Raw genomic sequence first — 72,089 nt, forward strand, 5'->3', positions numbered from 1 at the left:
ACAAAGACCTCCATCCTGCTGTCGTCAAACCCCACCTGAGGAACATACCCGAGTACCTCAGTAAGACATTATACACACATGCACATGATAAATGCTGCACTAACTTGTCTGAGTAACTTATCATAACTTCATTCCTTCAGTTCCTGAGTCACTGAGGGGTGTGGTAAATCCACTGTCCAGCAGGAGGAGAAGGAAGAGGAAGGAAACACCAAAACCTGAAGGAGTCATTAAGACCAGTTTTAAGGTGACTCAAATTGACAGGCGTGCCCCCTCAGGGTGGGCATAGAGTTATATCTGAGCATAATCAAATATATGTGTATTACAAAAGAGATACTGTTGCTGCTTTAGTACTTACACTATTTAGTTGTCATAATTTGTGTTTTTATGATGGACTGTGTAGGGTTGAAAATCAAACCACAAACAAAAAAAGACTTTCACAAATGCTGCATTAGTAATGTGACTGAAGCAATACAGGTGTTTTGCTATTATAATAATAATAATAATGATAATATATTTTCTCTTTGTAGAAGAACAACAAGGGGGCAAACCCACTGAAGAGCTTCAGATACAGTGGAGGGAGAGGCAAAAAAGGCAACACGAGCAAGTCATAGCTGCTGTATATGCCACTGTCTCTATCAGTCCTCCATGTTATAAAGCTGTGCAGAGAGGTGGACCTGGAGAGCACTTTGTTCTCCATGTTGTCCCCCCAGGTCAGACCAATATCAGCTTTGTGGACTTTGCTCCAGATGCTCAAAAGGCCACTGACAAAATGGACTTGTACTGACTTGTGTGGACAGAGACGAAAACAAGAAATGTCATGTTTGAACAAGGATTTCTGTCAAATCCTTTCATGTTGATATGGAATGTGAGCCGAGGCTGATAATTACAGTATACCTTTTGTCTCATTAGCAAAACAATTTATGTATGTGTAATATTTTTATTAAAATAAAGACTCTTCAGGGTTTGGATCATAGTTCCAGGCTGTCATTCATCTCTGAATATGTTGATCAGCACCTTTTTGTACAGATTATTCACAAGAGACATTAATATAAAGTGATTGTTAGGCAGAAGAATTCATTCAATCCTTAGGTAGGAACATTAAATAATATAAAAGACAGATATTCTAGAAAATAACTATTTTAATAAAATGCATTCAGCAGTACATTGAATCAGCTTAACTGTGGCCAGCAATCACACCATGAAGCTATTACAGAAGTAAAATACCATGTAAATTGAGTACTTTTCATGGAGAAAAGTATCCAGTTTGTATTGTGATTCGTCATTTTAGTAAGTTTAGTTCTACTGAACAGAAACCCAAATAAACACGAGCCTTCTAGTCTCTGCTCAACAGAGGCTTTCTTTTCCACACCAGTTCTAAAAATCTCAAAAGGGATAGTTAAGGTGGTTGTAAGTGTGACGGGGTGAGGCACTGACACAAAAGGTTATCTAATGAAGAGATAAAGCAGCAGACATGTTCGTACTGATACTGGTCATATTGGAACACTGGAAAAATAAAAATCCTATACAATCTATAAACCCTGCATTTTACAATTAAAGCTTCACTAAGCACAGGCCAAATGATGTAAAGAGAGATGTGTCCACTCTTAACGGAGCATTAAGTTTTTGAACTGGCTGGTTATAACTAGGTCGTCAATGCATCAGTACAAGTGTGTCAATAACAACTCGATTGCTGTAAAACACTGTATCTGACTTTGATTAGCATCAGTAGAAATTCTATGTTGAGAGTCATCTCACAAGTGTCAATTGTTGTTACATGTTTAAAAATGATGTCCCTGCTCGTACTGCTCCTCTTAGCACAGTTTGCACTGACTGTGTGTCAGTACCACAGACTGATTGTAAAATGTCAACGTAGTCGTCCGCATGCAGAGCTGACGCCGTTTTGAAGCCTTGAGATTTGCGATGTTACTGGTCAAAATGATAATGTTACACGGACATGACCTGTCCTATAGGATGGTACAATCTGTGAATCACAGGTGTGTGTACACTTGTATTTGCCTTGCATAGATTTCGATTCAAAGCAGCATCATATTCTATTCAAATAAAGACCTGAAATTAGCATTTGAGACCATTAACTCCTCAGGAAAATAGAAGAAGAAGAAGAAGCAAATGTTCCCATACGCTGCATTTTGATCATGGTACGGTTCGGTTTGGAATGGTAAAGCCCTGGGTCAGGCTTACATTTGGCCATAGGCTTTCCCTTAGACTTCCTTTCAAGCATTATTTTTGCAACCGAAGCAAAGTCAATAAGCTGTTACAAACTTTTTAGCCTCACACTGCAAAACAGAAGACTATGTGCACTTTTTATATATGGTCTGTGGTCAGTATCAGGTTTCTACTCTGCTCAAATGTGAACCCAAAGTGTTATAAAGCTGTGATGTTGCAGCATCACATAGTGGTGATTAAGGACTTTGTGTAACATAACTCGTACAGTGCAGTGATCAATCAATGGTGAATTCAAAGGGAAAGTCCTGTGTAGGCACGGAGTCAAAGATGATGCTGTCAAACGGGTTCTCGGTCGACCAGTAGTCCACAGGAAACCACGAGTCATACCAGGATGTTGTTTTCTCCGTTTCTGGTGGTAGAGTTGTTGTTGTTGTCGTCGTTGTCGTCGTTGTAGTAGTGGTAGTAGGAGTTGTAGTACTCAAGCGGGCTCTTAATCTCTGCAGACGCAGCCTGCGTAGACGCATGAGCTTGAGTCGCCTCAGTCGCTCTGCATTCTGGGAGCTGGCATGACTCTCTGTCCCTGCATCAGTGGTGCCCACTCCCACAGCGCTGGCCATGGTCGTTTTCACCACGTTCGCTTTGGTGACCAGTCGAATGGGCCTGTTGCCATTCAGCGCCATGATCTGTTTGATGCGGTCCCAGTGGGATTTCGCCAAAGCGAATCCACATGGAGTAGCTCCGGAGTCGTAACCCACCATGCAGAGTCTGGTCTGAGGCGTGTAGCCGTCAGCTTTAGCCGTCACCTTGTACTCCCCAGGATTCAGGAGCCGCCAATAATCGCCACCTGCAGCTAAAATGACATTTGGGGAAGCTCAGTGGTGAGGAGCTGGATTTTCATTCAAATGACAAAACTTTTAGAATGAAGAATTTATGGACAACATACCAGTTGTGACATCATGCCGTATTCCCTCCACAGATATTGTGGCGTTGGGCAGTGGATTCCCCTCCACATCTCTCACTACTCCCTTTATCCCTCGATGTACCTGCGGAAGACATAGCACTTGAAAAAATAAAAAACGTTTTTTGCTAGTGAAGCAAGTTGGCTGAAAACAGTCGGAGTTTGGTCAAAAGCACTAAAAGGTGCCCACAGTGTTTCAGAAATGGCTTGTACTGCTTGACAGGGAAAAGCAACTGAGGTGGTGCAAGATCACCTAAGTGATGTAAGGTGATTACTCAGATTTCTTCAGGGGGTGACGGATGTTATTCACTGGATCTTTAATGTTTGAATTTATGTGCAAGTGTCGCCTTTTGAGTCATACATGTCTTGTAGTTCTCTAGTACAAGGGTGGGCTGAAAAGGCTGACTATGAAGGAGTAATGCCAGAGCAATGAAACTTGGTGTGCATTAAATCCAGCTTTTCATGATACTACCTGCATTGTTTCCTTTCAGACGAACCCACATTTGATAGCTAATTGAGGACTTTTAGTATTAGAAATGTTGTGAAAATGGACACAATTTGGCACTGTGGTTTTACCAAACATCTGCACCCAAGAAAACATTGATGGTGCTCACCACACGGTGATGGATGACAGATGTTTCAGTGTTAATCAGATGGACAATGAACTTTTCCAGGATAAATGTTGGATGTGTCCACCAATTTGAGCCAGAGACAAAAAGTTAGTCCATACAGTAGAAATATCTGATCTGCAGATCTTTCAGCTCTGAACTACATTTGGTCTAATTTGACCTTTGTATCATGGTCAGGCTATGAACTTTTCAGCCCACCCTCGTATTGTAGGGAATATTCTACACCGAGTGTAAGTGTTTGGTGATGGTAAGTAACTCTTTGGTCTGCACTGAGTGTTATTAACTCATTGGCTGCCAGCCATTTTCAGAGTAGTGATCGAATTTACGCCTATAGCAGTCAATGGCAGCCAATTTCGTTAAATTAGACGAGGTTGTTTCTTACACATTTGCAGCTCCAAATGGTAGAAGAGTAGAAATGCACAGTACCAGCTGTCTGGTAATCACATTGAATGGGTCGCTTCTAGAGCTGCAACTAACGATTATTTTCGTAATCGATTAATCGATGAATCGTTTGGTCCAGAAAATGTCAGAAAATGTTAAAAAAACATTGATCAGTGTTTGTCAAACCTGGAAATGACAATGTTCTTGACTGTCTTGTTTTGTCCACAAACCAAAATTATTCAGTTTTAATGATTTCTCTGTTATGTGGAGCAAAGAAAATATTCACATTTAAGAAGCTAAAACAACCAGAAATCTTGTTTTAATCATGAAAAAAGCTTCAAACCGATTAATCGATTATCAAAATAGTTGGCGATTAATTTAGTAATCGATTAATAATCGATTCATCGATTAATCGTTTCAGCTCTAGTCGCTTCACATGTGATTTGCAAAGAGCACCAATGTGAGCAGTGCCGACTTTGATCTTGTTCAGATAAGAGATACACTGGTGCGGCACAAGTTTATGTCAAATATGTTGTCTATGACACCGTAAAAAGCATGAAAATCCTACATATTAGGTCAACATCTGCATTACATTTCAGTTTAGTCACTTTCGTCATCACAGTACTGAAATTAAGACAAAATATTTGGCCATGGCATTACAGAGTAACTGTATATCTATCATCCCGTTCTCACTTGTTCAATAAAGGACAGCAGAGCCTCGCGGTTGTTCTCCCACTCCAGGGGAAGTTCACTCTCATGGGGAAACTTGTCGCAGCCCAAAAATACGGAAAGCTCGAAGCAGTTGGTGTGCAGGTAGCTGAAATCATTCATACCTAAGAGACAGGGGGACAGAGAGTTTTAAGCAAGGGTGATGTTGTCGATTGAACTCCTGGAGTTGATTGCTTAGTATCACTAACGAGAAACATCATTGTGGAAAAGTGACTGTTTTTTTCCTTTTATTTACTAAATAGGAGCATTGCAGACAGAGCCTGAAGCTGATGTGCTGCACAAAGAGTTTATAGCAATTGCTAATTTACAAATCCAGTCATTTTTTATATGGCTCAGATCACGAGGTGAAACTGAAAGCATGAATTGGAACTTTTTATTCACAGCTGATTGAGTTGTGTGTAATAGGAATGCAGTAGGACCATATAAGTTTATTCTCCTTTTCAAACATGTGACAAGAAGGAAATGTATATGCGTTATCCTTAAAGGCTGTTAAGAACCTTATGTGCCTCCTCAAAAATGTGTGAATGTAGCCTTTGCACATTTTGTAAACACTTACTGCCGACAACCGGCTTCCAGGAGGCTCTGTTGGTGATACCTTGACCCCCTGTGACATCATCACCGTGGCAGGAGCCTCTGTAGGTCTCAGTCATGGTCAGGTGGCTGTGGGCGTACGACATGGCCAACCATCGAAACATGGTGTCGTCTTGCGTCTCCCTCAGCGCTCCCTCGTTCTGCTGCTGAATACGAGCCCACGTCTCATCATTCATGTCAGCGTTGTTCCTCCATCGCCTGTTGTCGCTTAACTTAATCAGGGCAATATAAGTGTTATTATACAGGTGCTCCGTTTCTGACGCGCTTTATAAATACGGTCGATTTAAAGAGTACGATGGTATGGCCTTACAGACACTGGTGGGCGCTGCATGTCGAAAGGGTAAGCAACCAGTTTGTCTCCTCCTTGTAAATTAGCTCCAAGCACAAATGGGTTGCGCTCCATCCAAGAAATGATGGCTTTTGTCTCAGTGGCCATCTGTGAAAGCAAAAAAAAACAAAACAGAATAAATGAATAAGTTAATAAATGTTAAAACATTGCTGAGGATTCCAAATAATAGTTTCTTATGCTGAACAACTTATTATACATATTATGCTAAGTTGTTCAGCATAAGAAACTCACAGAGGAATTAAGATGGCTTTCTGGGAGGGGAATGTGATGGTTAGGCACGATACGAGGAACCCAGCCTCTGTCCTCAGCGCCCCACAGGATGCTGTTGAGGTCTGGGAAATTCTGGAAAATGTCGTAACCCTCTTCGGTCCAGTGGCCCAGTGCCCAGTTCCCCATCTCCGAGCCCTGATTGGACAGAAACGGGGACTGAATTAGATCTATGCTTACATTTTGCAGGTTTTATTTTAGAGCAGTAACTAATTTACTAAATGAAGGAAAACATTTATTCTAAAGCCCAAAACTCTCACAGACTTTAATGGCGTCTTCTATCTATCTGGTCTCTTTTTCAGCTTTTTCTCTACAGAGCTCCCCTTAGAGAGCCACCGTAAACATCCATACATTTTCTACCCCCCACTGAAGCTCATCACCTCCCATCACCTCGTGTCTTACCAGACCTCCTGATTGTGAGAATTCAGGTTGGTGGCCCTGACCTAGCAAGGCAGGTTTTATATGATAACAGACAGCAGGGGGAGTGGAGACACCACTCCCCCTGCTGTCTGTTAGCTTTAAAATCATTATGATGGTTAAATGTATTGTTGCGGAGAGATCCTCCAATCTCCGGGCAACAATATATTTAACCATCATAAGGATTACAAAGCGGTTCAATTAGGGGAAAACAATTCTACATAGTTCCACTTCCAAGCCTTTCACTGAAAACCAACTGTTTTAGAAAGCCCTCACTGCACTAGAAGTCATGTTATCTTAACTACTGACTGGAAAAACCAAAAGTCCAAATAAATTGTATAATAATAATAATAATGCTTCTGTTTGAAAACTGAACTCCTCCGCAGGTAGTGGAACCCAACTGACTCTTACCCTTTACAAGTGATGTTAATTTCAAATTTGGATTTTAAAACATTGATGTCGTATAAATGTAAAGGCTGTTAGTAACCATGCAGTGGCACCAGGCTCATCTTACCATTTCAAAGGCCAGCTCGTACGCATCGGGGTTGAGTGAGGGCACCAGGTGTATTCTCACACCGTCCACCAGGCGGCGCACTCTGGGGTTGTCGTCGTTGTACTCTTTGCACAGAAACTGCATCAGCAGGAGGAGAAGCTCGCGGCCCAGCGCCTCATTACCATGGAGACCAGCGGTGTATCGAAACTCTGGTTCACCTGGTGACGACACAACAGGACAGAAAGCTTTAGTGGCAGTAAAAAGGATGATGTCTTCTATTCAGTTATAAAATGAGCCCTAAAAAACACTTCCCAACTGTACGGGGCCGCAAGAGCAAATCCTACTTTATTTTACTTTGAGGAAATATGTTGAATAGAAAAATTGGCTATGACGGTTTATGTTTAATTTTAGCCTGCATATTCAGACTTTCCCAAACTTGACCCAAATCACTGTCAGCCATATCTGTAAGAACCAATATCTTTTTGAATTAGTAAACAGATAAATACCAATTGAGGGGTGGGTCGGCTGTGATAGTATGAAGGGGGCGGTACCCAAGCACAGCTCGACCTGTCTGTCACAGACAGACGTGGTGCCATTGGAGCTTCCCTGGGTGGTCATGCCAAGGCGATATCCCCATAGTGAAACACCTCACTCTGTTATCAAAGAACCGGGGTTACATTGAGTAACCCTTCGTTTTTCTATCATGCTGCCGGCACAGCCATTAGGAGCCATTGTGGGCTTAAGTGTCTTGGCGCAAGGCCACATTAGCATGTTGACTAGTGTAGCCGGTAATAAAACTCACAACCTTCATGTTGAAATATGACTTGTCACCTTTGTCCCTACTCCCAACTTTATTTCAAAAGTACACACTTAAATGTTCACTAAATGATTGTGAAAATGTGTTTGAACCACTGACTGGGATAGTGGCTGGGACACTGACTGGGACAATGACTGGGACAATGACTGGGACAGTGGCTGGGACAGTGGCTGGGACACTGACTGGGACAGTGGCTGGGACACTGACTGGGACACTGACTGGGACACTGACTGGGACAGTGGCTGGGACACTGACTGGGACAGTGGCTGGGACACTGACTCAGACACTGACTGGGACACTGACTGGGACAGTGGCTGGGACAGTGGCTCAGACACTGACTGGGACAGTGGCTGGGACAGTGGCTCAGACACTGACTGGGACAGTGGCTGGGACACTGACTCAGACACTGACTGGGACACTGACTGGGACACTGACTGGGACAGTGGCTGGGACAGTGGCTCAGACACTGACTGGGACAGTGGCTGGGACACTGACTCAGACACTGACTGGGACAGTGGCTGGGACAGTGGCTGGGACACTGACTGGAACACTGACTGGAACACTGGCTGGGACACTGACTGGGACACTGACTGGGACAGTGGCTGGGACACTGACTGGGACAGTGGCTGGGACAGTGACTGGAACAGTGGCTGGGATACTGACTGGGACACTGACTGGGACAGTGGCTGGGATACTGACTGGGACAGTGGCTGGGACACTGACTGGGACACTAGCTGGGACAGTGGCTGGGACACTGACTGGGTCACTGACTGGGACAGTGGCTGGGACACTGACTGGGACAGTGGCTGGGACACTGACTGGGACACTGACTGGGACAGTGGCTGGGACAGTGGCTGGGACACTGACTGGGACACTAGCTGGGACAATGACTGGGACACTGACTGGGACACTGACTGGGATACTGACTGGGACACTGACTGGGACACTGGCTGGGACACTGGCTGGGACACTGACTGGGACAGTTACTGGGCCATGAAGAGATTGGTTTTGGGTCACATTTGAATATATGAAAATATGCTGTCAAATACAGTTTTAACCACAAGGGGGGGCTCCCGTAAAAACACTTAAACTACATGATGCCGAGGACTCTATTGAAATGTAAGGAGGATAATTATTATTATCATTGGTATATATTATAAAACATCAGCTGTCTGCCACTCACCTGTCTCATGTTCTCCTGGGTTGTCAGAGATCTCCATAGCATACATCTTCAGTCCTTGAGAGCTTTTGCCGATGTTGTAAATCCTGGTGATGTTGGGACACTCTTCATTTATGGTCTTCATCATCTGGAGGAGACAAAGGAGACGAAAACAGATCGGTCACATTGTTGTTTAGGGCAACAACTGGTGTATTTATTACCTGTAAACAAAACCGACCTGTCTCATCTCCTTATAATTGTGGTGTCTGAAGTCCAGGTCGTCTGATGAGTTCACTTCATTTTCACTCTGATAAATGGCTGAAAGAAGCAACACACTCACCCTGTAAAGCTGCTGCTATTCGTGGAAATCTGTGATACAGTTGTTGTTATGACGTAAATATAGATTTTGATGTTTAGTTATTCAATACTCAATAAATGTATTTGTGTATTCAGAATTATGGATTTTAACCCTTAGTGCAGATCTGTGCCGCAGGTGCACCCATGGTAAGTTGCCATGGGAATAATACACAACTCCCTATATTGACATCGTGGGGGTGTGTCACATAGGTCACATAGTCAGGCTTTAAAAACAAAAATTCTTTTAGTCTTCTTATTTGTTGTTAAGTCAAAGTATGATTAATTTTATATCACATTGTTAGTAGTGATATAAAGCAGCAATAATTGTGCAGAAGTCAGAAAATAAGAGTGTCTTTCTTTCCTTTTTTTTCATAAAAACGAGTCAAGTGAACTTTGAACTGTGACGTGTGTCCAAATTTCACACATTTAATCCGATTTTAATCATTTTCAGCACTTTTTGCTCAGGTGTGTTTATATAGTTGGTGAAAATTATTTTGTTTGCACATTCTTGTAGCCTTTGTATAAACTGTATGTTTTAACATAATAATGGAAAAAAGCAGCCAAAATTACCTGAGTTCTAAGGGTTAACATGCAACCGATACTCTCTCACACAAGTCAGTTTTTGCTGCGACACACTACATCACATGAATTTCAGTCCAAGTATTTTAGCTCACGATGAGTTCTGCAAGTTGTGGCTAATCTCGCCTCTGATTAGCCGTAAGGTATGGTCCACTGTGGTGCTATATATCTACTTTACAGGACATTAAAAGACGTTGTCACACACATTTTAAGGGCGGTTTCAAATATTTCATGGGCAATTTGTCCAGATCCCTAGCGACTGGAGAAGGCATATTCTGATTGGCTGTTTGGTTTCTAGTTTTCACCTTTAATTTGGACACAGAATCAAATGGTCAAAGCAGTTCACAACAGCATATAGGCGTCATTATGAACCTCTGAGAAAAACACATTTCCTAATGAAATGAATGGGAAATCTTCCCCCAAAAAACACCAAATGTTCAAAAAAATCTTCTCAGAAACAAAGGATTTGAAAGATGTAATTTCTTCCCTGTTACGACCCCAGGGCTGTGACTGCTGTTCCTGGTGTGTATGTGTCTGCATGTGAGTGGGAGATGGGTTGCAGGTGTGCATGTTTGAGTGAATGACGTGTGTGAGTGAAACAGAGGTGGATCCTGGGAGCTGATTGGTCCTGCACAGGAGGAATCTGTATAAGAGGCCTGAACATCCCAGCTGCAGTGGACTTCCTCAAACCTGTCACAGCCACACTGCCAGCAGACATGTTGTGCTTATTTTTAATGAACCTTTAAAATATCTTGTTTGACGTATTGCTGGTGGTTTCTTGGGAGTAGGGAAGAGGGAGTCTCATTATTCGTGTTGTGATTAGGTTTTTCCCTTATGCCTGGTCATAACGCTCCCCAAGAGTGTGCTGTGATACTCACTGGGGAAATGACAGGCCAGGATCTCAGCTCTGAGACACAGGCTGCCGTTCCAGCTCTGAGGCAGGATGCGGATGTAACGTGCCACCACAGGAATGACAAACTGGTTCATCACCGGCGTGTCCTTGTCCACGTTTCCATAGAAAAGCTGTGGGAGTAGTCCATAATAAAGGGGGGGGGGAGGGTAGGGGGTTGTCATGTGTCACTGCAATCATTTAAACAGTGGAATGTTAATTTTCCTGTTTAAAATGTCCACTCACCCATTCCGCGTAACCATCGTGAAGTACAGTCCAGTCATGGCTGTCATTACTGAAGGACACGTAGTAGGAGGACACAAAATCCTCACTGGGAATTAAATTACACTCATTTTAAAAGTTTGTATTGACTTGCATACAAATAACTGCACACATTTCTTTATTCAATTGTAGACTTGATAAAAGTATATATGTAAGTATTTCTCTTTTTGTTAGACAGCCTAATGTTTATGTCACTTTGTCACCTGCACCACAGTCGATGGAGAAAAACAACCATTGTACACCTCAGCACTCGGAGGTTGTTGATCCACTGCTGCTTCCATCAATAATTTCAGATGCGTTCATTTTGTGACTTCAGTGTTTGAAAACCCTAGTTTGGATTGACCAAAGTCACTCAAACTAACCAAATCAGGCAGCAGTAGACCAGCAGCTTGTGTACCCCTGTGTCACATAAAGCAGATAATGCAGACTTAAGCTGGCCTTTTATTAGGTGAGCCTTTCGTGAAAGGGTGCAACCTGTTTTGCTCTTGTGTCCCTGCTGGCAGCCAAAGAGTGTAGGAGTGTGTCTGCTTGTCTTGTGCTGTTTTTTGGTGCGGGGGTGCAGCAGGGGGTGCACAGAGTTCAAGCAGCACTGGCTAAGTATAAAGGCCACATCATACTTCTCCGACTGCGTAATGCGTTATCCGACAGCGTAACCGCGGAGACCCCGCCAGCCTTCGTAGTTCTCCGTCGTGGTGTTGGATACGCACTGCAATTTTCCACCCGATCTGTCGGGGTCGCTACGCAAAGGTTGTTGTGCTTCTTGCTACAGTGAGCAATGGCGTCCGAGACTGTGAAAAACAGTGGCCGTTTCTCACCTGAAATACATATTTTCTGTGTCCCGGAATGCAGTTTTAAGACCATTTGAGGCAAGAAATGAGCCAGAGTCTAACCATGTGCTTTGTGTATTAAGATATGACGTATTTATAGTTTGGCAGCGACGTTGTCGGCGGTGATCAGCTCCGCCTCTGTGGACGCTCGGTGCTCATAGTGGCCGGCACAGAGCAGCGTTAGCTCGGCCTGTCCTGAGGACCAATCGCAGCCCTCGTCGTCTCCGTTGTCCCTTGACGGAGTGACGGACACTTAAAAAATATTTTGTGCACCCGGAGACGACGGAGAGACTCTCCGACAGCCTCTCCGTCGACATAAAGGGGTCTCCGTAACCTACGTAGAGCACATTACGCAGAAGTATACATTGGGCTTAATTAACTAATCTAGACAGTGTTTGGTAACACAGTGGCAAGTGGTATTCAAGTCTAGAATCAGACTTGCAGAGGAGTTTCCACCTGGTAACTGCGATTATGAATGACAAAAACTAAACACAGAAAAACTGATGGAGATGAAGTTACAGTGACTCACTGTTGCTCTGAGTTTCTTCCCTGACTGATGACGCCGGTGAACTCCACCTCTCGGCGGGCATCGACCTCAAGCCAATGGTTACTCTCCTCCGATTCTGCACACCACGCGCCGCCGTACAGATCGTCGTCATCATCTGTGCCCTGCGTGTGAACGCACACACACACACATGCCCTTTAACTCCACACACACACAATCTGTTGCTGCTGAATGTTGGATCGGCGTAGTAGAGCTTTAATGCACAGCGTGTGTTTACCTGCATGTTGAGTCGTCCCCTCTGAGCTGTGAAGCCGTAGTTGGACTGAGAGGAGGCTCGCAGCTGGTCGTCCTCCACCCGGTGAGATTCCAATCCTAGAGGGGGACACTCTGAGAGGCACATGAACACACTGTTGTTACAGAAAGTATTGAAAACACATCAACATGCTGATAAGAAGTACAGTATTTGGCAGAAAATGACAGAAGTCTTGCTGACAACCATACTCTTTTCCAACAGGTATTGTCTATTTCTCAGTTTTCATCTGGACAAAAATCTTGTCCATTAAAAATACATACCAGACTTGCTAGAGGGCGCCAGATTCATTTACCCTCCCACATGCCAATATATTAATGTACCTTTTAGAAAAATTGTCCAACAATTGCAAATAAACAGTATTATACAACAATTATAATAAAAAACAAATGAAATGAGACAAAATTATAACAATCATAAAGACAAAGATAGTCAAGATAATCATAATAATAATTTAACTAAACTATGGGGTCTGGAATTGTTTTGTTTTATTAATCTCTTACAGTTCTGCTGCCACCAATGAACGACATGAGGTCAGGACAGGAAAGAGGACTCCGTCATCCCCAAAGTCTCTGACCACAACAGCCTTCGCTACAGGCTGTGACAAACCCAGTGATCCAGATGGATCCTGCCATTTAAAGACTTTTTTACTTTTTACTCTTTGTAATTGTGTAATGTATGTTTTGGGTAACATCTACTGCACGTCTGTCCGTCCAGGGAGTGGATCCCTCACCTGTGGTTCTCCCTAAGGTTTCTACCCTTTTCCCTGTTATAAGGGATTTTTCCCTGGTAGTTTTTCCTTACCCTGGTCGAAGGTCTAAGGAAAGAGGATGTTGCCAACCCTGTGAAGTACTGTGAGACAAACTGTGTTTTGTAAACTGTGGGCTATACAAATAAAGATTGATTGATTGATTGATTGATTGATCTCAGTGAAATCATGGCTGTCGGCAGGAATACAAGAAAATGCAGATTTTATCTACTTAGCAACAGTTAAACCTTTATGACACATTAAGAATATGTTTGCCGCTTCATCTTGGCATTAGCCGCCGTTTTGTTGCTTTGTGTTGAGCCATGGCTGCCTCCTTTGGTCAATTCAAATGTGTTATTGTGTGTCCTCTGTGATTGAAGTTCAGATTTAACTTTGAGACACAATCTTTCATCAAAATTAGATGGTCATACATATTTTGCCTGTGTTAACATGTAATAAATGAGAATTAAGTGATAAACACAGCAAATCAAATCAATCCACAACCTACAGTATATGTTATTCTGTTAAATCAGTCTGCATTTAATATCAGGGATTTAAAAAAGTGTCTTACTCTTTGGTTCCACAGGCACAGACATCAGCCTCAGCCTCTCATCCTCCTCCTCCTCCCACTGCTTCCTCAGTCGCTCGGCTTTTGGCGAATGAATGGAAAAACAACGTGCGTCAATTTGTGTTGTCACCTTAACCTTGTTCTCCAGACATCACCACACAATATTTCCATACGTGTTCGCTCTTACTGTGCACATCCAATATACAGTGCATGCGCTCATGTACTCCTCAATAGTTTCCTGTCTACATTTTTGAGATGATTTTCCCTGATGTTGTATTTAATTTTAAATGGAAATACAGATAATACAAACCAGAATGTTGCACAAGAGTGAATTCTTCCCTCCCTTCCTGTCTCCTGATATCATTATAACACCACCCAGCTGGTGTCCCTAACTTTATATAACAATCTGCAGCAGGACATTGAAGAGACGTGTTCTACCTCTGTCTATTTTATTTCTATCCTACTTATTATTTGGACATTAAATGAACAAATTCCATTGTAAATCTGCATTTCATAAATTTAAACGTAACCTTCAGGTTAATCTGTCTCTCTTCCCTCCTCTGTCTGTAGTGTACTGACACAAGTTGAGAAGTCAACAGCGTTTAAACATTCAGGGAAATAACGAACTATATATATATCTATATATATCTATATTGTAATTTCATACAAAAAACAGTTGCTGTGGTGTTTCAGATTCATTGACTGGTCAACACTGACACAGCTTTTCACTGCGCTGTTAGACTCATATTGTGAATAAAACAATGCTATACAGTCTTCCTTGTTCCATCTGAAGCCAACCAGGAAATATATAAAAAATATACTGAATAGCCACTCAGGGTCTGCTCAGCTGGATGCAGAACCCACTGAATGGAAGTGGATGGAAAAATCTTCTTTAACAATGCATGATGTCAATTATGAGGGACATAGATGATACGATTGGACTCCTGTGTGACTGACAGCTGAATAATAATATATAATTGTGCTATTCAACTGACTTCCATGCAAGTTCTTTAAGCACTATAAGTAGATTTCTCATAATCTGTCCATGGTAAATGTAAGAGCCAGGTACAACTCATTTTGAACAGGTAATTTACACATTATTGAAAAGTCAAAGGGTCTCAAAGTACTGCCCCGATATCCAGCTACAGCTCTGTAGCTCTGCAAGGTCTGCAAGCAGAATCCATGAGTTTTGTTCTATCATATCTGTGTTTTATCCTCATAGAAATAATATTTTGGGATCACAGAAACAAAAAAAGGGCCCCTGATGAGGAAAATCTCAAAACGCTAATTTACGAAAACAACTAGCCTACGCTGTCGGGGGCCGACAGCAAGGGGTATATCCGCGAACTTGTCCAATCCTCAACTTTCCAATATACCCAAAGTATACGCACTCGCACCTGCCACAAACTGTTTTAATTAATTATTAATAAATTCCACAAAATAACTGTTAAATATTATGATATAATGCTGACTACACTTTATACATGTTCAACGTATCCATATAAACTCGCTATTGAACACAGAATACCTGAACTCATAAATAAAACTAGTTAACCTATTATACCTTATTAAATATTATGAATATTAAAATGCTAACCACACCTGCCATATCTTCAAAGTGTCCAAATGTCATGAAAAAGCATACACTATGTTTATTAAATTTCATGAAAAAGCATACAATATGTTCAAACTTTCCATTCAATGCATTAATAAAGAAATGGAGGCTTAACTATTTTTTATAGTTAAATATTATATTATAATTATTATTATTATATATAAATATTATGAATAAGTGCTAAATAAACCCATGATATCCTCAATGTGTCCAAATGAGCTCAATAATAAAGAAAAAATGCCTTAACTATTTTTTCTGTGTTCACTAATAAGTTAACGAGTTAACTTATTATGTAACTATTACCAATCATAGCCAAAGTAATAATGATTGTACTTGTAGATAGTTGTTACATGAATCATTGTACAAAATTTGAAGACAAGCCGAAAATGTGTTTTTAGCATAATAAATTAATTAATTTGCTAATTAATAATAAAGCTACAAAGACAGGGATAATTCTCAGGTGGTATGTGATGCCCATGCAAAATTTGAAGCCAATACCTGCAATACTTTGGAAGATACAGGCGAAAATATGTTTTTTATATCATCAATTAATTAATTAACTAATTAATAATAATGGTAGACAGCTCAAAATCAATAGGGATCATCTACAGGGGGTATGTGACCCATAAAAAAATAAGAAAACGTAATCTCAAACGCCTTTCCAGTTATCGCGTTACCGGCTAAAATCTTTTCCCCAGGTAAATAAGTATGCATGTACATGAGTAATGTTTGAACTAAATGTAGAGCAGGGTTGAATTGGCTGCATGGAGACTATAACATTTCGCAGCTTTGACGGAGGCAGCATGAGTAAAGTGAAGCAGTGGACCCACAATGGCAACACCTGAGGCTAAATTTATTCAACGTGACCACCTTCATGTGAATTGGCCGTTCAGGCCGAATCAGCCTCCATGGCCGATGAAAACAGGTGGACGTCCAAAGTAGGAGGTTCCTGAATTAAAAACACATCTACTAGTTTATGCTTTAGAAGACATTCCCTTTTGGTTTTGGTCTCTTTGTGGCTGACAGGAAGAAAAAAAAACAAGAAACGTATAACTTATTATAATAAAATATCCCAATGTTCAATGAATACCCAGACAAACCTTTTTCTGCCTTTTCCTTTCGAGCTCTCTCCTCCTCTTCTTCTTGTTTCTTGGCTGCCACTGTGGAGAGAGAATCAGACACGTATCATATCATTGTTTCACGTCCACACAATACTGTACTACGTAAACTTAATATACAAGAGTAAATATAAAGCTTATCCAATAAGAACCAATCACAGTGGCACACGTACAGTCATTGTAATCATACTCTTCATACCAGGGAAATTGATATGGAACAGTGGTGGTCTCCTCTGAAACAGAAGAAGCATATGCACTTTTAAACTTTTGATTAAGCTCCCATTTCTCGTTAATTGATGTAAAGATGTAAGAAAAAAAGCCATATTTCTTTTAAATGTGGTTGACTAAATTCTTTTATGAATTATGGGTGAGCATTATACTTTTACTTAATGAATCCAACTGAACAAGGGCCACGTTCATGGCACAGCTGAGCACAATTAAAGGCCACTCTATAATGTGCAGTTTTTAAACCTTCATTATGGGCATTTGAAGGGGGAGCAGGGAACCTGTCAATATCTTCACAACCTTCACAACAAACCAATTACCAATCTACTTTTTTTTGGGAATGCAGAGTACCCTGACAAAACCCACGCAGGAAAACATGGAAACACAGAAATCTGCCCTCAAAATAACCTTAATCAAATCAGGATTCTAAACTGTCAGCTTGTTTAAATCAGGGTTAAAAACATTATTGTTTACTGCAGCTTTCTAATATTACCAATTTTAACCACTTTAACTTTCCTTTTTAATGATTTTAATAATTTAAAAATAATGATTTTAAATTGCATACTTTTAGCATGATTTTAAGTTGTTAAATGTTTTAAATTGTTGATCTTAAATTGTTTAATGTTTTAAATTGTTTAAATTTCATAATTGATTTTTGAATTTATTGTGCTTAAATTTCAAATGATTTTATATTACACTCATTTCTGCTTGATTTTAAATTGTTTGATGTTTTAAATGGTTTTAATTTCTTTACTTGATTTTTTAATTGATTGTGTTTTAATTTCAAATGTATTTCCTGCCTGTAAAGCACTATGAATTGCCTTTTGTAAGAATGGTGCTATACAAATAAACTTTCCTTGCCTTGCCTAAACGGTTCTTGACGTGAGGCAACATTGCTAGCCACTGTACTTCTCTACCATATCAGATCATCTTATAATGTTTACTTCATGACCATCTTTAGCTGGGAATCCAACCCAGGTCAGCTGGCTGGCAAGCAGCTATTCTCACCACTACAATACCAACGCCTCTTGGTATAGTTGAGTAAGCAGGCAATGCAAGAACTGGAATCATTGTCCAAGACACACCTGTGCCTGTACTGCATACTTGCATCTACATATGAACACATGTTCACAGTCATGTGGACCCGTCCCTGTACTTATACTTCTTTTTTCTTTAAACTCTGCCTGTAAGGTGACCTAGAGTGCTTTGAAATGTGCCTAAAAATAAAAAATAAAAAATATGAAATGCCACAATTTCGCACAGCAGAGTGTACCTGGTATGTACATGATGACCTCGGTAGTTGTGGTGTGTTTCCTGTCAGGGTGACCACCACGGACGTCTGAAAGCATATGACGAGAAGAGACAAGGCGGCAGTTTTATACCTTTACCCAAAAAGTGACCAATTTTGCAGAACAGCAGCGGTGAAAGTAAACGTTAAACTGCAGTTTTATGTGGTACTTTGAGCATTTGAAGGCAACAAGACAAGCTGTAGTAGATAAATAATTTGCTCACAGGCTCTGATCACTAAGTATTTTCAAAGGTCATTTAGGGTTCCAACATCAGGGTTGCTGTTTTTGAAACCATCGTTTATCCAGACAACATCAAAGTTGCCCTTGCACACACTGGTTCTCTCACTAAATCACCTGCTGAGTTAACAAAGAGTATTTTCCTTGCATTTATAGATAGCTTATGCAATCGTCAGTCTCCTTTTTTCTGTGTTTTGCTCTCCACCACCTCCTGTCAAAAATATCTGACTCTTTATTTTGCCAAACGTTAACCTAGCTAACACTAACCACCGAATGAATGTTTTATTAATTACTGTTGCCATTATAAAACTTCCAGTTTCCAGGGACACCATGGTGACTAATGCTGAGCGGAAAATAATTAGTATATATGAGATATCATAAACATAAGCAGGCATAGTTTTCAGTAGGTCACTTTAAGAGGGTGGTCAGGGAAACCAGTTCACTGACCCTTGAGAATCTTACCCAAGTCTGGTTCAACAGGCTCTTCCCATCTGGGCCCCATTGGGGTCACAGGTTGAAAGACTGTGGGGATGAAGCGGCACAGTTAAAGAGCAGGAATTCAACTATCACTCAAGACCAAAAAGGAGACTAGGATGTGTGTGTTGTGTTTTATTTTGTCATTAAAATTATTATTGATAATTATTATAATGATTATTTGCAATATCTCCCTGTGAAAAAAACATTCAACCTTCCTCCAGTGTTCTGTCCGATCTCACCCATTTTATAAATCTCCTAAAACATCAATATTATGTTTTTCATCTTATTGCATCAAGATCTCACCATATCCTCATCTGAACAAATAACTGCTGATCACCACTCGTTGAATTTTGAGTGGTTTATTTACATTGTCACACCTTTGGTGTATCAATTTAATGCAAAATATAATGTTCATCTAACATCCAACAGTTGGAAAACATTTGCTTTAAACACATGCATCCCCAACGAACCTCAACGAACACTGGATAAAGGTTTCATGAAATGCAGTCATTTGACTCAAGTCACCAATAAAATAATCACTAATCATCTCTCGATGAACCAATGAATCTAGAGTGTACATACGAGTGGCCCAGTCCATTTCAATCGGCAGTTTCTCCTCTTCCTTCTCCAGAGAAGGAGATTCGGTTGGTGGCAGCACTGTCGTCATTGGCTTCGGTTTCTTGGTAGGTTTGGGCACCTTTGGCTTCTTGCTGGGTTTTGGTGGTTTGGGTTTCTTAGTGGGTTTGGGGGGCTTGGGCTTCTTGGTAGGCTTCGGGGCTCTTTGCTTCTTAGCTTTGGCCTCCTTGTCTGCAACTTTCTTTGCTCTGGCTGGAGGTGAAAAACAGGAAAACATGGCAGTTATTTGAAACCACTACAGTGCCTGTATACTTCTATGTAAGAGTGAGCAAATTGAAGGCTTTTTTCCTAAAGATTTTATGGCTTATAGTTGTATGCACTTTTATTGAGAAATGTTTATCTGCAGTTTTTTACGTGTAAGCTTGCCAGTTAAAACTGAAACTCAGACAAGACAGACACATAAAGTCAACAGGTCCTCATGCAGGACTATAGTGGTCTGACTATGTTCTGGTGCCATTGAAGCCAGAGCCTAACAATATTTAATCAGGATGTGAGTAATGTTATTTGAATGTTTGTATTTTTTGCCAGCAAATGAGTTAGAGTGATCCAACATGAAAATTTGATCTTAAAATTATCCCAAACCACCACCTGAACTCCCACCACAATCCCATCAACACCACACACAATAAAGACCAACCAAAACAGCAAATGTGTGTTCAGTAAACAATAGCAATCCAAACAAATACATACAAAAAGAACAAGGCAAGATCCTCAGAGTAAAGAACTTTGCCAAGGTCTAATAAACAGCAGGCTGTTCCTCCCACAACACTCTACAGGGAACATGACAGAATGATTATATAAGAAATACGAATGAGGCTTTTCTTACTGATAGAGATGAATCACAAATATCCCCACAATCTTCTTGTAATGAGTAAACTCAAAAAGATACTAGTTCCAGCAGTTGTTGACTCTGTTTTCTTGGTAGGTTTGGTTACCTTTGGCTTATTGGTGGATTTTGGGGGCTCAGGCTTTTGGTGGGCGTTGGGACGTTCAATTTATCTTTACTACCTCATTAAGGCCCTGTTCACACTATTGCAATGTATACAATCATAGAAACTGAGACAGAGAGAAGAAAGCCAGGGCGACTAAGGAAAGGAAATAAAAGTTAGACATACAGGTACATTACGAGTCCATTTATTCAATTAATTTCAAATTCATTTGTATAGTATAACATACATTATCTCAAGGCATTTTAGATATGTATCTTAAGGTACAATCTAGGCTTATATAACCCCTTGGGGATAGTTATTGAACCTTAAAGTACATATATGTACGTTTTCCATTGTCCAAATGGTGCATATGGTTCCCAAGGTACATAGAGTTTGTACTTCTTTGATTCCCAAAAGGTACGTGTATGTACCATTTCTTCAAATAAGCTACATTGTGTGTTTGCACACTGTCTGCTGTAGAGGGACAAGTCGAGACATGTACCCTCCATCCATGGCTTTTACAGCACTTTCAACAGAGGACTTGTTTCAGGAAATACAGTACAATGATTCACCCAGCCCTGCAATGGACTGGACAAATGTCCAGGGTACAGCCTGACTTCAGCTTGTGAATTTGATGTAGTTCAATTATCTTCAGGCCATATGAATTTTCTCTTCTTCATTGTTGCACATATATGTGAGTTATGGAGGTCTACTTACATACATTAACATCATTGTTTTGATGGTCAAAAACCTCCTAGTTGCTGTAAACGAGCCGATAGAAATCCTCTTTTCTGACGGTGTTTCCCAGCCACGAGATTTGAGACTCAACTCTCTCAACCCGGAAGTGACATATCAGCACGCCCGCTCTCAGAAGCGCAGCTCCCCCCTCTGGAACGGTGGATGCACTGCTACTCATTATCAAAACATTGTTTAAACAATGTTTAAAAATAGCTTCTTCAAGACTCCCCGCCGCAGTCCCTTTTATGACTTTGACCCAGAGTCAGACCCGGAGTCAGAAGACACTGTCGCTCGTGAAACACCTCCACAACGGACGTTATTCTTCTTCTGCGGTTCAATGTACGCAACCGGATGTGCCCGGACTAGTGCCCAGAGCAGGACGATCTGCTGTTCCGGAGAACCGGTGTTTACGTAACCGGACCGGGTTTTTTCAGAGATCTCGCTGAGCCCGAGATTACAATAAAACACAGCGTTCTCAGCAGTGGCTGAAATGTTTGTTTAGAACCTTCAGGGCTTCTTAAACAATGTAAGGATGCAGATACACACTAAAAAACAGCGTTAATTGGAACTTCCCGTCTAGGTCCGCTTTAATATAAAATGCACTCCTAATTTAAGGTACAAAACCGTGACCAGGGTTACAACAAGGGTCTTTATAAGGTACGAACCACTAGGGAACTCAATGTCAAGGGTACAAACCTGTTCCACCACAGTGAAAAGCAGTTTCACCCATAAAGGTACAACTCTGAGTGAGTTGAGAGTGTACTGTATGCCCTTCCAGTTTTTCAGAGTGGTGCTTGGGGGATCAGACTATACAATGTTGTCTTGAGTTTAACGGGACGAAACAAACACGTAGACGGGCCGTTAAGTGTTTCCAGACGTGCAGAGATGCAGAGGCGTTTGCCATTACACCCTCTAAAGAGTTCAATGAGAAACTTCTTATGAACTTGAAAGTATGAAGTAGGTGGGTTCACATCAAAACAAGGCAGAATATTACAGACAGTTTACAGTTTGTTTGGTGTTTTTGATCTTCCCTTGTTCCAGAACCATCATCAGAACTCAAACACAGACACAGAGGGCGGCTTGTTTGCCTCTGCTGGACATACGTCCTGATGTTCCACTGGTGCTTAAGCACAACAATCCATCGCAGCCAAATCCATTACTCACCCAAGGTGTACTGTGTGGCTATGGTGTCAGTCACCTTTTGTTGGCATTACACATATAACTCTTTTCCATTTTTAATGCCCAGATCCAAAACTTTCACTTCAACACCTTTCCGTTTTTTCCTCCTTCACAATGTTTTATTTTTTTTTGCCAAATAGAGTGTGATGTTAACATGCAGTCAGAGCTGGACAAAGCCTGTCCCCAAGGCCTTAAATGTTCTCGAAATCTCACTACAAAAAAATGATTTTCAAGAAACTAAAAATAGCCTTGTTCCTGGGACATTGTTCTGACTTTTTTTTTTTTTGCCGGAAAAAAAAAATCTTGGCTTCCAAGTTTTATACTAGAAAAATAATCGTATTCCGTGAACTTAGAGTAACTTTGTCTCGTTGAGATATAACAGCAAACAAAACTAACACAACCTTATTCAAGGAAGGCAAATCTGAGCATGGCTTTTCCCCCTCATGTAAGAAATGTTTAGTCAAAATGAGTGTTCCTTTTTTTTTATTTATTTAGCTGACTTGAACAACTTTTAACTTAACTCTAAGAAAAAATCATGTTCACTTGTTTTAGCTTGTTACTGGTAACTAAACCTATTATATCTTAACGAGACAAAGTTAGATTTGTTTCTTTTCGTAAAATGTGATTACTTTTCTTCTGCAAAACTTGCTAGCTAAAATTATGCAAATTACAAATATCTCTAACACTTTTCCAGAAACTCAGAAAATCAGTTTTTGCAGTGCATACAAGTCCCTTTGGTGGAAAATGTGCCACTCCAGCATCAGCACAACTGCCTTTGTTGTAAACAAATCTAAAAATCCATCCATCCACCCATTATCTACCACTTTATCCTCCACCAGAGGGTCGCGCGGGGTACACCCTGGACAGACAAACAACCATTCACTCACACAATCACACCTACAGTCTATTTAGGCAAGAGTGCTAACCACTACACCAACCATGGGCCCCCAAATCTAAACAAATATTAATAATATTAATGAATATATAGAGAATATTTTTTTAAAAGTTGGACGGTAAATGCAATTGGTCATCCATCAATATCAACATGAGAGTTTCACAGACTGAGAAATTGGAGAGAGTCAACCGTTGCATATATGAAATACAAGTACAGGTTGCATTCATACTCTAACTAGGGTCCACATCGGTCAAGTGCTCCACACATGTGTACTTGGTCTTATTAGAGACTTTCGCACTCCTCTGTATTTCCCTGTATTCCTTTAGCGCTGAATTGTATGTGTATGTGTGCGTACCAGCAGGAATCCTCACATAATCTAAAGTTTGCAGGGTTACAATCTTCTTATTTGTGTCACAACCAACATAAAAGAGCACCACCAACTAGACTGGAAAGTGTTGTGCTTATGGAGCATGCAACGGTGGTGCATACGGTATGTAAGGACCTCAACTGGGGGTATGCTTGTATTTGTCTGCATTGGGTCCACACATACCGCCACGGCAATTGGTGGATAATAGAATTTAGAATGACGTGCTATAAATCTATGCAAAAAGTCAACAAATGTTCTCTTTAAGACCAGGGAAAGAAATATGACAGAACAAAAAGATGATGGGGATTTTTGCACACTCAGCAAACCCTTCCTTGAGTGAAAAATAGTTTTTGGTTTCAAGTTGACTTAATTATGGCCTTTTATGTAACACAAATCAGCCACACATGAAAACCTCTGGCTACTAAGCGTGTGGTTTTGCTTCATTCAGTGGAAAGTTAACATCGAGAACATGAGTGCTGTGGCATCAATATGACTGAAAGTGGGCCTCTCGTAAATCCTGTGTGCTTACTTATGGGAAATTGTAGTGGAAATATTTCTGCTGTTGCTCAGACTTTTTTCACAGACATAATTGAGGCACAGACTCCACTCACACACTAAAAGTGTATTTACTGATCACTTTTTCCAGAGAATGTTTAACAAGTTGTGAGCCTGCGTTCTCGACAGAGGAGTCAGGTCATGCAAAGTATCGGCATCTGCCAAGAAAATGTCAGCCCACCGACTGAATCATCTGCCCTGTAGATGTGAATCACTGAGGTATTTTTCAACAAAACCAGAGCCCAGAACCAGCTGCTCTTCTGCTTTTTCAAATAGAGTCCGTGCAGAGAGATGGGTTTTGAAACTATATTATGCAGCTAAAAAGCCTTCTGAGAGAAAAGGAAATCTCTGGACTAGTGCACAAAGAGCTGTAGACTGATCACAGCCTTTCCTGTCCGTGTACCCTCAGTGTCTTGGCTGAAAGCTCAGATGAGCTGAAGCCAGCAAAGGTCAAGAGAAATCACATTCATACATGTACATTCAATCAGTTAAAATTAATGATGGAGCAGAATTGTTCAAAGTGAAGACCTGTTAATCACACTGACAGCATTACTTGAAGCTCCTTCTTACCTGCTTCTATCTCCTCAGGGGTTTTCTTCTTCTTAGGCTTTGTCTTGTCTGCTTCTGCCACTTCAGCAGGCTCATCTGACATTCGAACATCACCTCCATCGTCCTCTGGTCTCCTGTGTTTGACCCGTACTCTGGTTTCTCTCACCTGAACCTGATCGCTGGCGAGTTTTTGTCCATCTGTCTCTTCTCCTGCACAGACCAGTGCACAGCACAGGGTCAAACTGACCCAGATGATCAACACATCAGCCCTCATCTGATCAACGCCAACACTAAACTAAGAAATAAAAATGACCAGACTCCAGGAAGAGCTTTGATTCTCAAACTATAGTCGTAAAAGTAACTGGACTCCAACATCTGACCTGCACATGCACAGCTTCAACTGTCCCACGTCTCGGAAGACATGAGAGGGATGTGTTGTGGAAGAGAACAAAAGGATGAGTTTGTGCTGAGGAGGTCTGGAAAGCTTGTTCCTCTCAGATGGGGGGTGGAAGAGGAAGAAAACGTTGGAGGCTGGAAGTTTTTAAAGTGGAGTCCTGGCAGAGCTGCAGCAGAGGAAATGCATCTGTCTGGTGTGGATTTTTCAACAATAGCAGCAGCAGCGGCTGCAGTGGCAATGCTACACAGCACACACCTCCCTACTCCCTCCTCCTACTCTTGAAGAGAAACTATACTCAGTCACATCTCTCCTTCATGGCCCTTCACCCCCTTTTCCCCTCACCCGTCTCTGAGTGGAGGGGAGGAGCATCTGCCACATGTGACATTCCTACTTGTGAAGGAGGAGAGACAGGAAGAGAGGAGCACATTTTTGGGACATTTGACTCTAGTTTGTAGCCCGATGACTAGAGCAGTTGGAGGAGAGGAGCTGAGGGATTGTTCAGCCACAGAGAAGTTTGTGTTCACATTATTAGACACATTTGGAAAGAGAAAGACATGAGAAACAGCTGAACCTTCACATTTCTCCTTAGTACAACAAAAACATGAGGACTGCGGCATGCCTTTTGGACACTGTTCTCACAAGTATAGAGAGAATAACAAACGATTGTTATCAATGTCCCCCTTTCCACAGCAGGAATCTTATTTACCTGGGATTTTGAAAAACCTCAGTGCATTTCCACCGAAATTACGCAGGGACAAACTTTCCCCCCCGACACCAAACTTTCCCCAAACGGTAGAACCCATTTTGCAGCTGTATCAGGGTTGCTGAATACTCGCTTTATTCAGACCCCTCTGGTGACTTGTGACTAGTGACTTTTCTGGTGTTATTACAGACCTTTGGAGACACTGACGTGAACACATGAATCGTTCAGGGCGTAAGTGTGAATAATACGGATGCGAATTATGACGGCTTCCCAGAAACGAATAAATCATCTGCAACCAGGGGCGGACGGTGTATAGGGGCGATTTGGGCGACGCCCGCCCAACTAGGAGGAGAAAGAGAATTTTTTTTCCTCAGCAATTCCAAAGATCCTTAGTACTAATATTCCTTTCAGCCGTCTCTGCCAGCAAAGGTAGTTATTATCAGTGTTCTAGACATATTATCTGTCATTGTCCAATCAGAATCATCAGATTCAAGTCACGTTTTATGGTTCCGCCTCTTCTGGGGCGATTTGATAGACGTGCAGAATCGCCTGAAAATTCTCCCATTGACTCTCATGTTAAAAAAGTTTTTTTTTCGAAAAACATACCCTCCAATGCATTTTTAATGACGATTTATGTGCATGCACTAACGTGCTTGCGTCATATGTAAATTAAGTTGTTTGCACAAGAAGGACTGTTAATCATCTAACAACAAATTGATACTGTCTTGCTTTATGCACTTATTAAATGGGTCACCATATCATTATCAGAAAAAAATCCCCCCCCCCCCCCCCCCGAAATTTTCTTCAGGAGCCGCCACTGTCTGCAACCAGAAAAGGTTTCACACTCAAGCGAACATCAGTGAGATGTATTTTGAACACACAGTCCCACTGAAGCACCATTACATCCCAGTTTGTCAATAGGCTAACTTATCTGTAAGCTATTAATACAAGAACAACAAGTTTATAGGCTGTTTTGCGTTACGTTTTAGGATGACATGAGGGTTTGGCCCATTTTGATGTTGGGCTCCTATAGTACACATTTGTTTGGGCCCCCCAAATTTCCTTGAACCGCTTCTGTTCGCCATTGACTGTTGTTAGTGAAATATGTGAATTCCTGCAGATACATGTTTGCATGTTTCTCCCGTGTAGATCATAAGTGCTTTATCAAGGACCATGGAAACAAAGCTCATTTTGTTTCTTATAGATTATGACTCATTCCTCAGTTTTGGCCGGAGTTTTCATAAGTGTGTGTGTGTGTCCTCTATCTTTCCATTTTGTCCAATCATTTCCTGTGTTTTCTTTTGCCACCATGTGTTTCCAATACCTCTCTGGTGAACTGTCCAACTGGTAATTAATTAATTAATTAATGTTTTAATGTGCCTGCTTCTATTTTTATAAATCTTTTTAGCGCAATGCAAAGCTCAGTATTCCTTTGCCCTGATTCAGGTTTTGTAAATAGAAGTGATCTATTTGAAGAAATATTTCACCGAATTGTCAGGGAATTAGACAAATGCTCTTATCCCCCATCTGAGGATAAGAGCATGTACTAAATTACATACAGATGTGCTCTGGAGTGTGTGTGTGTGTGTGTGTGTGTGTGTGTGTGTGTGTGTGTGTGTGTGTGTGTGTGTGTGTGTGTGTGTGTGTGTTCTTGTACTTGCAGCATACTGAGGACCAGTGAGGGGTTTTAACCAACAAAGTGAGGTCATTTTTACAAAGTGAGGACATTTTTTGCTGGTCCTCACTTTGTTTTCACTGAAATCACTTCCTTAGGTTGTAAACATGCTATATGCCCTGTTTTAAACTGAGGTCCTCAATTTGGTACAAAACCCGTTTTACAGCCCTGGTGTTTCACACACTTTTTGCTCTGGGGCTCCACCTGCAGACATTTTATGGTACTGGTAGTTCTTTATATGTCAATCATGAAGTAGATATTTGTAACTGTGTTCATTTATAAAGTGGAAATGCTGGTCCTCAGTATGCAGCAAGTACAATAATGCGTGTGTGTGTGTGTGTGTGTGTGTGTGTGTGTGTGTGTGTGTGTGTGTGTGTGTGTGTGTGTTGTATTTGTTGCCTCTTTAGGATTTTTTCTGTCATAAACACTGATCTTGTCAGGACTAGTAGTCTAAGGAACTGGTTAAGTTTAGGGATAAGCTTTGATTTGTGATCAGGTTAAGACATGAACTGGTTATGGGAACTATTGGTGCTTTTCTACTACACGGTCGCGGCATGATGTTTTTTTTGTTTTTTTGCTTTTACTTTTACTTTAGCAATAGATAAAATGTTTGTCAACAGATTGCCGGGCCAGAGAGTGTTGTCACTGGGAGAGTCATGAGCGTGAAGTCCGACACAAGAATCCAGTCCAATCCAATCCAACTTTATTTATAAAACAACTGAAACAAAGTGCTGTATATCAGAGATAAATAAAATATAAAAATACAAATACATATAAGACCTAAGAAAAAAACAATAAAACAATAAAATACTGTAGAAAGTATAAAAACAACACAAATAAACAAGTCACACAATAAAACTATAAAAAAGTTAAAACCAACTAAAGCCACAGCGTAAAATAAGTTGAAGATGAGTTTTAAGTGGACAATGAAGGGGCGTGTCTAACCGTGAAGGGGCGTGTCTAACATGCAGAGGAAGTTTGCTCCACAGTGTTGGCTCAGCGACAGAAAAAGCTCTATTAAAGCACTCGATGAGGTTGTTGTCAGGCTATGGAATGGTCATTATCAACACACATCAGTACCATATCAATGAAACCATGGGAGGAGCCCAGTCAGAGGTCACGTGACACCCACCAACAAATCGCAAATTAGTAGGAACTGGAAGCCAACGGAATTGATTATGTCGAGAAGACAAGCTGCAGGTAAAGACTTTACTTTTTTTTGCAGGAAATAGTATTAATCACCAGTCTGTCATTAGTATGGAAATTTGCATAAGGTGTGCAAATGCTTCTATCTTTACTAGGCTAAGCTGTGTTGTCAATGTAATAACCTAGCTTACCTGGTACTGAAAGAGTAGTTTCCAGTGGTAACCAAACCTTCACCTTGTCAACAGTGCACGGCCATTCCAATGTCAATAACATTTTTTAACTTAAAAACACACCTGAGTACAGTATTCAAAGAATTTCTGCAAAATAGCCCTCTTTATTATATCCCTTTACTGTCCAGTTTGAGTGGTCTGTGAATTTGTCTCACCCCATTTTGCTGAAGCGGACTAATTGCATGTCAAACGCTTCTACATTGGTCAGCATCCATCTTAATGGCGCTTACTGCTGCATATTAGGGGGTAGCAACTGTACGTGTAATAACGTAGACCCAACTAATCATTTATCACTATTTTAATAATTGATTTGAATCAATTTAATTGATTAGCTGTTGCAGCCCTCGTTTTATTGCAGCATTTTAAATCGAGGTTTTGAGAAATTGCACCACCGTGTCTGTAAATGTTGGAAAAACTCTAATCATTATCAGTATTTAAATATTTTTACTCACATCATGTGTGGGGTCACAAGAGTTTTAATCATCTTTTACCTTGTTTTCTCTTCTTCTCTCTTCCCACAGAAAGAAACAGGGAATCAATATCAAACATCAATATAAAAATGTTTAGCAAAAATAAGTTATAGTTTAATTACAATAGAAAACATTAACATTTCTTAATTATTGTCATTTTACAAACTCAGTCACCACACAGCTCTCCAAACACTGTGGAGATGCTTGTGCACTCAGTCCAGAATTACACGCCATGATGACGCGTCACTGCATGTAATAAAGGCGATGTGGCAGCAGCTGCAGCGGCGTGGAAAACTGGAGCAGCGCACCCTGGCGGCAGAGCAGTGGACTGCAGCTGGGACATGGACAGAGAGTTGGGTGTGAGGAGGTGAAAGGAGCCATGTAGCCATGCTCGTCCTCGTCAGTGCCAGTTGGCCCACGCTCCTTCTTCCACTTGGTGCGCCGGTTCTGAAACCAGATCTTCACCTGGGTCTCCGAGAGGCGGAGGGCTGCGGCGATGGTGTGTCGCTCCAGCACCGACAGGTAGTGGCACCTGTGGAAGCTGCACTCCAGGATGTGCAGCTGCTCCACGGTGAAGGCGGTGCGCACGCGTCGACTCTTTTTCGCCTCTGGAGACGGGACTGCCTCCTCCGGGGTAATCTGCTTCTCTCTGGGTTCATCTCGTGTGATAGAAGAATCTAAAATCACACAAATCCATGATAAAGAAAATTTAATTAAAATAGTCTTGCAAGTTATTTCTTCTCTCTGTCTCAATGTAATCACATGCTTCAGCAAGTTTGATGCTGTGTTCCATTTGTAGTCACATAGCCCGTGTTTGGATACCAAATTGCTTGGTATTATACGAATACTGTGACTTTTACTGTTACTAACACTTCTGTCATGTATGTTTTAAAGTAAATCATATGCATAGTACCATGTCATTGTTCACTGTAAGCATTTTGCTACACTGTCTGTGTGCAAAATATCATGTCTTGTAGCATTTTTATCAACTGGTGTTGCTAACAATGGCGTCCGACTTCCAAGTTCCGATGTAAATGGAACATGGCAAGATTGTAGGATAAAGAAAGGTTTCCCCAGAAGATAGTTTTTAACCTTAAGTAGGTATGCATGTATACATTAAGTTTATTTCAAATTATGTTAAGGAATAATAATGAAAAAAACAGGTTGAAAATAAAGCTTAAAAACAAAGCAAATAATATTAATAAAGAAAATTGTTGTCTTTCCATCAAATCATTGTTATAAATGTTGTCATGATGTACAAAATACAGGTGCTCCATGTTAATAAAAGTTTACAATAACTATTTACAGGGAAAAATCATGGATAAATAGGAACATAAACTATGTATGAATATCAGTCCAATACTAGTCTAGTGTATAAATGTTTTAGTCATTAGTCATTTATTTACTTATGACTTATCTTCAACTTTCTAATAACTTTGGTCATGTATGCAAAGCATCTGCCATCAGACTATTTATTCATTATTATTTTTTAAATGATTATTTGGCCAAAAGCAACAATGATCACTTATAAGTACGAAATAAGGCTGTAAAACCGGACTTCAGTTGTCATTTCTGCAGCTTGCCTAGTAGGCCTATGGTTATTAGAATGAATGAATATGTTAGTAAGTACAAGTAAGTTTCAACTATCCTGATTTTATTATTATTATTATTATTATTATTAATAATAATAATAATAATTATTATTATTATTATTATTATTAATAAAAAAAATGATTATGGGGGTGCCCTTTTTTTGTTCAATTTCAGCCTGTTAAATACCTCTGCACGCCCCTGGGTGCTGCAGTTTTCTGACCGAGACGTTATTTGTAAATTTTTCAGTGAAGAAAATGTTGAAACATTGAATGAAGTTTCATCCTCACCTTTTGCTCTTGCGTGTTCCTCACACCGTGCTCTCCTTGTGAAATTGGTCGGGTCCAAAATGTCCTCCACGGAAAACGGCGTCCTGTGGATGTGTTGGAGTTTGACTTGGCGCGTGTCAGTGTGCTGTCTGTGGCTGTCCATGTCTTTCCCTGTGACTGTGTCTCTGTCACTGAGGGTTTATATATGCTGTACACACACACACACACACACACACGCCGCGTGCCACATTTACATTTCACTTAAACACTATTACCCACATTGGAGCATGTGGTCCGGGTCTGCGGGACACGCTCCGGACCCCCGGTGCTGCTGCAGCACTTCTAAATGTAAATGTGCGCTCTCAGCGGGAGATGAGGAGGGGAGACAGTGAGCAGGTTATTTATTGCCGTGCATCTGGTTAAAATGTGCCCCTCCGTGTTCTTCATTGTGCTTTGGCTTCTCACGATTTGTGAATGGGCGATGTCACGGTGGTGGGACACGTGAACGCGCCTTGTAGATGCAAATTGATGGAGTCATCAAAGGGAAAAGTTGCTGCCTTTTCTTTCCCTGTGTTTTCCTTCCTTCAGTCCCGTTGAGCAGCGACACCACAAAGCATTTGAGTTGAATTAAAAGCCCACGAACAACTTTACGAGAGCCACTGACCATCTGATCTCTGCAGCCACTCCACACTGTCATCACATAAACAACACTTATCTATCCTTCAGCTTAATGTTTCACTTACAGGATATAGAATGCTGGAAAGTAAAGTCAATATTCAAGTAAAGTACAGATGATGTGAAAGTATTGGTACATTACAGCACTGTTACGACACAAGCGAGGCTGTTACCGTTTACTGCCTGTTTGTGTTTAATTCAAAAGCAAACAAAAAAAACATGTTATCTATGCAAAGAAATTCTTCTTGCAAAAATAAATGGTCTCACAAATGAAAAAAAGATAACGAGAATATGAACAAGACTAAGAAAACAGAATATAAAGAATTATGAATATACACAACTAACAGAAGGAAATGAAATACTATACTATATGTACAGTAGTACAACAATGTGTATTAGATATGTACATGAGTGAAACAGAAATCAACATTATATTGCAAATAATAAATTATAGTAATTGAAATTTAGCTATAAAAACTGAGTACCCAATAATATTGGATAAGATAAGATAATCTATGATAAAAAATAAAAAATGTAAAATAATTAAACACAGAAAACAGTGTTTCCTAAACTATAGAGAGATGAAAAAAGACTGGTAAATTTAAACTCATTATTACATTTTGTTCTGTTACTTCAGATATTAAATCTAATATAAATGCTTTATTTGACTTTTGACTGGGTCATGTTTGAAAAATGTATTAAAAAAGCAATATAGCATATTGTAATTCACTCTCAGGCACCACTTTCTTCATATAAATAAATGTTAGCTGTGGGTTTTGAATGTCTTCAGTGCAAACCAGTTCACTGTGATTATTCACAATAAATAAAAAATACTTTAAAACCAAAGTTCTTCAGCCCTTACAGCTGTTCTATCTGAGCAAATAGCTTTAATAGCTGTAACACAACCTGGCCTGGAGAAGATGTTCTCGTTGCATTTCTACAAAGAATGGGAAACAATTGATTTGATTTGCATTTAGCAAATGTTTCATAAATTTTATAGCCATACACTGTATGTAAAAGTGCCATGAGAGTTTTTGCCAGCGGAAGTTCAGAGACTTCACCTGTGACCAGTATCCGATTGGACGATACCAGCTTTTCCTCTCGTATGCGCTGTCTATGAAGGCCATACTGTATATCATATATACTGTATATCCGATCTACTGTATGTCCTCAACCCTGAAATGACATGAATCCAATGAATTCGAAACCTACACTGATTGGATTTGTCTTATCTGAATCACATTGATGGAAAGAAATGGAATACGAGTCTCTTCAGCCTGATCATCTGAACGTAGCCTATATGCAATAAGGTCTCACTCATGCTGCGTGTCCACCAGAGAATGTGCATTACAAGCATTCTGGTTGAAAAATTAACTCCTTTTTTTAACAGTAAAGCTTTGAGTCACATCATATGACTTTTTTTTTTATTAACCCTTGTCTTGTCCAGCAGGGAGGCAAGCAACATGGGCATCTGATGCCAGATTTTGCTTTGTCAGGGTCAGTCTGTTGAACTCGTCCTGTATCGTGACGAATATTAAGAATTTATTTTATAAATTAATGTTGGACCTCATTTTGTTGATGTGACACATTTAAATCTGTAGTGTATGTGTTTTAAAGCTGACTTAAGGTAAATTGATGGGAACGTTACATTCAAATAATTGTCAAATGAGTCTGTGGTGACATGTAGTGATGATTATTTTTTATATCACCACACAGGCTAGCACATTCTAGGTTCAGGAACTAACCATTGTTTATTCAAGTCTGGTGTCACACGATAATATCCCCATGCTGCACACAGGAAGTGATTTGTATACTCCACTGTATCCTGTGTGTGGTAATGAGAGCACTTGCTTTTAGCATGTGTGCGGTAGTTGCAACAATGCCAAAATTCTCCAAAAGACATCTCATGGGACCATTTTCATCTGAGATTTCTTTACACTCTGGCTGTCTGTAATCAAGGTACAGTAGCTATATAAACTTTTAACACCTTTGTAATATGTCCAGTATATATTATGTTTCTATAAAAGTAACACTCTTAAATCACTCCCAGGCACCTACAGTAATGTATCTCCTTTAAAACCCTTGAAATAAGGGACGAGGTGGCTGAGTGCTCAAGGTGACCCCATATTTACAATATTACAATTTATGTTCATGAAGGGCAAACAGAGGGAGAATAATAACAACAAACATTACATCCTGGTGCATTTTTAAGTTTTCATTTTTATTTTTTAAAAGCATGTCCAACACAGTATTACATATATGGTAATATACACATGGAAACTACAGCCTGACAAGTATAAACTACCCATCCTGTTATTAGTAGAAGTGGGTGTTTAATCTTCAAATGGTTTATGCTGCATAGTCGTTTCTGTTTCTACAGTGGCTTCATTAGCTCCTTAATTCAGATAACAGTCCCATCTTTAAATCCACATCACTGGATATAGTTTGCCAATACACACAATCAGTGTCCCTTGTTGAGTAAAGGGTGATCCATGGGGGGTGGAGTTAGGGGTTAATGGTCTTATGGAGGTGAGTTCTAAAGGTGGCATCTGCCCGTGTGCCTCCAGCTCCAGACACCTACAGTGAAACCAGCATTGAAAGGATGAGAGAGGCCGGCCCATCAGGACAATTAGCAGATGTCACCAGTAAGCCTGACCTTCTCTGACCCCAGGCTTTGTTGAGCGGGACATGGGGAGATGTATAGAATGATGTGGAGTGGAGGGGGAAAGTAACTGATGAAGAAACAATATAGTGTGAAAATGTCCTGTGATCGAATTTCATACACTGGAATTAAACAGAGCATGATTTATGTTCAAATCCATTGGCTTATATGTGGAGCAAAGTATGTGTGAATGTATGCGAGGCACTGGTGCACGGTTTTATTGTCAAAAATGAAATTGTTCTACCTTACAGTTTATTTTTAGACACTTTACCATGTGTCTGATGTGACAGCCCAGTAAAAACGACTGGATATCGCCACCTTCTGGTCACATGGAGGCTGAAGAAAAGACTCTGTATTATCAGACATTTATCTGCTGCACGTGCTGTCAGTTCCCATACAGTATATATGTAATATGGCTACGCTGCCTTCTATCATCGTTGTACAGTAATGGCTGACTCTTCTATCCTCATGATGATGTTTGACGCTGACACGCACCCTAGGCCATTCATACACCAAAGGGTCCCAGTAACATGGTAGCGATAGTTTTAGGAGCCCAATAGCACACATTTGAAAGACTTTGCTAAAATGTAGCAATCAAATATTATGTTCTGTATATAAATGTATACAATTATCTACCGTTTGCACAAAAGTGAAATAACAATTATTTTTCTGGTAGACCAGAATGATACTAAGAAAAAAAAAAATTGGAATAGCACCCTCAAGCTTTAAACATGTTCCATTGTTACATAAGAGAAACAATGTGACAGGAGCCGAGTGGTCAATACTAGAAACACCCTCACAACTGTCATATCAAACAAATGAAGAAATATAAAGGCTGTGGAATCGGTTGATTTTGTGTTATCGTCAACAGATTATAAAGGAAAAGTGAGTTCCATGAAGTCACTCACTCACACAGGCTCCCAATATCACAGATGTGTCTCCATTGCAAGAGGAAAGGGGAGGAGAAAACACAGCTATTATCTCCTTAACAATGACCTGGAGGCTTTTATTGCAGCACCCAGTGGTGTTTTTAACATTCCCCGTGCTCTTTGTGAGAAGTGCTCTGGCACACTTGTCTTTATGTTTAACTCGTCTTTACCAGTGCTGTAACGCCCCCCCACAAACAACTAAAAAATGTTTGACTTTCAGAAAGTACGTGGGGTGGTCTCACGTCATCACAAAGCTTCTTCTTTTTTCTTTTTCTTTTTTTAACCGTTTATTGCCCCTTTAACTGTGTAAACAGTAATAGGACGTTTGCACGTCCAAAGGACACCGGACACACTGGATCTGTATATGTGGAGGATTGTGGAGGTAACCAGCGTAACCTGTGTACTGCGTATGTTTGCCTCTGTTTTTAAAGTTTAGCGTTACTTTACAGACTCATTTTAACAATTGAGAGTTACGTAAACATGATGTCATGCGCGTCTTTTTCCAGTCAGTCGTCGTGAAAACGCGTCGTGCGTTAACGTTGACGCCGTTAAACGCCGTTGACGCGTATACATTTGACAGCACTAAAAAATATTGTATTTGACCGTGACATTTTAACAAATTCATCCTGTGGGCCGGATTGGACCCTCTGGTGGGCTAGTTCTGGCCCCCGGGCCATATGTTTGACACCCCTGCTAAAGTAGATTTAGGCTGACGTTACGTGTCCATTTAGACGAAATATGACAAATATTATTTTAAAATTTCTACAAATTCCTGCCCCTGCAGGGGGTGATAAGGACAGCTCAGAAAATCTTTGGCTGCCCTGCCCTCCCTGGAAGACATCGCCAGCTCTCACTGTCTCAGTAGGGCAAGGAAGAACATGTCAGTTCTCTCACACCCTGGTCAGAGTCTCTTCACCCTTTTGCCTTCTGGCAGGAGGTATAGGAGTATTAGGTGCCAAATAAACCGCTTAAAACTCTTGAATCTTGAACTCATACGAGTGGCCCACAGACGGACACTAACAGTGCTATAAGCAGCTGTGGCCTAGTGGTTAGGGCTTCGAGCTCGAGACCAGAAGGTAGCCGGTTCAATCCCCGACCAGTCCGCAGCTGAAGTGCTGTTGAGCAAGGCACCTAACCCCCTCACTGCTCCCCGAGCGCCGCTCACTGGCATGGCAGCTCACTGCGCTGGGTTACATGTTCTACACCTCACTGTGTGCTGTGTGAGTTCACTAATTCACTGCAGAATTGAATTTCCCCTTGCGGGACTTAAAGGGTTCTTAAAAAAAAAAAAAAAAAAAAAAAAAAAAAAGAGTGAAAACTGTGCATTTAGAGTGTAAACAGTGCTACATGTGCTATTAATCTTCACGGCAACACATCTTTTTTTTTTATTACTCTTACTATTTACTACATTTTAATGTAAATAATTAAAACAACCTTTTAGCATTTAAAAATGTGTTGTAAATAGAGTAAACAATGCTTTTCATTGCTAAATGAAAATGGTCACTGAGTTCATTTTGAGTGAAAGCAATTGTGCAGTCTGGCTCCACTGAACTTGTTTCACCATGTTTCACCATGAGTTTTGAGAGTTACTTACAGTTTTGACCAATGCACGTTACCACTGACTGGCAGCTAACAGTCACGTTAGCAATTGAAAAAAAAAGAAGAAAGAAAATGTTAGTTAAAGTTATTCAGTTTTGATATTGAGCATTAATTAATGATAAAGAAGAATATCTTTAACGCTTTACTAGTTCAAATTGTCCACACTACCGGCATGTACGTGGGTCAATGACATATCAAGCTTCTAAAAGTGTATTTTTTTAAAGTATTTTCAAAATGGATGTAATGCATATTTTTGAGTCCAGAACAATATGCTTGAACATTTCTCAGTCAGCCTGTGGTGTCGCTGCTGAGGACAACGGCGACCGGAAGCCGTGGTCTCTGCAACTCTCGCACGGTATCGCGATGTTTCTTTGTTTTCATTGATTTGAAACATGGCGTCTGAGACGGAGGCGGGTAACCCGACTGCAACCGAACCGGAGGCCGGGGAAGGGTATGTGTGGTTCATGCTAAAGTGCTTTGTTTTCAGAAATGTGCTGTGGCGATAATCTTATTATATGTGAAGATAGAAATGACAGACGCGCTGTTTTTGGAGCTATACGTGCTGGTAAACGCAGACGTACAAGCTAGCCAGCTAGCGTTAGCGATGCACAGATGGCCCGTTGAAGCTCTGCAGCGCCTCATTAACAGAAAACATACTCTTCATCGTCTTATAGAGCCTGTCAGCAAACTTAACAATTCACCGTATTGTGTCACACTTATGCCCAGCCAAGAATTAAAGTCCCTCACACCACTTTACTCCACTTGAATAATGTCAGTTATAATCAGCGTAATATTTAAATGACTGAAGTGAAACGATAACGGAAAGACAGCTGCGATTGACGTTGACATACCGGGTTATAGTTGTGCTTTTCAATTTCAACAACAATATATAAAAATCAAGTCATAGTGACAGCTGTACGTTTTATTGTTCCTATTTTCAATTAAGGAGTGCAGAGCACCACTTTATAAGAGAAATGTCAATGTGATATAACATTGGAGGTTTGCAATTCAATCACTACCGTGTTGTTGAATTAATACTTTGTAAGAACATCTTTTTACAAGTTGTTTTGAACTCACTATTTGTAAGTACTTGTTTCATAACTCTAGTCACTCTGCTATCTTTCAGGGATGCTTCATTTGGGGAACTGCCCGTCAGCATGGACACTGAATCTTCAAATGGCAAAGAGGCAATGGTAATATTATTAAATGTTATCATGCATCATATACTTTGTTGCTTTAGTTCTGAACAGTGGGTACAACTTATTTGTCTGCAACCTGTGCAAATCCCTCCAGCTGGTCCTTCCCCACCCACAGCCCCAACATCCAAGATTAATAACAATAAAGGAAGGAAACATTATGGAATTAATCATTATTATTTTACATCTAAATCAGAAATTTAGACACCAAGAGAAATAATTAATTTATATTAATAATTATTAACCAAAATTCAAAAAGAAAATAGTGAAATGAAATAAAAAATGACAAATTATTACAGGAGTGTATAACCTCTTCTTCCCTGACCCTCTTTTTGGAGTCCCTTCTTGAAAATGACATGCCCAAACTAAGTAGAGTAACTCTCTGCAGTTACAAGCTCTATGTGGATTATCTTCGAATCAATATAAAGATAACACTTGTGAGATTCCACCAAATGTGTAAGTTTCACAGTAGATGCCACTGTGTCAGAGTAAATGTACATGGAACACAGCATAAATGAAGGATTTTTTTTCTCTCGCCCAAAAAAATATTGCATTTTAAATAGGGATGCACCAATTGCCATTTTTGGGGCAGATTCTGATATTTTTGCATATTTTCTTTAATAAAATATTTTAACAGAAATACAATCAGTTAACATCCAATATCCAACTAAAAATACAAAAACGAATCACTACCTGTATGTGTAGTTTATTTAAGTTTAAACATATTTCACAACATATTACCTACACACAAATAAGTAAATGAACTAATGACAAAGAGCTCAGAGCTCACTCGCTCACTCACTCACTCTCGATCGCGCTCTCTCTCCCGCCCCGTGCCAACAATGCCTCGCGCTCTCTGCGCACACTGGTTTAAATGACAAACAAACAAATGCTGAGTGCTGATCAAAAGTTTTGTGTAAGTGATTTAAGGTCCTGACTCTTGTCCCAAATACGACAGGCTTCGTTCAGTGATTGAAACAAATATATAAACAATGAAACGTTTACATGCAGAGCGCTCACTCGCAAAGCAGACAGCAGCGCCACGGCTGCGCGGATGTTGTACATGTATTAAAAATTCATATCAAAACGGTATTCGGTATACCGCCCAGCCCTACGCTCTACTACATGTGCGTGTAGCCGCTTGCACGTGTGTTGCTGTCGATGCGGGTGCATTTGACCGGCTTATTAAAATCGGAATATTTCTGTCTGACCGGCCTGTCGCCAATTGGGGCCGATCACGTGAAAATCAGCCGGTTCCGGTCACTGGCCAATTAATCGCTGCATCCCTAATTTTAACCTTTAAAATATGCAGTAAGAGCTTAAAACACATGGAGGTCATGTAACAACATGTGGACATGAGCTTTGCAAAGTCTGATGCAGCTGACCTGAAGCAGAGTGAAATGACAGAGGTCTTAGAAAATAGATGTCTCGGCCTTCTCCCTTTTGGCATGGTTTGGCACCATCTGTGCCATTTGAGATTTCTTAGGTACCAAATTATTAAAATCCATTTAATTTTATTTACATGTCACTATTGGTCTAAAAAGAAAGAACAAGAAAAAAAAGGTAAGAAAACTCGGTGTAAATCGTTCAGCCCATTAAAACTGCACAATTTGTTTTGCTTTCATGTTTTTGTATGCTTCTGATCATTGTCCATCAATCATAAGACATACCAGTTAAATGCATAATTCTGTTATTTATCTTATCTTATAATTTAGTTTTTGTTATGTGTATTTTATTTTATAGCAGCATAGCAGAGTAGTGTGATTGTACAGATATGATACATACACTCCACAGCGGAGCTACAACCACTCATATGCAAACTGTTGTGTTTGTTTGTCACCAGGAGGCAGCTGGTGAAGGCTCCGAGGCAGCTGATACACTTACTGGATCAGGGGACGAAGACAATGGGAGACAGCTGGGAGAGGTGGAGCTGCAGTGTGCCTTGTGCATGAAGTGGTTCACTGCAGACACATTTGGCATTGACACTGCGTATGTATAATCCATGAATAAATGTGTTATTCAGATGACGGTCACTGTTGCAGTTGTGTGTTCAAACCTTTCTCTTCTCCTCCACAGGACCTGTCTTCCATTTATGACCAATTATGTGTTTCACTGCAACGTGTGCCATCACAGTGGTAACACGTACTTCCTCAGGAAACAAGCAAGTAGGTCTTCTTTGTGTAACAACCAGTGGTGTATGTAGGCTGGTTATGGTCAGATATTTTAGATTTTGATGATGCCGATAATTAGTCAATGTCCTTAAAAAAATTATTTCAATTGTCTGAGTTATAACTCATTAATTGTTGCTTATAGATTATATCAATGGACACAACAACTCCCTTTACTCTCTTTAAATTTTAGCATTCAAGTAAAAATTCAAAAACTTATAATTGAACTGCAGAAACATTGAACTCTGGATAAACATCCAGATGCTCTACTGTAAAGTAAAGTATTACAAAATAATAAAATGGTGGAAAACATTGTCTCTGTGTTTTCTCCCTATATAACATAACCATAAGCATAACCATGTGCGGCTTACCTGTGTGGCAGGGAGGATGTTGGCAAGAGGTCATGCGTTCATGTAGGCCCTCTTGTGGTCATTTTATTAATGTGATATTGAACCCTGCTCACTGCTGTAGCGAGGACAGCTTCTGCTGCCTGCATTCAGGGAATGCTTGGAGTTTCATAATTTTTTAAAAAGTAATTTCAATACTCAATGTCAATTTGCACATCTTTAAAACAAAAATCACAATATTATCTTTGGTGATACTGTATATCTTGCCCATCCCTAGGATGCAGTAATGAAAAGAGGGGGGAGCAGCTGTCTGTCAGCTTGTCTGTGCTGTGTTTTTCTGTTGGATGGAACCCAGTTGACTTTACTTTTTTACAGGTTGCGGTCAGTAACACTGCACTAACTGTAGTGAGGTAGATAACAAGCTACCAGCTAATTTTCATTTAAATAGCTTCCCTTTGAGCTGGACATAGTACATCGTGTCAAGCAAGGGCCCAGGGGCTGTCTTCAAAGTCAATGACTATCTACATTGATCAAGTACTTGTTTGGTCCACAAAATGTCAGGAAATGTTGATGTCATTTCCCAAACCTCGAAGTGATGATATTATCTTTGCGTGTTATACCAAGCAAATAAACTGCAACATATTCACATTTAAGAAACTAAATCAATTTAGAGAACTACTTTAAACTATATTTAAAAAACAAAAAAAAACAACAAATCAAAGTGATTAATTGATTATAAAAATACACTGCCTGGCCCCCCAAAAAAGTGCCAGAAACTAGAATATTTCGTTGGACTGCCTTTATCTTTGATTACGGCACTCAATCGCTTCATTTTTCACCAAGATCTGTGCAAAGCCTTCTTCAGCACATCCCAAAGATTCTCAATGGGGTTAACTGGACTCTGTGGGGGCCAATCCATGTGTGAAAATTATGTCTCATGCTCTCTGAACCACTCTTTCACAAATTGAGCAGGATGAATCCTGGCATTGTCATCTTGGAATATGCCCGTGACATCAGGGAAGAAAAAAAAATACATTCATGGAATAATCTGGTCATTCAGGTTGTCAGCTGACCTCATTCTTTGGGCACATAATGTTGCTGAACCTAGACCTGACCAACTGCAGCAATCCCCAGATCGTGTGCTGCCCCCACAGGCTTGTACAGTAGACACTAGGCATGATAGGTGCAGGTGGAGACTTTTTTGTCCAGGCAGTGGAGTTTACAATTAATTTAGTAATGACTGTGTAAACGGTAAAAGGAGATGATTGATATTGATTAATCAATTAATTGTTGTAGCCATATATTCGTATGCTGCATATTTGCACCACATTTATTTCGCATATCAATGGCCTGCTGGTGACTACAGCTTTTAAAACTCTTGACTCTGCATTTTTTATTGGCTTTTATATTTATTAACTCACTTCTTGATCAGTGTAGTATAGGAACTCTGACTTTGACAAAATTCACAAAACAATGTTGCCTTTTTTGTCTTCAGACCTGAAGGAGATGTGTCTCACAGCCTTGGCAAACCTCACATGGAGGTCCAGAACACAAGAGGAGCACCCAAAGACTATGTTCTCCAAAGACAAGGTGGGTGTACCTAAAATCTGGCGACAACGTAAATACCCACCGGTTCATGTGGTGACGTACTGAATGACGTAACTATCCACGTCATGTCACACAACATCCTCCTTCAGCAGGTTATTCATGGCACTATCCACACTTTATACACTGGACCAGGAGGCGAGACACAGCGGAGGGTGGAGGGGGGTGCGTAGGTCAGGAGCACGGTCGGGTAAACTGCATGTTTTACCCGACCCCCCCCCCCCCCCCCCCCGTGCCAGAAGAAAGCCATTACTACGCAAATGCCACAAAGTATTCCACTTACAACACACCAAACAGCACAGAGACGAGCTTCAAACCTTCTGGCACGAAGTCATTTGGAGTGACGAGACCAAAATTTAACTTAACAAACACTACATTTGGAGTGGTGTCAATAAAGGCATATGTGAAACAGGGTGGTGGATCGCTGATGTTTGGGGATGTGTGAGCTACAAAGCTACAGTAAATTTGGTCAGAATTGGACATGGACATGTCCAATTCAATGGACATTGGACTTGGACATTCCAACATGACAGTGATCCAAAACACAAGGCCAAGTCGACCTGTCATTGGCTACAGCAAAATAAAATGAAGGTTCTGGAGTTGCCAGAGTGGGGAGACCTCAAACGTGCAGTTCATGCAAGACAGCCCAATAATTTACAGGAACTGGAGGCTTTTTGCCAGGAAGAACGGGCAGCCTATTCTGCCCATTCTGAGAAGATAAAGAGCCTAATTCACAACTACCACAAAAGACTTCAAGCTGTCATTGAATTAAGAACTGGAATATGTAAGCTTTTGATCAGGGATCATTTGGGTAGTTTGTGTTGTGATTATGAGTTAAAAAGAGTAAACAGTTGTTTGACAATAAATGGCTTCAGCCAACCACTAACCAAGAGTGAACGAAAAGTTTTTGTGTTATCATTCATATTCTCTGATACTATGGTGGTTTAATTTAGGCGCTTTTCCACTACACAGTTCTGGTACGACTCGACTTGGCACCCTTTTTTGTTTTGCTTTTCCATTAGTGATAGTACCTTGTACACGGTTCTTAATTCAATTTTTTTCTTTTCTTATTTTCCAATTTGTTGCAGGACATCATACCATTCATTGACAAGTACTGGGAGTGCATGACAACTCGTCAGAGACCGGGGAAGCTCACCTGGCCCAACAACATAGTGAAAACGATGGTAATGTTTAGGGATGTCCCGATCCGATCACGTGATCACACACACACGTGTGAAGTTTTTCCTCTTCATTCATTTATGACTGGTGGATCGCCATTCCTTAAACGCATCTCTACTTTCTTACATAAAACAGTTTATTTTGTCTGATTTGCGTGAAGTTTAACCTGCAGTTAAACCCTGAGCGATACAAACATTCGGCACAACAATCGGTACATCATTATTATGGTTACATCGTTCTTGTCAATAAAGATATTATATTTAGGGATGCACCGATAATTTGGCGGTCGAAACAGAGCGAGTTCACGGTGGAACAGAGCCTGTTAAACGCTGGAAAGTCTCTGCGCAAAAGTGAAACTTGGCTGCGTGCGGCACAGATTATGAACTCCCTGCGACATTCACTTCACATCAGAGAGCATTCTTTCTCTTTGAGCAGTTAACTAAAGACATCAGCTCATCTGAAACTTTGAAAAGTGCGCTCTGCTCTTCAGAGTCTGTCACCACGTTTCACTCAGATCACCTGCACTTCATCGCGACTGTACTCCATCCTCATCATAAAGGTCATTATTCTTATGTGGGGATAAAACACGTAGAGAAATGATCCAGTCTGCTTTAGATCAAATCAAAATCAAATGAGCGCTTGGAGACGCAGGAGCGACGAACGGCGCAGGGGCGGTGCGCAGAAATAAAAGGGCTGTCTGCACCAGATGAGGTAGATGAGGGGGCACTACCACATTTATATTTATGTTGCTTTATCTTACTTTTAAATGAGTAGCAAAGTATTAAAGTAAAAAATTGATGCATCGATAATCGGTTTAGAATCGAATCGTTGACTTCTAAATTGTAATCGAATCAAATCGTGAGGTGCCAAGAGATTCCCACCCCTAACAAACATCAACAATGTTAGCAAACAAGTTAACGAACGTCACCTCAAATGACTGCTGTCCGCTGCTACGAGCCATAAACAGCTAACCCGTATGAAAGCATGAACTCTGTGGCACTGGAAAAACTAAGTATACTTATCAGTTAGTGCTGGGACCGGTTAAACGAGCAGAATCCTCCGTGTATTTTTAAACCAGTGAGCTTTAGGCACAGGGCGTCGCGAGCAGAGAGGACTTGAGAGCGAGACGTGACTTAAACTAAAATATCCCCTCCTCTCTTTGCTCAGTTTACGTATGACGCAAGTGCGTTAGTGAGTCCCAAAATCCATATTGAAAATGCATTGGAGAGTAATTTTCTGGTAAAAAAGTTTTAACATGCGAGTCAATGGGAGAATGCTCGGGTGATTCTCCACATCAATGAAATCGCACGGAGAGGTTGGACCATTTAAATCATGACTTGAATCTGATGATTCTGATTGGACAATGACAGATGATATGTCTAGAACACTGATAATAACTACTATAACTACGAATGAATATTAGTACTAAGGATCTTTGGAATTGGTTAGGAAAAAATAATATCTTTCTCCTAGTTGGTAGTGCATCGCCCAAATCGCCCCTATAGACCGTCCACCCATGTTCACACCAGAGAACATTCTCTCTCTTTGAGCAAATAACTAAAGAGATCAGCTCATCCAATGCATCTGTTATTCCCTTAATTGCAGCACTAACGCGTCTTCTACACGTTGAGACCACAGAGTGATAACAATGAAAAGTGCACTCTTAAGAGTCTGTCAACACATTATGCTAAGATCCACTCAGATCCCCTGCACTTCTTCGTGAATGTACTCGATCCTCATCATAAATATCATTATTTGCATGTGGGGATAAAGCTGCGCATAGAGAAATTATCCAGTCTGTGTTGGATATGGAGAGGCTGCTTGGAGACGGAGAAGCGCAGTGGTTGCGCAGAAAGAAAAAAAACATCCCTAGTAATGTTGTGGTGAATAGTGGCTGAATCACAATCAAATCAAGTAGTAATGTATATAGTTGCTTTATGGTCGTCTTGTTTATTTTTCAGAGTAAAGAGCGAGATGTTTTTTTAGTTAAGGAACACCCAGACCCAGGCAGTAAAGACCCAGAGGAGGACTACCCCAAGTTTGGCTTGTTGGACCAGGTATATACCAGTTTCTCAAACAATTTTCTCAATTAATCGATTAGTCGTTTGGTCCATAAGTTGAAAATTGTTGATGTGTTTCCCAAACCTCAAAGTAATGATGTTCTCAAATGTCTTCTTTTGTATACAAATCGAAATTCCTCGGTTTTAGTGATTTCTTTATCATTTGGATCAAAGAACCTAGAAAATTTAAGAAGCTGAGAAATCAGAGAATGTGTTTTCTTTATTAAAAAAAAAGAAAGAAAATCCTCAATTATCAAAATAGTTGGCAATTCATTGAGTAATAGAATAATCATTGTAGACCTAATGTGACTACTTCTACCAAGTCATGAGTGACTTCTTTTTACATGAAAGAAAGTTCCAAATATGAGACATATTTTAAGAACAAACCTGCCCAGACAAAAGGTGCATAAATCCCAATATTGCTGTTAATATAATCACAATTCTAATGTGTAATGTAGTGCTGTTGCTTTTTTGTAGGATCTGGGAACCATTGGACCCTCATATGACACACAGAAACAGACGACTGCTACTCCTACAGCTGGTGGGCTCAACGGTAAGAAAATTACAATAAATATGTAAAGTAGGAAGAAATAGACATTGTATGTGTAACTGATTGCAGCATGCAGAGACCAACTCACACCAATTTTATTTCCATTATGCAAGAAAGTAGATCTGATTCTGTGAGAATTCCAACCATCAGAGACCATGATGAAATGACAGTAGCTTAAACCTGACTAGGAAATCAAGAATGGTTATTCAGAGAGGGAGAAGTTAAAAAAGAAACACCACTGTACTTTAAAAAAAATGTGACTGAGATCACAGACAGCAGTGCTACAAAAAAGAGCTAGACACACAGCAGTCTGTTCATGGGTCGACAGAGAATCGCCACTTCCATGTGACAGCTGGAAAAAACAAAGGTGACACAGCCTTTTCTCAAACACAGACCATCTCTAGAATGCAACATGCTTCATGTTATGGACTGTGAATGCACTACGTTCCAACAACTGTGAAAATCATGTGGTGTGAACTTGGGCTTACTGAACCCAACAGATTATGTGTGAAAGCACCTGTTCCTCAGCAGTATAGTCCTCAAACTGAGGTAACATTCATACTACTATATTTTCATTTGAAAAAGGTGACAGTCAGCTGATAGTCAAGTCGTTGCCAGTAAGAACCATTACAAAATTAAGTGCAGATTTGTGTCATTGTTTCTGTAGTAATTGTTTTTAGCCAGAAACAGAGCTTTTTTTAAACTGAAATCTACAAAACCTTAACCACTAAAATTCCTGGGTAGTGTGGACAGCAGGTGTATTTGGAGTAGAAATGGGCATGAAAAGTCGATTATTCAAATTTTTTGTTGGATTATAAAAAAGTTGATAAGTTAATGACTAATTCGTAATTATATTCTACCTATATTCGACCTATTTTGTGGTGCATCTATTATCTCAAACTTCATGTGTGTTTGCAGGTAATGAAAGGTTTCTTGAAGCTTCTCCTCAAAGCTCAACATGCTGTAGATCTTGCAGAAGTGAATGGATTTCCCAGGGCCTTTAAAACCATCCTCCTAGCTCAACATTGCTGTAAAGCCTGCATTACTTCCTCTAGCTTTCATGGGCTCAACTGGCATTTTGACTGTGATGGTCCATCCCTAATTTGGAGATAATTTTTGCTAGGGGTGCCTAGCCGATGGCAGTGGCCGATGTTTATGTTGATTTAAATGTCGCATGAACGCTCTGCTCGGGGGGACATATAGCTATGCCCACACAGGGCATGGCGACCGTGTGGGAATATTTCACTGTCTCAGAGGACGATCCCCGTCATGCAGTTTGCAATGCGTGTAAAACTAATATTTCAAGAGGTGGGACAGCGCAGCGTCACAGATGTTGTGGCTATTTGCAGAAAAATCGTTGCCCCACTTTAAACACTCACCCCTCGCCTATTCGCGTCTCCAGGCTGTGCAAATCCAGTTAGAAGCGCGCACTTGCTACATATACCGCAGACTACGACCTCCCCGCCACTCTCAGTGCGCAGCAGTGGCAATTAATTGAAAACTTTATAACACTGCTCTCCCCGTTTGATGAGCTAACTTCCCTAATTTTTGCACCTTTAAACGTAAATGGAGTGGTATGGATGTAGCCTGTGAGTCCGAGCTTGTTACATGTGATGACCATGGTGATTCTGTGCATTGTGTTCCAGGTGGATCTTCTTTCTCAGGTGACTATGTGGTATTTTGACATCTGGAACTGACAAGTGTGTTTTTTGTGTCTTGTAACCCTCTGGATAGAAGTTGGCCCTAAGGTTCCAATCATTTCTTTCTCTTAATGCCAAACCAAATTTGATCCTCAACAAGCATCTTGTGGGCAACTTCATCCATGTCCAGTTGTAACGCCTCCGTCTGCTCTCTGCATCTGTTTGGTGCCCTTCCCCCTTCCCTTCTAAAAGCTTTGCCCCCTGATTGGTGTATATTTATACTTTGTCTTTTCCAGCTTGCTGCTTCTGGGCGCCGACATCCCTAAACAAACAAAAAAAAAACTCCTCCTCACTGAAATGGCACTCTGTCCTCCATGACACATATGAGAGCAGAGTGACATAGTTATTTTTTTGTATGCTGTTGTCTTTCATCCAGTGCTAATCAACCGCACCCTCTTCCTCCAATTCAACCAATTGACGTAATAACAAAACAAAACAAAAAAAATAGATGAGAAAATGGCTGCCATTAGGGACACAAAAGCAAATAGTCAAGTAACAAAAGCCTCAACTTTAAAATGTATGCCAACTTAAATCTTAGGCATATTAAGTACTGTATGGTATTCACTGCTTTGTTTCACACTTAGGGCAATTTTGTGTGTGATGGGAGGAGAAAATGTAAATATGTTATTTTAGCTCGCGCAAAGTGATTTATCAAACCGGAAACTGATAGCGGTGCTTATTTTTGCGTCTATATTTAGCACGTTTGAAAGGCAGGTCTTAACTGGCACAGCCGTGCGCACACATGGCTGCGGTTACGGACATATCCTCTGAGAAATCCATAAACAAAAATACTTTTTGTAAATCAGGAAATTAAGCTTTTCCAGAACATGTTCAACTCGGTTCACAGATGACGCACATTCATTTCTTATTTGGTATGAATAAATTCAATATAGATATCCAGAGGAGCAATGTGTGTTCGTACTGGTATGGGCTTACCTTGGTCTGCAGTTTGTGGTTCAAGGAGGGGTCGTACCTATGTTCCCCGGTTAAGACCGGAGGAACGGGGAACCCCGCTTTACCTTAAAGGGTCCAGCTCTAACCTGGTCTACTCTCGGTGCACGGCGAAGCGCAGGCGGCACAGTGCGCAAACGTCACCAAAACCTCACAGGCAGGTTTCCACAGTTCCAGGCACATTTAAAAGCAATAAATAATCACAATAACTATTTAATGTAACTATCTGAATCAGCTATAGATATATCATCTATATCGATTGTCCCGTCGCCTCTGACATCAGATCAAAGGCTGTTGGCACGCGTAATGAAAACTCAGCCTGACTGAATTAACACAGATGAAACCAGGGACGGACTGGGACTAAAAAGCCGTTGTGATGATCCGCTTTATTTATTTATTTACTTATTGACAAAAAAGTCACTCATCCATTGAAAATAGACCTATGTGTAATCTTGAGAGAAACAGCAGAGCGCTCCCTGGCAGCTAGTGAGCTGCAGGTGAGTCAGGAGGAGAGCGCAGCACCTTTTTTTTTTTTTTTTTTTACGGCAACATCCATAGTCCATGGTTTTCTTTGTTTGATACGTCAGGTAATGATGGAGCTGTCCAAAATACCGACGCAGGATTAAAATAATAATTATATAAAAAGGTCCTATGGACACGGGGAACAAGGATGTCATATCCCTCGATCTCAGTTATCTGCTCATCGCAGAACGTCAGCTGTGCTTTCTGTTCAGTGGCTTCAAATTTCATTCTGCGCTTCCGTTGAGTCTGCTCTTTCTCCATGTTGACAACCCTTGACTAGCGCAAAATCCTCATTTAAATACGGCGGTCTTAACCACTTCTGCGCCCAGTCAATTGCGGTCGCAATCTTAGTAGTTCACCCGCAAAACGTAATCCAGTTGCAGGCGCAGTTTTTAAGCTCGCGCACGCAATTTAGCGCTCTCTATTTGGAATCTTAGTAAATCAGGCCCTAAGTGTGCCTTTTTCAAAAATGGAAACTTTTTTTCAAACATTTTTGTTGCTTTGGAAACCAATCACTCCACCACTCTAAAGTCCTCAAAGAATATTATTTTGAAAGTGATTTTAGGTCAAAGTCACACAGGAAATAACATATTTACACATTAACACACTACTGATGGAGGTAGCTGGGCTTGCAACTAATGCTTATTTTCATATTTCGATAAATCTGTTGCTTATATTCTAGCTTAATTGAGACATATAATGTTCGAAAAGGTTTTTTTGTAATAAAGAAGAAAAGAAATCTGATTATTAAAGCACACTTAAACCCATTTAATCAATGAAACCCATAGCTTTTTTTATTTTATTTTTTCATTTTTATCAGCAACATAACATAAAATAAAATAAAAATAACCAAGATAACATAGCATATCCAAAACAAATATACATAGTCTAAAAATAGGTTTTCCACTACTCGTTCCATGAAGGTGCAGGAACTCATGAATAACATATTTTCTGTATGGACTTTGATGCAGGAGAGTGAGTGGTTTATAAAGCAACACAAAGCAGCAGCAAAGACTGCCTAACTGATTTAAATCTAAAAATACATCAAATTAACCCCATTTTTTATAAGACACACTATATATTCTGGACTTAAGTGGGAGTCGATTTTAATTGTATTAGGTGAGCATTTTGTCATGTGGCTAAAATCTATTTTACTTTGTGCCCCCCCTGGCAGCCATGTTACACTTACCTGTCTCTCTCTGTTCAGCTCAGACAAATCCAGTTTATGCCCTGACTTAATTGGATCAGAGCCAGAACAAAGCGTATTTCCTAAAATTAAATAAATACAAGAATTTTGTATTTGCGGTTATTGTAAAGCTAATGCTTTGATGAGTTTTTATTTTATTTATTTATTTTATTATTGTCAAAAGAACAAACTATATTTAGTTTTATTGTCTTTTACTACCTGGTAGAACAGAGTGTCAGGGGTACATTTAAGAGGGATAATGAGAGGCTGATAGTGTTTGAAAGTTGCCCTGTAAACTAATTCCTGCCTTTTTGTGCCTGCTGTCTCCCTGTGTCAATAAAAGGCCTAATAACCTGCTTCCATTGGGTGATTAAGGTTGTGTGTGCATGTTTTATGTGAGCTTATTGCTCTCTGTTCAGCAGTATAATCTTTCGTGTTTGCAGGTGCTTTGGCTCCTGGTCCAGGAAAAGGAAGAGGAGCCAAGCGTAAACAGCAGCAGCAACAGGAGGGCACAGCTGCAGGGGCGACAAAGAGAACCCGCAGGTAAGAGCTCGGGCTAGGCAATATATGGATTATATCTATGTATGTTGAACCTGAGACAAGATCTTAGATTTTGGATGCCATAACGTGATAAGTCATCTGTGATGACTTTTCCTGGTTTTAAAGGCTGTTGCGTTGATAATCATTAGATTTATTATATTGAATACGTTTGTCACTAAGTGTTATAATTTAATAAGCATTTTGTATATATTGATTAAATAATACATTGAATTGACATAATTATATTTTTAAAAAAGACGCTTGCACTTACTAATTTTAAGCCTAATCATTTGTTTTAAAGCAGAATCTGACCATATTTATAGTTGATTTAATTGTTTCTAACCCACGTAGATGTCCTTCATTTAACATTAAAGCTCACATAGAGTGGTCCTGTTGCACATGTATGTTAGTTATGGAGGTCTACTTACATACATTAACTTTTTTTTTATTGTCAAAAACCTCCTTGTAGCTGTAAACAAGCCGATAGAAATCCTCTTTTCTGACGCTGTTCCTCAGCGTGATATTTCAGACATAAAACATTGTTTTAAAAATTAAAAAATAGTTTCGTCACGACTCCACACCGCAGTCCCTTTTATGACTTTGACCCAGAGTCAGAAGACACTGTCGCTTGTGAAACACCTCCACAACGGACGTTATCCTTCTTCTGCGGTTCAATGTACACACCTGGATGTATCCGGACTAGTGCTCGGAGCAGGAGGATCTGCTGTTCAGTAGAACCGCTGTTTACGTAACCGGACCGGGTTTTTTCAGAGATCTTGCCGAGCCCGAGATGACAATAAAACACAGCGTTCTCAGCAGTGGCTGAACTGTTTGTTTCAAAACTTCAGGGCTTCGTAAACAAGGTAATGATGCATATACACACTAAAAAACAGCGTTAATTGGAACTTCTGGTCTAGGTCCGCTTTATAAAGCCAAAGTAATAAACCAGGTATTATCTGCAATGCAAGGTACAAACTGTATTTTAAGATCATCAACAGTAGAGAAGAAGGAAGATTCTACGCATGCGCTCAGACATTGCGGTGTTGTGTGATAGTGTACCACAACACCACCTAGCCGCCTGGCATGCATACCCAATCGAATTCCACACACTTTTCCGCATACACGCAGATTTCCTCCCGTAAACGCTCTTCTAAGCGCGGAAATAAAAAGTGACGCAACGCCACTTTTGCGTGTTCTATTCAGACCGTTATCATGTAAACGTAGCCTCAAAAGAAAATGTTTCATGCGTCCAGAGAAACAAACTGTGATGTGATGTATAGATATTGAATAATATAAAAATAGTATAACGTGGTAATATCGCCCAGCCCTAGTAAGAGTTGAAAATGTTTGCTAAGTTGTTCCTTATTTACACCGGAGTGGGCAAGCAAAAATGCTATTCTAATATTCAACAGGATTATTTGTGAATATTTGAAAAATCTAAACTCCAGCATATGAGATTCGGTGAAAGTAATGCAGCGTTCACAGCATGTTGAGCTGAGAGAAGCAGCTTCAAGATGTGATCAAGAAACCTCTTACATTTAATCACTTGTGCAAACACATATGCAGTCAACTTACTGAAAACGTGTCTCTACAAAGTAGGTAGTAATATAAACTGAACTGAACTGAAGAAGTTTTAGTGGACTGTGAATCATTTTTTCAAGTTTCTAAAATTCATCTTTCCTCGTGCACGAGATGATTGACACGCCAGGGCAAATATCAATATTTTAATTAACAAATTAGGGTGCTTTAAAGGCGCTCTGCCAGTTTGACTCACCGGGCATTGCCTCTCTCGCCTCTCTCTCCTCCCTCATTGCAGTGACCCTCTGTTCTCGGCCCAGCGCCTGCCTCCTCATGGTTACCCTCTTGAGCATCCTTTCAATAAAGATGGCTACCGTTACATCCTGGCAGAACCGGACCCTCACGCCCCGGACCCAGAGAAGCTTGAGTTGGACTGTTGGGCCGGCAAACCCATCCCTGGTGATCTGTATAGGGCCTGTCTGTACGAGAGGGTGCTGCTGGCCTTACATGACAGAGGTACTTACAAGTCAAACACGTATTGCTGGTTAAGTAGCACACATTTTGCACAGTTATTTTTAATTATTTTTAAATGTAATGCCTTGAAATATCAAAAAAGAGTCTAATTTTCATACAAGAAATACTGTAGAGATTAACCTTAAACTCATGAGAAATATTGTTGCTTTAGCATTCACTTCTTATTTCAAACTAAGCAAACCCAGTTAAGGGACAAAATTTAATTCCCATCTATGCTTACCCATCATTTCATATACAGCATATTTTTACAATTTCACTGCAATTTGTTAAAAGATTAGCACTGTTCACCTAAATATATTGAAATTTGGCTGTCCCCAGCAAGAGGTCACGGTGTCAAACTGCAAAAACAAGTGCTTAAAAATGCACAAATATCCATATCAAATTCATTTAATGCTTTCATAAAATAAAATCTAATTCATAAAGAGAACTTTACATTAACTTGTCTTTAAAAACTGCTGATCAGAGTTGCATATAATAATCAGCTATAACCCTAAGGACCTCCTTGATCTTTGTGGATGCAGCAGTAGGATGCATGATCTCAAGTTATTTTTTTCAACAAACAATGTTTGTGTCAACACTGTCTTCCAATTATGATCCATCTTTGTTAAGAATTGCAGAATAAATGTTGGTGTTTTAGTTAAGGTTATACTGACAGATAGTTGCTGAGGACAATCAAAAGGCATGATTAAAATGGAAAAGCACAACATTTTGTCAACTTTGGAGTTGAAAAGTACTCCCAAAAATCTGAAAATATATAATGCCTAAAACCACTGTAAAATAATTATTAGCTAAAACATGTTAATGAATGCAATGCTCATCATCGCCACATTTACATGTATTGCACATTTATCACCATTTGAGAAAAGCCGGTCTGATGTTTAATGATGTCTCTCTCAGTCAGACAGTCATTTTCTCGTCCTTGCTTCCAACATATTTCTCTGCTTCTTTTTCGGTGGCTCTACCACGATGAACATCTAAATAACCCTATTGCTGCCTTGATCTTATAGCAGGTACCTGACTAGGGGCTTTGTGTGTAGTGATGTGAAGCAATTTGTGTTTGTTGTGAGTCCCAAGACCTTGCGAGACCTCCTGATTCTGAGACCCTGAATTTGCAAGGCTGGTAGGGGCTTGAGACAGCCCTGCGTCTCCCCACAGAATAACGTCAAATAAACTCTTGTATATTTGATGTTGCAGCACCTCAGCTGAAGATCTCTGACGACCGCCTGACAGTGACCGGAGAGAAAGGCTACTCTATGGTGCGGGCGTCTCATGGCGTACGGAAAGGCTCCTGGTATTTTGAGGTCACTGTCGATGAAATGCCCACAGAGACGGCGGCCAGGCTTGGCTGGTCTCAACCACTTGGTTAGTATTTCCTTTGTACTCGTATAACCTCTTTCCATTCGTGGATAATAAGACTGACCGTGGACGGAGTGGAAATCCAACAAAGTGAATTCAGTTTGTCTCGTTTATGGACGATTTTATGAATGTCCTCATAATAGAGTATTTAGACAGACTGCAAGAGACCCTGAATAAATAATCACACTAAGAATAATTCAAAAAGGAAAATGTATCAGCCTGAAAGTAATTATTTTTTCATCCTTGAGTATTTTCTCTTTTAAATTTATCTCATATTTGGTCCATAGAATATTAAGAAGTTGAAAACCAGTCAGTTTCCCAAAATCTCAAAAGGAGGACGACCTCTAATGTTTTATTTCGTCAACAAACCAAAGATATTCAGATTACGCTCATAGAAAATGTGTATCACAGGATTTGTTTATATTAAAAAAAAATAAAAAAAATATACACACTAAAAAAATTATATATGGCAGTGAATACTTATTTATTTTATCACTGTGTTAGGGCTGCAGCCATTATTCAATTAATTGATTATTATTATTCTACAAAATTTGTCAACAATTTTGAATTCGATTCAACAGTTTGAGTGTTTTTTTTTTGTTTTTTTTTCAATAATTAAAAACAAATTTTCTGATTTTTTAGCTTCTTAAATGTGAATATGTGCAGGTTTCTTTGCTCCATATATAAGTTAACTATTACAAATGAATAATTTTGAGTTGCGGACAAAAACAAAACAGAAATGTGTTCTAACGTCATCATTTTCAGGTTAAGTAAACACAGTGATCAACAACAAACAAGTACTTGATTAATCGAGAAAATAATCACACAGATCAATCGTTTATTAAAATAATGAGTGCCTACTGTCTTACTGTCACTGTGTTAATGGAAAGTGTGGTGTTGGTGCAGGCATCAATGTCCTCATTATGTTTGTATCACAGGTAACCTGCAGGCTCCTCTGGGTTATGACAAGTTCAGCTACTCATGGCGCAGTAAAAAGGGCACACGGTTTCACCAGTCCATAGGCAAGCATTATTCCTCAGCCTACGGACAGGGAGACACACTGGGCTTCTTTATAGAGCTGCCAGACGGAACAGAGACGGCCAAGGCTTTGCCTGACACGTACAAGGACAAGGTAACAGCTGACTGGAGTTGCCACCACTCACATTACACACAGTGCTGACATCTGACATCTTCTCTTCTGTCTACAGGCACTGATTAAGTTCAAGAGCTACCTGTACTTTGAGGAGAAGGACTATGTGGACAAAGCAGAGAAAAGCCTCAAAACAGTGACCCCCAGCAGGGTTCGAACACACCACCAAAAATATAAATCCAGCCAGAAAACCTGCCAGTGTTGACTCCTGTTAACTTTTATACCCTGCTATGTTTCAGATGATATTCTATAAAAATGGAGTGAACCAAGGTGTCGCCTATGAAAACCTGTTTGAAGGCCTGTATTTTCCTGCCATCTCACTCTACAAGGGCTGCACGGTCAGTACACATGATAACTGAAGACTCCTGTGCTCTCTTACTGTTTGACTTTTTTAAGTTTATTTTTTTTATTTAAACTTTATTTAAAATCCACCTCTGTCTCTTTGTATCAGGTTTCAGTTAATTTTGGACCACATTTCAAACACCCTCCGAAGGACATCAAGTACCAGCCGGTTAGTGCTTTCCCTCTTTTCCTCCTTTCTTTATCCTACAAAAACAATACAAACTAAAAGCAGTGGAACAGTGAGGCCCGGTTCACATGTTATGTTTTATTTATTTATTTATAAAGTAAATTTTTTCAAATCAAAGTTTGCAAAGTGCTGTACAGGGTACAGTAAACATAAAACATCAGTAAAAAGATAATTAAAAGCGAACATAAAAGTAAACAACAAGATAAAGTAAAACAAACGTATATGTACAGATATGAAAAGAAAAATCACAGTTCAGCTTTTGGAAATGCAAGACGATAAAGATGGGTTTTTAGAAGTTTTTTGAAGACATTTATTGATTCAGCTGACCTGACAGAATAGGGTAGACTGTTCCAGAGAGATGAGGCCCTGACAGCAAAGGCGCAGTCACCTTTTGATTTGAGGAGGGAGCGGGGTACAGATTGGAGGCCTAGGTCGGAAGATCTGAGTGATCTAGAGGTGGAAGGGTGTAGGAGTTCAGCAATGTAGGGAGGGGCAAGACCATGAAGGGCCATGTATGTGAGAAGTAGTGTTCTTGAAGTCGATTCTGTATTTTACTGGGAGCCAATGAATAGGTGTGATGTGGGACTGGCGATTGGTATTGGTTAATAGTCTGCAGCGTTTTATTTTATTTTTTTCATGCATAATCAGGTGTTCACAGTATTTTCTACTGGTAGAGAACAGAATTACTGCAGTAGATTAACTTAGGGTGGTCTATTTTACTGACATAAATACTGTAGAATAACTCCACACTAGTACAGGTTCACATGGCCCCAGAAAATTATGCTGTTTACAAAGAAGAGCTACTCATGATTCTAATGAAGTGAGGAATCGGAATGCAAAGACAATTTACAGAACTTTGACTGCGCAAATCAACATCTTTTATAAAAAAATCCCTGTGTTACCTGCTGATGTGGAGGGTGCTGACTTAACTTCATGCATTCTCGATATTCCAAGACATGCTTACTTGGGCTGTCAAAATTGCTCAAAAATGATATTCAACTATTCCCTATAAAAAAACACAGACATTAAAATATATTCTCATAATATTTGCATCGCGCATCTGGGGTGCGTTGCATCCGCTGCATCTGGAGGCTTTCAATCAGCCAGACTGTCAGGTGATGACAGCATGACATCAATAACAGGACGAACCAATGCAATGACACATAACTACATGTAGATGTCGTTTATTTAAGTTTAAACATATTTCACAACATATTACCTACACAAAAATAAGTAAATTAACTAATGACCAAGAGCGCACTCGCTCGCTCTTTCTCTCTCTCTCTCCTGCCCCGTGCCAAAAATGCCTCTCTCTCTGCTCACACTGGTTTAAATGACAAACAAACAAATGCTGAGTGCTGATCAAGAGTTTTGTTCAAGTGATTTAAGGTCCTGACTCTTGTCCCAAATATGACAGGCTTCATTCAGTGATTAAAACAAATCTATAAACATTAATGAAACCTTTACATGCAGAGCGCGCTCACTCGCTAAGCAGACAGCAGCGACGCAGCTGCGTGGATGTTGTGTAATTTAATATACCGGTATGGCGGTATTCATATCGTGACGGAAAAAAAAAACGGTATTCGGTATGAACCGGTATACCGCCAGCCCTAATTTCTTCTTTCTTTGTCTTTATTTGCATTTGTATTGCGCTAATCCAAAAGTAACTTAAAGTAATCTAGTTACATTACTTTAATATTGTGGTACTTAGATTACATTACTTACTACATTTTTTAACAGGTAATTAGTAACTGTATCGGACTACATTTTTAAAGTCACCCTCCCAACCCTGGTGGGAACAATGGGATTCTTAAAATTGGAGCGAATTATGTTAATTTTGTTTAGAAAGGAAGACAACCAACTCTCACAGTCTAATGGGGAGGAGGCAGATACAGCTGGTTGGGCAGGGTTTACAAGCCGGTCAATAGTGTTGAACGGGAACCTAAGATTGTGTTTGTTGCGGGTAATTAGGTCTGAAAAGTAGGCAATTCTCACCTTTGATATTTTGGTTGAGGGTGGAGAACAGTTCTTTTAGATGGAGGAGATGGACCATGAGTTTGGATTTCTCCCAGCTACGCTACACTCTTCTAGTTTCCCTGTTCAGAAAGTGAATGTTGTCATTGATCCAGGGGCGTGGATTGTCTGTGGAGAGTGATCTGGTCTTGTAGGGAGCTATGGTATCCAATGCTCAGGCACAATGATTATTCAAACCAAGTTACAAGGTCATTCACGTTAGAGGAGTTAGGTGGGGTAGAGAAGGAGTCAGAAAAACAGCATGAGAATGCTGCTGCAGAGTGGGCATTGATGAAGCAAGAATGTATTATGTGCTTCTGAGGTTGAGCAGAAGACTGGAGGATGGTGTCAAAAATAATACATTTGTGGTCAGAGGCAAAATCAAACATGGAAAGAGAGTTCAAAGTCAGTGAGAGGGTAAAAACAAAAAGAGTGTGACCATGAGCATGTGTAGGGCCAGACACATGTTGAACAAGGTTGAAAGAGTTGGTGATATTTAAAAAGATAGTTGTAAGATAGTTTGAGAGGTTATCGCCAGCCAAGATAACTCATATTTGAGCACCACTGAGGTCAATAAGTCAGAGGGTTCACATGAAAAAGCATCATTAGGTTTGGGTGGACGATAGATAACCAGGCAACACACTTTGATTGTACAGACGATCTCAAAAGAGAGTAATTCAAAGCTGTTAAAAGGAATTGACTCAAGGGATTGATTGACTGTGAGTGAGTTTCTGATGAAAATATGAGACACATTGCTAGTGTTATGAGCAGACTGACGGTGATGGACACTTTTAGGTGGTCTGTTATTAATTATAACCGGGATATGTTGATCTGGAGGGGGATACGGATCTGCCTGGAAAATAGAGGGCTGTGTCCTGGCAGTGGCAGAGCCGGGGGGACCCACGCACGATAATGTGCTGCCATAAATTTACGTCACCTCACATCCACCACTTGAGCAATGGTAGTGAATACGGTGACCTCACCAGGTTTTGTGGGTGAGCGTGAGCAAAACGGAGCTGACATGCAGCAACATGTGAACTCACACGCACATGTGTGAGCTAGATGCGGCACAGCATATGCCACACATGAACCAGCCGTAAGGACTCATTGAGCTGGTACAGTAGCAAAAGATCAGTGACACAGTTGTCACACACTTGACACAAATCTAATGTTGCCTAAGCAGAACTATGCAGAATTTTTCGTTGTGATAGTTAAATGATTTGTTGCGGGTACTGTCTGTTAGTGGAAAACCAGTCTCAAAAGAGGCCCCAAAATCAGTTTAGTTATAACTAAAATGTAGCCTTTCCATACCAAACTCCTGTTTCCTACATCTGTGGATGTTCTTGTTCTCGTCCCCCTCAGATGAGCGACATGGGCTGGGGAGCTGTGATTGAGCACACGCTGGCTGACATGCTCTACCATGTGGAGACTGACGTAGACGGACGACGCAGCCCACCGTGGGAGAGCTGAACACTGCTTGTTTTCAGTACGCACTCGGCCCACTGGTGAAAACAATGTTCCACCTTCAGGCAGAAAAATGCCAGCACCGCACGCTGTGACTCATTTCAACTCATGATTCCTGAAAGCAAGTGAACTTGATGATATTATTTCTAAAGTGATGCAAAATTTCTGATTGATGGCTGCATATCAACACTTGTATGTATGCCATCAGCAGGCATTCAACCATGACACAAGTAAAAAATATGTATATTTTGTAGTTTCTGATCTGCTCTAATCTGAGAGACTGAACTGGACGTATTTTATGTGACCACACAGTCCTTGTGTAGTTGGTTTAATCCTGCAGTCTTTAGTGTCTTGTCTTATTTTTCTTTTCTTTTTTTTTTTTTAAACAATGTATGTGTCAAATATTCACTTTTTTTTATATTCTGGGTTAAATAAAAAAAAAATACACTGAAAAGTTGAACTCATTAATGAGATCGGCCTACAAATTTCAGATGTCAGTTGGTCTCTTCTGTGCTGAAATCAATGTAATATTTTGCATACTCATAGATATAGATTATCTGTATTGTGCAAAATAAATAAGAAAAAGAATTATAGCTGTAGGGTGCCAGCATGGAAGTCAAAGTAGGTAGCGTAGTATTCAGTCATTAGTCATAGCGTAGCATTGTCCCTACATGAATGAACACTATAATAAAATTAAAATTTCTACATCCCCTGACCATGCAACCATTATTCAAGTCCAGCCACTCTCAGCTGTGATGATTAGTGGGGTCAGCTACAATAATCTTATCACCACATCACTCCAACGCATGGCTATTTAATATGCAGCCACTGCTGCAGAGGTTCCTCACTGTTACTGCTGCTTTGTGAAGCTGCTGTGTTTTCACCTTTAAAGCTCCCATAGTACGGAAGTACCAATTAAAGGGACACTGCGTAGTATTTATGGGTTTATATGACCCAAAATCCACTTTTTTATACATATTATGTGCTCCTGCATTGTCTAGTCGCTGTATAATAGTTTTTGTTTCATTTTCGTAGTGTTTCAAAAAGTCATGTAAAATAACATGGTCACGGGCTGCTGTTGATTGCCACAGTTAGCAGCGAGACGCCATGTTTCTACTGGAGCCTGTATAGACAAACCCAAGAGAACAAATCAAGCGTTGCTTTACTTGTAGTGGAAGTCCCGCCTCCACTCTCTCCGCTTCGTCTGCTACGGCCGCGGTAGCTCGCCCTCTCCCTCGCCAGCTTCTGACAGCTCTCCCTCGTCCTTGCCTTCTCCCCCTCCCTCTCTTTGTCTGTTCGCCCTCAGCAGCACCGGACGTATCTTGGCTCTGCAAATGTAAATACGTTCCCTGCTAACCCCATCTCGAAACAGCTACGTGAAATAACTATCATTACCAGTTATTGTGGTTACAGTTTGTGTGAATATGCACCTAGCTCGCTATTAGCCATTAGAACGCTAACACAGTATGAAAAAAAATAAATAATAAATTTCACTATCTTACATGTCTTAGACCAGTGCTAATACGATATACAAAAGACACACTTATACATCTGAATAAATACTAGAACCTCATCTGCTGACACGGAGAAAGACGACAAGGACGACATTTGAGCGTCTGAGGATACTGTAGTGCTCAGGGAAGGGAGGGGGTGAGCGGGGTGAGCAGAGGAGCAGTTCTTTGTTGTAAATGTCAGTCTCTCCGCTAGATGGCACTGTAAACTACTTACTTCACCTTTAAATAATAATGTAAATCAACAGAGGCACCTGGAACGAGGTAATAAAAATGGTTTATAAATAAAATATAAAGTTAAATAATCATATCTGACAATTGTAAAAACTGTGAGAAAGCTCTGGTAGAAATGGGGAGAAAAATTCTGAATAAACTACAGCTATCCAAACTTTTATTTTTTTTAGTTAATTGCTCTTGGGGGCCCTCTAGTGGTCACGGGCCCTAAGCAGCGACTTAGTTCGCTTATGCCTTGGGCCGGCCCTGGACATAGGCTTCTGGTCACTTTTGCTATGCTAGCAATGGCTAACACGTTAACATTTAAGCTAGCGGACTTTAGACTCTAAATGGCCAATTTCTCGCCTCAAATTATCTTAAAACTGCGTTCCGTGACACAGAAAAGTGAGAAACGGCCATTGTTTCAACAACAACAGTCTTTCTCTCTCGGACGCCATTGCTCACTGTAGCCAAAAGCACAACAACCTTGCGCAGCGACCCCTACTGATCGAGATTGCAGCACGTGTCCGTCCACGACGCAGAAGTATGAAGGCTCGAGTGGTCTCCGTGGTTACGCAGTCGGATAACGCATTACGCGGTCGGAGAAGTATAATGTGACCTTTATTCAAAATAAAAGTCGAGCTGTGTTTCATTATGTATGTGAAGGTGCAAAACTGAAATCGTGCTCCACAGATCCTGAAAATTGTCACCATATCAGACTTTTAATCGACATTTTTAGTTAAAATCACTACATTTTCAGTAACCTTTCTGTTTCTGAGGTTGTTTCACATCCTTGGTCCGACTCTGTCATCACACCTTTGATCTGTCATTTGAGCTGAGCAGGTCAACTTGAGCTAACCTCTGCTAGCTATCGCACTATAGATTACATATAGTTATAGTTACACAGTCTTCCAGCCCCTTCTACCTACATTGTACTTGACTGGTGCAACATTTAGGTCAGGCATGTAGATTAAAAAGTAATTAATATCCTTAAATGTTAATTTTGCTATACAGCTATAATCTCATGAGAGGAGAGGACACATTTGAACTAAAAAATTTCATTAACAGCAGCTTGACTGTTTTGTTTTTATTTATTTAAATACAACAAACACTGGCAGTGAAACAGCTGCATTAACAGTTCATTTGGTTAAATTGGTTATAATTATATGAAGAAGTTTTTTTTTATATCACAATTCAGTTCTTGACAAATAAAGATTTATCAAATGGATAGAAATAAAGTGTATTTAACAGACAGAACAGTGAAATATACATTAGATAAAAAACAACAACAAAACAAGTGCTTCTGCAGAGCTGTAAAGAAATGATATGTTACAAATGGCCCTTTTCCACTATAGTCCCAGCTTGCCTCGGCACGGCACGGTTTAGGTTGCATCTCCACTATAAAAAAAAGTGCCTACTCACCATGGACGAAGTGATCACTGTAAGGCTGCATGAAACTTTGTTTTACATGTGACACACACACAAACAAGTGACTAGTGGCTTGCTTGTAAAGCAGCTGTTTTCCGTGTATCTGAAACACTAGAATCAGTTAATTAAAAACATTTGTTCAGTACTTCCTCCATGAGCGGAGCACAGACTCTGTCTTACAGTCGCTGATCTGAAATAGAGCAGCAGGCTTTGTAATCAGCACTGTTGCCATTAAATACGCCAGACTTCGCTGTTAAGTATTGAGATTTTAGACATTTCCATGGTAGTTGGAAATTAACCCACGTTTTGTGATTGTTTGTCTTGTCTAGAGTTCGGCATTGTTTGACTTGATTTTTGTGTCGGACGTTTCTTCCTGTGACAGCACTCTGGCCAATGAGTGACCTGTAGTCACGCATACTATTTACTCAGCACGCTTGGAAGCAGGTATTAAAAAAAAGTACCTGGTACCAGGTACTATGCTAGTGGAAACACAACTTAACCATGCTGAGGCGAGGCGAGTAGAGCCGGCGGGAACAGTGGAAAGGTGGTGGTGATGGTGGTTTTTAGCAGCTGTGTCTCAATTCAGGCTCTGTATCCTTCGTTAGCTGCATTGATTGGCCAGAAGATGTCAAAATGGTCATCCCATGGGGAAGAGGAAGGGAAATTGGCTGGTAACTGGAAGGTTGCCGATTTGAATCCTGGATCACGTCAAGGCCCAGGCTACTATCCACTGATCCTGTGCCTGGTATGTGTGTTCATTACTGGTGTGTAAGGATGGATGTCATGTTGGCCAACTATAAAATCTCCCAAAAAAAATAACCAATCACAAACCCTGGCCCGCTAGATGCAGGCTTAACACGCTGACGACAGAGATGCTGTTTTTGTATATATCCAACATTGCAGCTGTCCCTTCCTCGTTAGACCATTGGTAGATGGTCATCCCCCTAGAGAACTACAACAAGCATGTTTGTTTCTTTTCTGACCTTCTGCATATACCATCTGGATCATTGGTTTGATAGGTTCTAGGCCTATCCAATGACCTACAGAGGCATTTTCATCTACGTCTGTTGGCCATGCCTCTTTTTTCAATAGAAAACCTCTTTGTTATGCCTTCTATGACACGTTTTCCATCAGTGAAGCTCTGTGATGTTTGCACATGCAAAACTAATGAGCATGTACAAATGACAACGTGAAAAAAGGGGTGTGTCTGCAGAGTGCAAGGCAGAGGCCTAACTTTTAAGTAGGTCAGAGCTACAGGTGATTTGAACTAAGGCCCTTTGATGGACTGCCGACCTGTCCAGGGTTGACCCTGCTGAGTCCGCCAGTGATTTACTTTCACTTTGCAGACACGTCTGGCAAGGACTCCGTTTTGGCCAACTTTATGGTGCACTAGAGGCGGGCTTAATACTATGAGGACAGAGAAGTGATGTCTAGCTGCTTTGCATGGATGTATTATAAGAACTGGATAGAGCACCTTCCCTTTGGCTCGGTTCATTCCTTGTTGCTCACATATGCCAACAAAGTTTCTGACCTCCGGGTTGTGCGGCCCATAGAGCATGCGCAGCAGTGTCACTCCTATAATGCCTCTCGGCTATGTGAACGAGCCAGCGCAAGGCATGATGGGAGTACGCTGCTGACGTGCGCTAGTGGATTTCATGAATACCAATGGCACGTTTGATTCAGCTTTAAACCATGGATTTGTAAATAAATGGCAAAAACAACGATAGTGAATACAGTAAGCTGAAAAGTATACAAATTGCGCGCAGAGAAGTGATCCAGTCAGATACGGAGAAGCACATGGCGCAAGAGAGAGAGAACAGTACAGCGCAGGGGCGGTGCGCAAAAATCTGTCTGCACCCGATGAGGGGGCACTACCACTTTTTTATTTATGTTAATTATTTTACATTTAATAAATGTGACCAGCATTGCATGGCTTGTTTTAAGATTCACTTGCCCGATTTACTTACTTAGGATTTAACTTAAAGGTGAAGTAATTAGTTTATAGTGCCATCTAGAGGAGAGGCTGAAATTTACAACAAAGAACTGCTCCTCTGCTCACCCCCTCCCTTCCCTGAGCGCTACGGTGTCCGCAGCCGGTCAAATGTCGTCCTCGTCGTCTTTCTCCGTGTCAGCATATAAGGTTCGTGAGGCGAGGGAGAGGGCGAGCTACCGCGGCCGTAGCAGACGAAGCGGAGAGAGTGGAGGCGGGACTTCCGCTACAAGTAAAGCGACGATTGATTTGTTCTCTGGCGTTCGTCCTTACAGGCTCCGGTAGAAACATCTCGCTGCTAACAGTGGCTATGCAACCGCGGCCCGCGACCATGTTATTTTACATGACTTTTTGAAACACTACGAAAATGAAACAAAAAATATTATACAGCGACTAGACAATGCAGGAGCACATAATATGTATAAAAAAGTGGATTTTGGGTTATATAAACCCATAAATACTACACATTGTCCCTTTAAGGGAAAACAATTGAACAATTGAGAAGTCAGTGGATTCTAGAAGAAAGTTGCATTTCAATGGACATTTTATTCACTGACACAAAAAGCACACACTCTATGGTGGTAAAGTAAGAGTAAAAGGTAATGAACGGAATAATAAAAAAAAATTAACGGGAAAAAATGGAATTCTAAAAAATGTAAACAGAAAAAATGGAATTCAATTTTTTTTTAACTGAATTTGGAAAAAAATAAAACCATTTTCATAGGGCCCTACCGTAGGTGTGAATGGTTGTTTGTCTCTGTGTGGACTTTTTCTGGACTACAAATATGAAACCCTATGAATTAAAAATATAGAATATAAAGCTCTATAAAAGCTTTTATGGTGGTGCTCTATCCAGTTCTTATAATATATCCATGCTGCTCTGGCAGTCATCTAAGACCAGCCATCTTTGGATTCCTGGCTTGTTGCTTTCATTTTAAGTGACTTTCTCTATAAAGCTCCACAGGCGAAAGTTGTTAAGTGTCATTACTGGATAACCATCACTCCTAGAGACAAGCACGTTTGTTGACACATTTTCCAGGCCCTCTACACGTGTCATCCAGATCATTGGTGTGAGTGGTTTTAGGTCTATCCAATTGCATACAGAGGCATTTTGATCTATCTCTGCTGGTGACTCCTCTTGGAAGTGGGAGGCGACTCTGGCATTAGCCAAGCTAGGTGTGTGTGCGAGTATAAGAAATTGTACTTCTAAAAGTTCCTAGTTTGCTGGCTTCTTACAAAATGTGACCTACAGCTGGATCCTTCATAGCTCAACATATCCCACAGTTCTTTACGTGCCAGAAGTGGAGCTTTGTGAGTTATACCCCATTGGCCAGAGCGGTCCATTTTATAACATGACTTCTGGTTGGCTGTGGCCAGAGACGGCAGCCTCCATATACCACAAAGTTTGCAGACCTTGAATTGAGACATGGCTAGTGTCCATTGATGACTCTCTTTGGTGTGACAGTCTTCAGAGGGTAGTACTGACTAGTCCTGACTTCATGTAGCTTTCACTGGGCAACAAGCCTTGTCTGCTCTCGTCTGATGAGTCTGAAGTCTGCGTTTTGGAGGAGAGGTGAAGGAGAAACATTTAGCTTTCACACAACTGCCGTGTCTGTACACACATTTTTGAGAAGAAGAACTTCTTACATGTCTGCGGAAGAGTCGGCCCAGCAAGCTGCGTTTGGGGCTCTCCGGGGTCTGAGTCCAGTCCAGATCTGGAGTTCGAGACCCACAAGGACCGAAAACATTCATCTCCCGGAAACATCCTGTCTCTATCATCTACAGGAGAGATAGTAAGACTGCTTAGCTGACAGGCAGATCATTTGATGTTTCCTTGGAGGTGAACCCACCTCATTCTGCCAGGTTATTGGAATACTGCCTGTGTTGAACTTGGAGTAGAAGCTGTTGTCCATTTGGTCCAGAGTGACTCCTTTCACTGAGGAAAACTCTTCAATGTCTTGCACATCACTGCAATATACCTGTCTGGGCTAGATGAGTAAAAAAATCAAAACATACAGTCAGCACACATCTGCAATTCTCTTCTACAGTTCATCACCCAAATCCGCATTTAGTAGGAGTGTTAATTGGCAGAAATTTGTATAGGTGTGAGTATTAAAGCGGACCTAGAGTGGTCCTGTTGCACATATATGTGAGTTATATATATGTGAGTCTACTTACATACATTAAATTGTTTTTATGGTCAAAAACCGCCATAATTGCTGTAAACGAGCTGATAGAAATCCTCTTTTCTTTTTCTTTTCTTTCGAGACCTGAGACTCAAATCTCACCCAGAAGACAGAGTCTTGTGATTGGCCAGTATATTCAGCACACCCGCTCTCAGAAGCGCAGCTCCCCCCTCTGGAACGGTGGATGCACTGCTACTCATTATCAAAACATTGTTTTAACAATGTTTAAAAATAGCTTCTTCATACTCTCAGCTGCAGTCCCTTTTATGACTTTGACCTGGAGTCGGACCCAGAGTCAGAAGACACTGTCGCTCGTGAAACACCTCCACAACGGATGTGCCCGGACTAGTGCCCGGACCAGGACGATCTGCTGCTCCGGAGAACCGGTGTTTACGTAACCGGACCGGGTTTTTTCTTCATACAGTCGGATTATCATCTCAGAGTGTTGTGGCCAACTTCCTTTTGAGTCGAGGTCATGGTCCCAATGCATTTTTGTTCGTCTTGGGCCGAACCACATTCCCACCAAATTTCGGGAAATTCGGCGCAAATAAGTTTCAGCCTGCTCCATGGGTGTTTGACCTGAAGGGGTGCTACTGAGCCATTTTTTTATTGGTTTTTCGCGATTCCATTATTTTATAAACGTTTTCGCCAGTTCTGATTTGCATGCCAATTTCCATCAGTTTTCGGGGATCAAATTTGAGATTGTTGCGGAAGAAGAAAAATAATGGGTCACTTCCGGTCTCAGAAAACCTACTTCCTGTGGTCATGGCTTGCAGACATGTTCAGGGCGGGCCCTTGGTCTCGCATATGAAGTTTCGAGCTGATCAGTCAATGTATGGGCGAGTTACAGGACACGTCGTATTTGGTGGCGAAATGGCGGCGGAATATAATGGTCGACATCTAATTGGCTCAAGCTTGTGTTTGTAGACGTGTACAGGGTCGGTCTCTCATATCATGTACGAAGTTTTGTGCTGATCAGTCAATGTACGCCGATGTTATAGAGCACTTCCTGTTTCCATGCCCTTTCGAATCTGCAAAACATTTCAATAACCTTTGATTTCGGATGGATGTTACTTCAATAAACACCCTCAGACAAGACAACTTGCCAAATCCAAAATAGCTGACTTCCTGCTGAGTCGAGGTCATGGTCCCAAAGGAATTTTTTGTTCGTCTTTTGCCAAACTACATTACCACCAAAATTCACACCGAAATTCGGTGAAACTAAGTTTGGGCCTGCTCCATAGGCTTTTGACCTGAGGGGGCACTACTGAGCCATTTTGTATTGGTTTTTCGCATTTCCATTATTTTTATAAAATCTGTCAGGCACGTTTAGGGGTCAAATTAGAGATCCTTTGGGGAGGAAAAAAAATCCTAGAAGAACAATAGGTCCTCGCACCACTGTGTGAGTGCTCGGGCCCTAATAGCAAATTGTCATTTGCTGTGTGTTCTACCATCATGCAGTCTCCCCATACAGCACACATGCACAGGGGAACAAACAGGCCCCTATGCATGACATCAATTCCCATGAGCCCATGTAGCTTCCCAATGTCATTAAACTAGGTATTATGTTTTTGTTGTGAGTGAGAGACTAATAGTAGCAGTGTGCATGGAGATATGTCTTGAGACTAAACAATTCATAGTGGTGAGAAATGTTGGGGTACTTGCATCAGGTTTGAATGGCGGATTGACAAGTCCTGCCTCCAGCATCCTGAAGTTGATTTTTTTGAAGAAAGGATGACGCTGTACATCTTTCCCCTTTGAACCATGGCAGCCGAACCTCTGATTTGGGTCCTTGGTCAGCAGCTACGATAGAAGGAGAAACACAATTCAATTCATTGTATTTGTTTATTTTTAGCTAACAGGATGCATCTGTAAGAGCTGTGTTTAGAAATTATTTGAACATCTTGATACTGATTCAGAAATCTAAAGGTGTCTCGTTAAATGTAGGCCTTTTGTATAACCTTGTCAAAATCAAAAGAGCTCTTCTGCTGAAGGCAAAGTTGAGCCTCAATTTTGGACTAATGCTCTTCCATTTATATCAAAACTTGGAACTAAAAGTGACATCATCCCCGAGTTCACCATGTAGGACAAAAACCTAGTCTAGCCATTGTTAACAACCCCAGTCAATAATGGCGCTCGACAAGCAATTGTTTAAAGTTAAGCAGTACTATGTGCACGACTAATTTAATGTTAAACAAATAGTAAATGTGTGCTATTAACAGTAAAAGTAACAGTGTTTGTATGGTGGAATCTTGTAATTTAAAGCCAGGGTTGGTGAGGTTGCTCTGAGTTTTCCAAGTCAGAAATCCAAGTTCGGGGGGGGGGTTGTCCCATGTAAGGAACACCCCATGACCTTGGAAATTTGAGTTCAGATTACAAATGGAATGAACAATTAAAAAGCAAAGAAAGAATCCCATTGGTACTAGACTTTCATTAGGCACATTTGCCTGATAAAGAAACATAAAGTAAGATAGTTTTTTTTTTTTTGGTTAGCTTTGAGACTGGAAATTTGAGCGGTGAGTTAAGTTTGTTATATGAACATTATTACTGAGTCTCTGTGACACATTAGGAGGATTTTAGGATTTTTAGGATTTTAGATTAGGAGGCCAATTGCTTTAGATTTATTACCTAATACACCTTTAAGTAATTCCAGATTTCCAAATCTTGAGGCTTCGAGCAATTTTTTTTTTCAACTGGAAGACTATATTCATTTTCTATATGTTGTCCATGCTTTAAGGGAACAGGTGTATAGGAAAGCAGTGATCAGCTAACCAAAGTCCCTTTCTTACTTTATCTTACCTAATCAGTCTTTATTTAAAAGTTACTACTTATAAACTATATGCACATATCTCTAAAATCATTAACTCTACGTAGTCTTCTGTTTTGTACGATTTGACCAGGCTCCTATTGGATGGTACAAGCTGTCAATCACACCAGCGTCCACTCATACACTATATGCTGTGCTTTTTCTTGTATTTTCCTCGAAATGGGTACATCATTTTTATGGAAAGAGCCCTGATTGAGACCTGATTGAGATCATTATAAGTAGAAGCTACTTTTTCTCGTACAGAGTTATTGCAACCAGCAGTATCACCTCCTGCACAGTGAATGTTTGTTCATTTTGAAGAGGACTTGAACAAAAGCTGGAATTTCATATCCAAGCAAAACAGGAAGTGGAACTGAAATATGCTGAAATGATTGAATGAAATCAAATTATAAATTGAATTAAATGGAAGAAGACCGTATATATATCAGTTGATGATATCCAGCCCCAATTTGTGCTTGCATGACATTTATGGTGTATAAGCAATCATTTGAGCACTCACCAAAGAGCAGAGGTCTTTCACGTCACGGCTGAATTTGTTATTATATTCCTCCTGTTGCTTTTTAATCCTTCGCTCCATCTCCGAGGCATTTGGATGCTCTCCTCGCGCCCTGAGTGGTGGCTGCCCTGCAGTCATTTCATAAATCAGACAGCCAAGGCCCCACCAGTCTGCGCTCATGCCATAGTGATCGTGGCTGATCACCTCCGGAGCTGAAATTAGTGATAATTCAGATCAATAAACAGTGTCTGCTCTGCATGGCACATTGTGGTGAGTGTATATATACTAGAGATTTCCAGAACCAAACACTAGCATTCCTCACCATAAACCCACAAGATAATAATCTGTATGGAAATCCACCACTAATCCAGATGAATTTTCATAATTGTGATAATCGTAATACGAAAAACTATTATTTTTCCAAGTAAGAGACTTGGAAATGCTGTACAGTTTGCTAACATAGAGTAGCCTACATATTTCTAGCCTTACAAGGACACCATCATTTAAAATGATCTAATTTAAAGGACCATTGAGTAAGAAATAGTGACATCTAAAGGTGAGACTGCAGATTGCAACAAATTGAGGACTCCTCCACGCATCCCCTCCCATTGTCAGGGAACTATAGTGGCCTTTTACTACTGGAAAGGATGCTGTTCTTCTTTGTTTGCATCGTTAACCTCCAGTTCAAAGTGTGAAATGCAATTTTCGAGCTGTTTTTTTCCAATTCAGGCTGCTGTAGAAGCATGGTGAGGGTAGTAATGGTCCTGGGCATGTGAGCTTGGTCTCGCATTCCATCCTAGTAGCTAGGATTTCTCACCAGGAGCTCATCCCCCGTTTGTATGTCCTTGTATGAGGTACCAGCGGACATCATCGCATTAACCCCAAGGAAGTGAACACAGTTACCCTCTTCTTTATTGTTTCATTAATTGTTGAAGCCAGTTCTCTTGGTACAGCCTGGACAGTCCATCGTAACAACATACAGAGACGAACAACCATTCACAAACCCTCCCTCAGTCGGACCGGTTCATAAATACCCTGGTCATTTTGCTTAATTGTTTATTTTTTACCAGAGAGCAAGAGCATGCTACCAAGCGAAACGTGTTGTGCTACAGGAAGTATGTGCAGTCAGCACATAAAGTCTGCATAGACTCAAGGGTAGTGGTGCTCACCTATCCAGAGTTTTTATGGAGAGGTTATTGACAAGCCATTATGTAACCAGGTGCCTTTTGCCTCCACCTAAACACATTTTACTCACAGTGTTGCCCAATGCTTGAAGTGGGAAAAAATAAGTGCCCGTTCTGCCCTTATCCATATGAAGCATGTAATGTATGTCTGTCGGTATTATGAAAATCTCCAGTAAATTATAGATACCAGAAGATGTGAGTGATGTTCGCATCAATTTATTTAAATATTGTGCCTATATTAAAAGAACTAAACAACAACAAAAAAATATACAACTTGTATATTTAGGTTATTCTTAACATTTATTAAGCATCAAGCACACAGTCATGTAATGTTATTATGCTGTTCTCCGTGACACAAATATGGCAAGAAGTCAGAGAATATAATTAAACATTATTGTTAAACATTAACAACACTTTTAATATTGTTCTTCTTCTTCTTTTGTCTTCTCCCTTTAGGAGGCGCCACAGCCGATATTGGCTCGACACTAGACAT

General features: G+C 40.5%; 4 protein-coding genes across 4 annotated transcripts in view; 2 read left to right on the forward strand and 2 right to left on the reverse strand.

Annotated features, from left to right (window-relative positions):
• The window catches only part of ddx56 (DEAD (Asp-Glu-Ala-Asp) box helicase 56), a 15,438-nt gene extending 14,771 nt beyond the window's left edge, over positions 1 to 667 (forward strand). Inside the window, exons 12-14 of the mRNA XM_083902972.1 lie at positions 1 to 60; positions 141 to 244; positions 528 to 667. The exon at positions 1 to 60 is cut by the window's left edge and continues 46 nt beyond it. Of these exons, the coding sequence (XP_083759098.1) occupies positions 1 to 60; positions 141 to 244; positions 528 to 611 (248 nt within the window). The 3' untranslated portion in view covers positions 612 to 667. The remainder of the gene's footprint in view (positions 61 to 140; positions 245 to 527) is intronic.
• A 1,792-nt stretch (positions 668 to 2,459) lies between these two features.
• aebp1a (AE binding protein 1a) lies at positions 2,460 to 25,423 on the reverse strand (the record flags this gene model as incomplete). Its single annotated transcript, XM_083902969.1, has 20 exons — positions 24,870 to 25,423; positions 19,583 to 19,828; positions 18,986 to 19,045; positions 18,271 to 18,336; positions 16,946 to 17,005; positions 16,755 to 16,814; positions 14,043 to 14,120; positions 12,691 to 12,800; positions 12,438 to 12,577; positions 11,046 to 11,130; positions 10,789 to 10,933; positions 9,213 to 9,292; positions 8,999 to 9,122; positions 7,020 to 7,216; positions 6,053 to 6,226; positions 5,783 to 5,908; positions 5,438 to 5,684; positions 4,846 to 4,985; positions 3,128 to 3,227; positions 2,460 to 3,034 (listed from the first exon to the last, which is right to left on the reverse strand). Exons 1-20 carry the CDS (start codon positions 25,120 to 25,122, stop codon positions 2,460 to 2,462), a joined length of 3,066 nt encoding a protein of 1,021 aa, XP_083759095.1. The 5' UTR covers positions 25,123 to 25,423.
• Positions 25,424 to 37,585: 12,162 nt separating this feature from the next.
• On the forward strand, positions 37,586 to 60,055 carry ash2l (ash2 like, histone lysine methyltransferase complex subunit; the record flags this gene model as incomplete). Its single annotated transcript, XM_083902970.1, has 17 exons — positions 37,586 to 37,644; positions 38,320 to 38,386; positions 40,233 to 40,378; positions 40,466 to 40,554; positions 42,400 to 42,494; positions 43,598 to 43,693; positions 45,650 to 45,745; positions 46,226 to 46,301; positions 47,945 to 47,962; positions 51,101 to 51,200; positions 53,014 to 53,231; positions 54,444 to 54,611; positions 55,544 to 55,737; positions 55,814 to 55,906; positions 55,995 to 56,093; positions 56,207 to 56,266; positions 59,660 to 60,055. 17 exons carry the CDS (start codon positions 37,586 to 37,588, stop codon positions 59,765 to 59,767), a joined length of 1,782 nt encoding a protein of 593 aa, XP_083759096.1. The 3' UTR covers positions 59,768 to 60,055.
• A 6,316-nt stretch (positions 60,056 to 66,371) lies between these two features.
• The window catches only part of LOC310937975 (G protein-coupled receptor kinase 5-like), a gene marked incomplete at both ends in the record, with an annotated part of 24,221 nt that continues 18,503 nt past the window's right edge, over positions 66,372 to 72,089 (reverse strand). The window contains 5 exons of the mRNA XM_083902365.1: positions 66,372 to 66,458; positions 66,503 to 66,682; positions 66,754 to 66,891; positions 68,755 to 68,892; positions 70,416 to 70,624. Coding sequence (XP_083758491.1) covers positions 66,372 to 66,458; positions 66,503 to 66,682; positions 66,754 to 66,891; positions 68,755 to 68,892; positions 70,416 to 70,624 — 752 coding nt within the window. The remainder of the gene's footprint in view (positions 66,459 to 66,502; positions 66,683 to 66,753; positions 66,892 to 68,754; positions 68,893 to 70,415; positions 70,625 to 72,089) is intronic.

The sequence above is a fragment of the Microchirus variegatus genome, assembly GCF_963457635.1.
Source record: "Microchirus variegatus genome assembly, chromosome: 16".
Taxonomy (NCBI): domain Eukaryota; kingdom Metazoa; phylum Chordata; class Actinopteri; order Pleuronectiformes; family Soleidae; genus Microchirus; species Microchirus variegatus.